General features: G+C 42.9%; 4 protein-coding genes across 5 annotated transcripts; all 4 read right to left on the bottom strand.

Moving 5' to 3' along the window:
• Positions 1 to 6,082: 6,082 nt before the first annotated feature.
• Positions 6,083 to 22,304, bottom strand: rims3 (regulating synaptic membrane exocytosis 3; the record flags this gene model as incomplete). The annotated part of the gene is made up of 6 exons (XM_079176411.1): positions 6,083 to 6,295; positions 6,448 to 6,587; positions 6,688 to 6,789; positions 7,373 to 7,485; positions 7,561 to 7,702; positions 22,040 to 22,304. 6 exons carry the CDS (start codon positions 22,302 to 22,304, stop codon positions 6,083 to 6,085), a joined length of 975 nt encoding a protein of 324 aa, XP_079032537.1.
• Positions 22,305 to 36,856: 14,552 nt separating this feature from the next.
• On the bottom strand, positions 36,857 to 40,019 carry nup42 (nucleoporin 42; the record flags this gene model as incomplete). Its single annotated transcript, XM_079176297.1, has 8 exons — positions 36,857 to 37,795; positions 38,100 to 38,196; positions 38,298 to 38,384; positions 38,474 to 38,550; positions 38,638 to 38,726; positions 38,825 to 39,198; positions 39,232 to 39,353; positions 39,821 to 40,019. The coding sequence occupies 8 exons, from the start codon at positions 40,017 to 40,019 to the stop codon at positions 37,245 to 37,247; spliced, it is 1,596 nt and encodes a 531-aa protein (XP_079032423.1). The 3' UTR covers positions 36,857 to 37,244.
• Positions 40,020 to 40,939: 920 nt separating this feature from the next.
• On the bottom strand, positions 40,940 to 47,859 carry LOC306708067 (gasdermin-E-like). Its single transcript, XM_079175759.1, has 10 exons — positions 47,715 to 47,859; positions 46,043 to 46,274; positions 45,739 to 45,931; positions 45,250 to 45,427; positions 44,794 to 44,908; positions 44,231 to 44,368; positions 43,196 to 43,317; positions 42,787 to 42,934; positions 42,594 to 42,664; positions 40,940 to 42,294 (listed from the first exon to the last, which is right to left on the bottom strand). Exons 2-10 carry the CDS (start codon positions 46,254 to 46,256, stop codon positions 42,061 to 42,063), a joined length of 1,413 nt encoding a protein of 470 aa, XP_079031885.1. The 5' UTR covers positions 46,257 to 46,274; positions 47,715 to 47,859; the 3' UTR covers positions 40,940 to 42,060.
• A 6,113-nt stretch (positions 47,860 to 53,972) lies between these two features.
• LOC306708773 (oxysterol-binding protein-related protein 3-like) lies at positions 53,973 to 71,419 on the bottom strand. Of its 2 annotated transcripts, none has more exons than XM_079176703.1 (22): positions 71,332 to 71,419; positions 65,540 to 65,733; positions 65,069 to 65,185; positions 64,201 to 64,254; positions 64,007 to 64,120; positions 63,720 to 63,869; positions 63,538 to 63,628; positions 63,246 to 63,349; positions 62,514 to 62,603; positions 62,239 to 62,398; positions 61,969 to 62,093; positions 61,751 to 61,882; positions 61,262 to 61,355; positions 60,178 to 60,413; positions 59,345 to 59,482; positions 58,199 to 58,262; positions 57,767 to 57,845; positions 57,443 to 57,587; positions 56,956 to 57,100; positions 56,726 to 56,852; positions 55,533 to 55,655; positions 53,973 to 54,694 (listed from the first exon to the last, which is right to left on the bottom strand). In XM_079176703.1, exons 2-22 carry the CDS (start codon positions 65,600 to 65,602, stop codon positions 54,598 to 54,600), a joined length of 2,448 nt encoding a protein of 815 aa, XP_079032829.1. In that variant the 5' UTR covers positions 65,603 to 65,733; positions 71,332 to 71,419; the 3' UTR covers positions 53,973 to 54,597. The 2 variants fall into 2 exon arrangements, with proteins under 2 accessions (XP_079032829.1, XP_079032830.1); XM_079176704.1 differs by lacking the exon at positions 71,332 to 71,419 and adding an exon at positions 67,662 to 67,750.
• Positions 71,420 to 71,845: the final 426 nt, after the last annotated feature.

Here is a 71,845-nt window from a genome sequence, read left to right as displayed (position 1 = left end):
ATAACATTCATATTAACCGCTGCCAAAGAGCAAGCAGTAAAGCCTTTCACAACTCAGCAACTTCTCGACACCTTCCAGGTTTTTCCCTTTCGATTTGAGCTCATTTTGTGGCAGTCGAGGCAACAGTGTGACTGCAGCAGTCACTTTCTCTGCTGAGAGCAATATCGTCATAAGACAACGCGTCGTCTTCGCAGTGTAACGGCAGATCTGTCAGCTAGCAGTATAAATCTATCTCTGTGGGCGATACCCTTTAAGTTTAGTTTGCTGGTATTCAGTTCCTTTTTTTTGTCTGGTATATTTTCTATGAAATAAGAGCAATTAAAGGAATGTTTTTATGTATTGTCAATCAAACTATTGTGTACTTTATTCTTTATCAGAATATCTATGTATAATGTGTCCCTTAAACATTGATGAACATGTACTGTATATTAGTTCTGCATTTCTTTTCACATGCTTTGCCCCTTTTGATTTCATGTCTCCACAAGTTAGTCAATTGCGTTTGAGAATATGTAACACATGATACCTGTCTCTGTGAAAATATACAAAATAAATATTGTTTTGATTAAATTCTATATATTGTGTTGATTTGAAGGTTTTCAGTCCCATGTGCTGACATTCTGCTGGCTGTTTGAGTTAGGCATACGCATGAAGTGAGGCAGAAAACATTGTTTTTTTAGCCTGGGACTTTATAGTTTCAAATACACACCTGACAAATGTTTGTGATTCAAATTAACTTTATTGACTTTGCGTCCAGATGTCAAAGGGCATGCAAATACAGGCTTCTGAATCCCAAATTGTTCTTTTTTTCCTCAGTTTAGTTCAATTTTCTTACAAAACTACGTGCACCTTAAGTTATCAATTCTGCAGCGTACAAACCACAAAAATACCAGTTTTACATTATCAAATACTGCACATAGAAAACATTTACAAAGCACAGGTATAAAATTACAGCTCCCTTTTTCCTCTTTGTAAGCATCTTTCGTCAGACGGTCTGCAATGCTTTGCCCTTTTAAAAACGTACACTGTGAGCGCTCCTCGGTGGAAAGGTTAAGGCCGGTTAACAAAGGACACCCGACCATCTACCAACACCAGCAATCCAATTCAACTGGGCTGTTATTTCGCCAGCTGCTTCCATCCATCTTTAGATTGGTTTCCCAAGATTTACCTCAGTGTTGGAAATTGTGCTTTGCTGGAGCTTGATGAAGATGAAGGTTGTCTTGATAGTGGGGAGGGGAGCTACAGTGGCCTTAATATAGTTTGACAGACAGCTAAAAGGACAAAATGGCTACTGAGGAGACTTGTGCTGTGATTACCGACATTTATAGACGTGGATGAAGACAAACATGCCTCACTAACAATTTGCCCATCAGCTCGGCAGTATTGTCCGTTTTGCTGCTACATCGGTAAACAGACATTTGGAATGCATGCTTCGTAAGAAAATGAAAGTAAACTTAAAAACTCCCAAACAAAAACGTGTTGCTCATGGGGGCTATCATAAAATAGCAGTTAATCGCAATGCATCACATGCTCTGTTGAGTCTGAATTGCTTCAAGTGCTTAAAACTGGGATTTGACTTTAAATCTTATTCCTCATCATGTTGTGCTGATACAGATTCAGCCCGAGGTTTCCACGACTAATTGGTGACACAGAGGCCGAGGCCAGATGTGCACGCCCCGGCAACAGTAGAGGCTACAGGAAATAGTTATTGCCACAAGAAGTATTTCGGAAAGTGGAAGGCTAAATCCATGCTACTTCAAGATTTTTGCATCTCAATGACTTTCCTTTGACATTGTACTGGGTCTAATTGACGTGATCACGTGTCATTATCATAAGTATTATCACCATAATCATACCATCATAAAGATTAAATACATGAAAATCATCAGAGTAACCATGCGGCGAACATTTTCAAGCTCAAAGTACAAAAATTGTAAATATTCCATCTGCTTGATAGATAAATTGAGTTAAAGTTAATTGGTACGGGGGTACAACGAAAAATGTATTTCGCCAGACAGAACTCATGCTTGTTTCAACCACAGAGCTGTTCTTTTTTTAAACGAACACACAAAGAATAAGACATACAGTATACAGTACAGTAAAAGTAGGGGCTGCCTGAACCAACGCAGACGAGGTCCCTGGAAAGTCTTCAAATAGACGGTATAGCAAACAAGATGACAAAAAAATTACACTCAGTTCTGGTGTAAGGATTAAGAAATACATTCATAAAACTATAAATATACACATATATAACTTCGGTACAATATTTCAAGCAAAATACATTTGTCAAAACTTTCAGTTGTGTGCTACAATAGTGATAGCAATGTCTCCTACACAAAATAAGGCCATTGTAAACTGAACAAGCCCTCATTTTCGTGAAAAATCTCAAGGCAGGTTTTTGCCTCTCCGACTCTCTCTCCTCCTCCTCCTCCTCCTCCTCCTCCTCTTCCTCCTCTGAATAATACCGCTCTCCTTACAAAAATAAAACACATTTTCAACATAGCGCTCAAGAGACGATCCAGGTTGATTGAAGATGCATTAGAAACGTTTTGCACACATTAAAGTTGGGTTCGAGAATGCTCAATGTGGATTTAACAGGGCAGCAAGCAAGCGAATGAGTTTCCATTCCAAAGCATCCGTAGCCTTTTCATTCAACCTCAAGCCGATACTGTCGTTACCAATCGGAAACGGTTCACCCAGCTCTACATGCTCCATGCTGTTTCCACTAAACTCCCCCTAAGTGTCTCCAATTGATTAATCCAACAACCTGACAACCTGCTGTAACTCTACCCTGCCGTAGTAAACCCTGCTGCTTGTGAGGCTCCAACCTTTTACAACTCATTTAAAACTGTGTCAGAGTAAATCAAATGACCACGTATGAGACATGTTTATCACGTGTAACTACAATTTGCTCTAATGTAAGGTAAATGCAATAATAGGTGTTAATGTTCATATCTGAAAACCCTGATCCTTAATTTCTCTTCACTGTGGTCCACAACTTCAGTTACCTATAGTGGCTTTGTAATACATATTTACACATTTAAATATCTCTCTGACTCACATCTCGCTGCTCATTATTATCCATCACGCAGAACAATAAATGCACCTCACTGAAAGACATACTGTACATCCACACTGCACTTTGAAGAAAGGCAATATTTTAACTTTCCATTTGGTTGCAGGAATCACCCGATTTGGACAAATCGGGCAAATGCCCTCCGCTCTCCACAAAAGCACTAAACATTCAGCAGGAAAAGTTATATAGATCTAGAAATTTATTTTAGATTTTTTTTTTTTACGTTCTTTCCATTATTTTCCCGCTCGTCAACCAACCTTTCTTTTGTCCTCACAAAAAGACGTGCACTGAAGAGAATGTGTGCAAATACCAAGAGTATAAGTCCGTATTTTAACATCATGCCAGCTGGTCCACAAAACTAGATACAAATTAAATAGGTACATAAAATGAATTCATATACATGACCATACATTTAAAGATCTGGCAAGGAATAGCTCCAAAACGTAAAAAGAAATTGGAACCCAGAGCTTGATGGTTCTTCTAAAAGGGTTCTATACATCCCAAAGAATTCAAGAATGCCAGAGTTCCCTTTATCCAAAGTTTAAAGAGCGCTAAATGTGAATTATGTTGGTCTGTTGTGCTGACGAGAAAAAGTCCCTTTGCGTTTTCCCTTTTTTGCAGAAAGATGAAGAGAAGAGTGAGCTACAAAGTTCTTAGCAGACAATAGCACATATGGAGGTGATGAAACCGAACGTGAGCTCCTAAACATGCACAAGCTATTAATAGCCTGTAACGAGACCGTCATCTCTCCTAAATCTACGAAAATACAACTCTAGCGTCTTTATCCATACACGAGGTCTGGTGTTGGTCCCAAGACAGACAGATTAAAAAAAAAACACTACCGTAAACAGCAGTAGCTCAGTTTGCCCCGCTACTCCACTGCCATCAATGAAGACTCACCCACTGTACATTTTACTTGACCAGCCAGGACAATACTAACTTTTTTTTTGTGTGTGTTTTCAAATGCAAATAGAATACTTTGAATGATAAGAACAAAGTGGCGTTGGCAATTGTGTGAGGTAAACATTAAAAGAGAAAGTTTTTAAACACATCACATACACAAATGCATCATAGCAAATGTTTTTTTTCGGAAAACACGTCTTTATCCTTTATGTTTTGAATATGCCAATGTTGCAAAATATTGAAGTTCTTTGCAAACAAGTTACTTATTGTGACGCTCCGATTTGAGTCGAAAATCAGTGGCAGCACTGACCCGTTTTTAGCTGTCCTAGTAAGCCTTCTACACTGAAATTCAAAATACACTTGAATTACATTTCCATGCTGGCATTCAATTAAAAAGATTCAGAAATGCAGTGTGACCAAACAATTAAAAAAAAAAAAAAAGCAGGTAAAATAAACATAAACAGGTAGTCAAACACTGCATCTTTGTATTTCAAACATAATAAATATATTTCAGTAAAGTGCCATCTTAAACACAAACCCGCTGCCTGACAGGAAATATAAAGAGTGACGTGTTGCACCTGGAACAAGTAAAACTACCGTACATAGCAGGTTAACAATCAACCTGCTAGAAAAGTAACACTGGCATTATAGTCATATATATATATATATATATATATATTAAAAAAAACTAATCTGGATTTCAATATACAGGTTAAGTTACAGTAAGTGTGACAGAGAAGGGTGACCAAAGAGAAGGGTTAAAGGTTGTAGTTGGTACCAGCTGTGTGTTGTGTTTGCACGCGTTGGCGACCTCCTTTATCATTCAAGAGTGTGAAAATCAAAAAGGGGGAAATCAACAGGAAGTTCAAACAAGTCTGGGTGCTGGTTTTTCAGAGAGAGAGAGAGACAGAGTGTGACTGTGGCACAAGAGCCCCAGACTTGAGCTAGACACATTTCCCAGAATGCCATTGTGCTGTGTGGCCTGTGTGGCGCAACAGTCCTTTACTATAAAGATGAAGGCAGGATCCGATATTTCGTCCACCAGCGAATGGGTAGCTGGCTGACTAATTTGTTGTCTTCCTCTGCAATTGGAAATGATGGCGGTCCCCCCCCCCCCCTCGTCACCAAAGCGCCATCCTCCCACCTAACTCAGTGCAGTGCTCTTATTGCAAAATAAAGTGGCGCTTATACCTGTTACATTGGTCGAGGCAAGATAAATAAAATGATTAAAGCGCTTTAAAATGTCTATACAAGGGTTACAAGCAAACATGCAGAATGCAGCCGATACATATATAAACACAAATAATCTATTTAGCTATCTATTCATACATATAGATATATACATATATATATCTATATGTATATGTGTATTTATATATAAACTCCGCCCTGTGAAATTATAGAATAGCAGTGCTGCTACCTCACATAACAGCCATTATGTGAATACCCAAGCCTGTTGCCCGGGTATGTTTATGTGTTTATGTCGTTCTCCGCTCATGTGTGTAGAATGTATGTTCTTTTTTTGCATTACATCTAAGTCATTGACTCTGCTACATATCCATACTTTATATTGTATACTAGTTCACCTACGACTTATAGTAGTAATAACAACAATAACAATTGCTTTGGTTTTAAAAAATAAACTTTTTTTTTTTTTTCTTAGTTTGGCATAGAGAGTTTAGAAACTGGCATCAGGATGAACCTGGGATGAGTCGTGCCACAATCTGGTACATCTGGAATGCAGATTTGCTGTGTCATGGTAGGAAATGCTGAAATGGGACGGTGAAAAATGCTACATGTTCTGGTAAATTAAGTCTACTTCAAGTCGAATTTGCTTTGCTTTCTCAAAGCAAATCTAGTGTGTGAGAATGTGGACGTGGTGAAGGATATGGCAGCGTGTCGGTGTGTGTACTCATGTGGATGAGATCAGGTATTTGCACTTTTACATCAACTGTGTCTTCCTTCCACAGACCGCACATGTGTATTTATGTGTGTATGTGTATGCCTACCTGTCTTGCGCTTACAGTCGTTGTGTATATACAGTACGTGTGTCCGTGTCTGCATGACTCTGCCTGTGCCCGTGCATTGTGGGTGTCTACTAGGTGTCTAGGTGCACGAGGGGCTGGTGGCGCTCTCCAGGGAGGACTGGGAGAGGCGTCTGGTGAGGGGTCCGATGCTGGGATCTGCCAGAGAGGAGGTAGGGAACAGCTTGTACCAGCCGCTGACTGTGGCAGACAGGTCCAAGTCCTCGAGAAGGATCTGGGCCATTCCCATGAAGCACTTGTGGTCCATACGCCCGTAATCCCCCCACACTATTACCTAGAGGGAGAGATGAGAATAAATTATACATACAAACACTGAGATATGGGTATATCTCGCACGTTTTAAAAAGGCCCCGAATACGTATTTTCTTGATCAGCTAACAAATAAAACTGTAAGATATCTCTAAGCTTTGGTTGTTTCTGTCATACCTGTAGGACTTTGCCCTGAGGACTGTCATCAAACAACAGAGCCTGCTGGTAGGTGGGGTCCAGATTCTTCTTCACTACTTTGGTTTTCTTCTTGGCCAAGCAGAGGCCATTCTCCAGCACATACACCTTCACGTAGGTCGCTGCAGGCAAAGCAACGAAAGACAACACAGTGAAAAATCCTACACTTACAGATTTGGACAAAGAAGTGTTAACGCAGAAGGTGAAGGCAGCTCAGAGTACCTGGTATGTTCTTGGAGCCCGGTTTGGGGGTCAACCGTCTGGCCTGGTTGACCTCCACCTCCAGCTGTCCTCCTCTATCTACCATGCCTACATGGACATCCCCTGTAGAGGGACAACATATCATGTCTAATAATCCAATAAAAAAAATATATATGTGATGAAAAACTCCAAACATTGCTTCACTGATGTCGCAATGGCCAATATCTAACTGCAGAGGGCGACACCGAGCTGTATGTCTTCACCACCAGGTATGTTGGAGCACGGTTCTGTTGTTTTTCACAAGCAATGACCTTTGCATGAAAGATTTATACCTCATGCAGGAATAACTTCATCGTGCTGAGTGACTACACTAGTATTGTGCAGTATTTTTAGATGCTGCTGCGCATCTCACAGTGTGTATGTGCGTATAAGGCTGCAGATTATTTTCTCTGTCATCCTGAAACAATATTGACATTCTCGTGCATTACATCTTTAATTACCTATGATTGTTTTTGCATTGTTTAATAGACCTAAATCTTGCCCTTACAGTAATAATTTCCTGTAAATCCTAATAAAATTGTACTTAAAAACTATGAGTGCAAAGAATCTCATAAAATCTCAGGAAGACACAATCTATACTTGACAGTGATGAGATGGACTGAACAGGAAAAGATGATGTTGTTGGTCTACTTCTTTAATGGCTTACCCATGGGGGGTGTAGCTAGTGTTTGCCGGCCGACAATCTGAGCGGGGCCTAGTCCATCCAGAAAGTCACTGAACTGGCTCTCAGGCCCCAGGCGTGTGGTGGGGAAGACAAACCTGAGCGGGAAGAAACAGAATAATGGACGCTGTACACGCATGGACGTGTGGATGAATGGCTGGTCGGGTACTCACGTTCCATCAGAGCTATTGGAGTTGGTGCTGCCGTCGGTTGAGTCCTTGCTGCCCTGCCGTGTCACTCGGTTCCTCATCTCCACCGCGATGCCGGTCTCCGTGCTCCGTCGGATGGTGCTGCGAAGCTTCTTCGTTCCGCCGTCTGAAAAACACAGAGGCCACAGCGCCGGCTTTAAGTGACCTTGTTTCAGCAGGATGATCCACTGAGCATAGTAATCAGAGGAAGTCGCAGAGCTGTCTGATAAGCAAGTCAGGTATTACACAGGACCAGTGTCTGCATGATAAGCATTTCATGGGGACATGCTGCATGTACATTTTTCATTTTTATGAAAAGATCGGAGTCCCTACATATCTTGTCCTGCAGATATTAAAATAAAAGTAGATGTTTCCACCGACGGGATTTAGAAGTTCTCAAACTAAGAAGACCGAAGATGGGTGTTTCTTTCAAACATTTTTAAGTCTGTGAGATGGGCTGCACAGGAAATGTCCACAAAGTTAGCTTTTTTTTTTTTTTAAACTCACTAGAAATAAAGATAAATTCAGGTTAGCCTTGAGAACGCCCATCTCTCCACTATTTATTTTGAAGCAAGTTCACGCAAGCAAGAAGGCAATCTCACATAATTTCCGCCGGGACGTCCCCGCGCTATTGGAAAAAATCTCTCCACTTCACAGGTATTACTACGGCCCATTTCAAACAGGTAAAGGCCATTTTACAATGGCTGCTGTGAGTGGGGCGCAATAAGCTTTTAGGGGGACTCCTGAGCCTGACTTGCGAAGTAGAACACACACACAAATTGGCGGCTTGAGGAATGTCGCGAGTTGTGAGTTGAGAGAAAGTTAGGAGAGGCTGAGCTGAGAGGGGGGGGGAGGGAGAGGGGGGGGGGGGGGGGGGGGGGGGGGGGGGTTTAGGTTTTACAGCTCTGCTGACGCGAGGAGAACGAGAGCGAGCTGGAGAGCTGCTAACCCCACAAGAAGCTTTCAGGGCATCATCCCCTGTAATGACACACTGGATCTCTGTGTGACTTGACACGCCGAGTTCAAAGCAGACACAGTCAAAGTGCTCTGGGCTCAGGCTGTGACATGAAAGGTTGCGCACTCACGCAGTTTTTAGCAGACAACACTTGGTTTATTCCTTCCGTCACTCCTATATTTGTCTCGCCATCCTTCTTGCAACAATAGTTCTGACGTCTCTCCGATGCACCTCAGGGAAACACACACTGATGCATGTATTTTCATGATAATTGTTAATGTTAAGTGTAAAATATTCTCACGGTTTTGCAAAAACAAGGATTAAAAAGACATCACCTTGGAAATTATAAAAAACTTTAACGGACAGTTTACTTATAAACAAATAATAAACTGATTAATCTAGAAAACAATCATCAGATTAATGGATGAAAATTCATGAAAGTAATCATAAATGACATTTATGTATACACACACAATGATATGTTCACTAAAGGAAAAAAATGCTAATTGCTATTTGCGGTTAATATTAAAACACTGGAGGCTAGAGGCTGGTAGTAGAAAGGATGTAAAATAGAGGGGGGAAAAAGAAGCACTATCATTCTCCCTGAGGTCTACAACTGTAAACAATAAAGGAATATAAAAACTTCAAATTCCCAAAGCCGTTCAACACAAAGACCTATAGAGACACACGCAGACATCCACACACAAACGTCATGCTGACAGTTGGTATCGCTAGTGTCGGTACATTCACACCTCCGTGCAGCATTTACACTCTAACGCACAGTCTGCACGAGAGCGGTCTGGGCTGCAGGGTGACAGGTTAGTCAGACAGGAGGAGGAGGAGAGCTGTGAGGCCTAAAGACCTCTACAAAGTCTTATTTCCAGGACTTCCCTTTGACAGGAGCTTTCTAGGTCAGCACATTTTTTTTTAAATAATCCTGCAGTAGGGTTTTAAATTCTTAAAAATTGTCTTAAACCTTTTACAGACATCTCTAACTTTGTTCCCTTTTAACGTGTTAACCGGGAGGTGAATCACCGGTTGACAAGGCGTCGTTGCCTGCTTGACGTTGTTCCGTTTTCAGCGCTGCATCCTTGCAGCTCGTTACGACTGCATTTGCGGCCGTACACCTCTCCTCTATAAGGAGACCTTTAACAAGCGGTTGCTTTTATTGTTGTCAGTTAAGCGCACGCCCTGTCACAGCTGTCCCACTTCATTAGCCCGAGCAACTTTAAGCTCATTAAGCATCCTCTGCCGTGCCCGTATCTCATCGCCATGACAACCGCAGACACCCCGCACCACCACCGTCACTATGGCAATAAACAGATAGCAAACAAAGCCACTTGATGAGACTTTGGGGGGGGGGGGGGGGCTGAACAAAAAATAAAAAAGAGGAGAGAGGGCTTTGAAAGAGGGATGAAGAGTGAAACAGAAGAGAGAGAGGACAAGCAGAAGTAAGTGTTCAGGAGAAACGGGTGAAGAGGAAGATGAGAATGATGGGGTCCCATAGGTGTTGGACATGAGGAGAGAGGTGCTGCCTTCTGCTGCCTTCTATTTATAATCCTGCAGTCAAGAGTGTGTGTGTGTGTGTGTGTGTGTGTGAGAGAAAGAGTGTGTATGTCTGTATTTATGTGTATGTCTGTGTGTGTGTGTGTGTGTGTGTGTGTGTGTGTGTGTGTGTGTGTGTGTGTGTGTGTGTGTGTGTGTGTGTGTGTGTGTGTGTGTGTGTGTACATGTGTGTGTATGTTTGCAGCATCACACCCAGACAAACTCCATGCCCTCCTGCTGCCATGACAACCCCCGCCCTCAGATCTGGACCCAGACAATAACCACCTGAGACAAATGGCGCCATGGAGACAGCCTCATCTCCCGTCGCTGTTTTTATTTTTTTAATTTATTTTATTTATAGAGGAAACTCCTGCGCTTTGCACTGACACAAGGAACCAAACTGGCGTAAAGTGAACTCTGCGCGGCTCATAGTTGAACCACACGGGCCTGCTGGTCCTGAACACAGCGTTTAAGACTGTTATTCGAACTAAATTAACTTAAAAGTGTGTTTGATAAAAAGCATCATGGTGGTCAAATGTCAAAGTAACCTCGAGAGCGAGATCATACACACAGGAGTGGGACATCCCCACCGTAAACTCAACTCAACCTCATTCATTTAACTTCATATCCACATGATACTCATTTGTCAGCCCCCCCCCCCCCACCACCACCACCACCACCCCCCAGTGATCTCCTTCCTATTTAATCCCCTCCTCCTCGTCTGCGCTTTCTCTCCATTCGTTTCCATGGCAATGCGTCTGCATTGCACCAAGAGCCCCGGCTGGCGTGTTCGCTGATAAGCCTTTCCCCTTCACTCTGTGCGTTTCCTCGCTCGTATCGTCCTCTCGGCCTCACTCCTCAATCCGCCACCACTTCTTTTTTTATTTCTCCGTCTGTCAATCTCTCAACACTCTTCTTTCACGTATTACTGCTCTTTGTTTCATTGCTGTCCCTTTTTCTATATATACGTTTATCTGCATTTCCAAAGTCCTCCTCACTCTTATTTTCCCGTTACTCAAAGTTCTCCAGTCATCTTTATCACAATAACTTCTATCTCTTTTCCCGGTCCATCCCATCTAAATTATTTAGCGTGTTTTCTCCTCTCCCTGCTGAACCAACATACCAATATACAGTGTTAGCATCAAATGCAACACACATCCTGGAAGGAGTAATTAGAGGAAGTCTGACATACATGACAAAAATAACATTACATACGCTGTTGTGCTTCACCATGCTTGAGGAGACGGGGGTCTTTATTGTGCTACACGGCTATTTAAAGTGTCTCCTGTTGGCTAATACAACGTCCCAGAAGAAAACACTCGCGCAAAACTTTCTTTGTTGGTGCAAAAGCCAAGGTATTCATTGAAACTGTCATGCGGGGCCACATGCTTTATAATCATAATAAGGCAAGATCAAGTGACAGGGAAGAAGATTATGCTGAGAGGTTGACAGAAGTGAAGAGGGTGGTGAGAATGAATAGCTTCAGTGGAGAGAATTAATAGCAGAAAGGTGGGATTACTGAAAAAAACGCCGACAATGCAGAAAAGAGCCACACACTGTGACGGCGTGCACAATTGCACATGATGTATAGCGTCACTGTGTGTGTGTGTGTGTGTGTGTGTGTGTGACTGTGCTCAATAGATCATTAAAGCTGCTCTGACATTTGGAGAGAACACTGATGAAGCCTTTCTCATTATATGCCGTAATATAGAAAGCTGTTTTTAGACTCCCCGGCTGCGCCGACGTGCCTATTGGATGCACCGGTGACGGCAACGATCCACCGTGCATAGCAACAGTAACTAAGCGGGAATGTTGGGAGATGAAAGATCTGTTGTGGCGTCTTCCCCGACCGGACGCCTGCTAAATTTGGACAAAGGGAAGATTCAAGGTAGAAGAAGAAGTGATGAAGAGATTATGTAAATGTGGAGCCACATTCATGCATTGTTACAGTTACATAAGATTACAGCCCGGGATTCAGTGAGTCACAGTATACAGTATATACTTATAGACATTTTTAGGCGAAACAAAATGTTACAATTAACTTTCATGGAGTTAAAACTCAGTGTGAAAGTGTTAAAGTTGTAAACAGACGAAAACAGGGACAACTCCCAGACCGGACGATGCCGTGGTAGCGACCTGTCAATCACAAGGTAGCCACGCCCTAAAGCCTACCCTGCTTTATGGTCTATTTCACTCTAAAAGGGACCATAATTAACTAAATGAATATCATGCTGTAATGAAGAAGACTTGAAACTAGTGATTGAGACTATAAACTCATGTTTATATAATGTTTACAGAGGTAATAAATCAAGTCAGAGGTAGGGTCATTTTCTCATAGACGTCCATACAATCAAACTTGTTTTTTGTTTTTAGTCGCCCCCTGATGGTCATTAGACAGAATGCAAGTTTAAGCCACTTCTGCATCGGCTTCACTTCTCAGATCCAGAGATTACCGCCTGATTGTTTTCTGGAGAAGGATCCTAACAGTATCCGACAGTGTGAACAATCAGAAGCCTGAATTTGTCTGTGCTTTGCTCAAGAGCACGCAAAACAGCAAGAGGAGGTTAATTCACAGTACCATTAATACAAAATAATGCCTCAAGTTCAGCGAGTAGAACATTTCTTTTTACACTGAAAGGCTCTGAACGGATTTATTTAATCAGCTTCTTATTATATGTAGTGTGATTTTGCCTTAACACACTATTTTTCATGACATATTTCTGTATTTCTGTTTTTTTTAACAATGCTTTTTATACTGGTTTGTTGTGGGCGGGGCATAATTGGTTGAAAAAGTTATTTCACGTAATTAAGTGCTCCAATCACAATTCAGCATTTGAATCAGATTCTGATGACAACTGACAAACAGCTTGGCCACTGTCAATCTAATTGACTAAGTCCCACCCACACAGTCCTGATGGAGCAGGTTAAAACCGAGTGTTAAAGTTCGACATGGAGCCAGCACGCGGTTAGCTTAGCTTAACATAAAGACTGGAAACAAGGGGAAACAGCCAGCCTGGCCGTGTCTGAAGTTAATAAAATTAGACTACCAGTATTTTTCTCTATTATTCAACCATTTATGAGACACTGCCTGCATTCCAATTTTCTTAGACAGTTATTCAACTCTAAGAGAGCGTGCAAAAACAAATAAATGTGGTGGGGAGTTAAGTGGAGCTTAGTATCCTAAGTGTTACTCTGTCCTTAATGATAATGCATGGGAGATAAACAAAACTAATCTCCTCCTGTTGTCTTTGTGTGTGTGAGAGTGACATTATCAGCTCAGGCAGGGACATAAGCCAGGGAGAGGTCAATGCAAGGCAATTATTCTTTCTCAGCACCGCAAAGGAAATGATTTCTTGAAATCTAAAACCTTCACCGTATGGCAGGATGTCTGTCAGTGAGTTAATATGCCACACGGGCTCTTGTCTAATGACAATTAATTACAATGAGGAAAAGAGTAATCCAATTCAGATGTAATTTCCTCTTGATTACTCAACTCGGAGGATGATGGGCAAATGATGCAAGATGGCCGAACGACTTATACAGGAGTTGCAGATGAGAAGAAACAGAGGACATCAAATGGGTTGAAACTAACATGTTTCACAAAACCTTCCGTTGCCTGTTAAGCACTGAACATCACTTTCCGCAAACATACCCAGTGAGACAAAGAGACAACAGCAAACGGTCTTATTATGTGTTAAAAGTCGAAATTCTGCCAGAGGGATGAGATATTTCCTTTTCCTTCTGATCTAATTGAACTACTTGTCTTCACTTCACAAAGCAGAATAATGAAGACAATTCCCCTCTGTAGAAAGAACATTGAACTTAGGGCAAGAAAATCCCTCAGACCAATCAACGTACATTCAGCAGAAAGGAAATTATCTCACTATGTTGTTCTGTCTGAATCAAGAACGAATACTATTTTACAAAACTAAACAAAATCTCAATCAATGCTTCCTGCAGTGCCGCAGCAGCAGCAGCCACCCTGTTCTATAACACAGATTTAGAACTCAACCTGTGTATGTTCTCATTGGCTGAGAAGGAACTACAAGTGTGTGTGTTGCTCCTATGCACCAAAAGCTGCTCTCCAGTCCACCCTTTCTTTAACAGCACCATACGGCAAATGGCAGCAGTGTGTGCGTTCTGTATTAGAGTGTGTTTACAGCGCTCTTACATCAAGAGAAGTGGTAATGATATCCTGATCATAGGGCTTTTACACACAGTCCCTCATAAATGCACACAACACGGTGACTCACCTCACGCACTTTTGAGCTCGGTGACACACACTGCCACTTATTGCCTGTTAAAGCCTTGCAGGGGTGCCTGTAAGTGCTCTTGCTCATTTTCGTTGCTAAACCTGAGAGCTCTTACTCTATTAGTGTGGTTTGCCAGATCGGCTAAAAGCCCCCAACATATATGGGAAAGAACACCCGAGTTGGTTCTGTTGTGTTAAAACAATGAAATGATGTAAAATGCATCAAAGAAGAAATAGCAACTCCATGAGCTCCAACAAAGCGCGAGCTTTGAGTTGTTGCTGCGAAAGGAAAAGTTTGGGAAATATGCATATTTGCTTTCTTGCGGAGAGTAATTTGAGGCCACAGCCAGAGGCGGTTTCGCTTAGCTTGGCTTAGCACAAATAACTGGAAGCAGCTAGCCTGGCTCTGTGCAAAGGTTTAAAAAGAATCTCTAAAGCTTACTGTGTTATATATAACACGTTGTATCTTGTTTGTTTATTCTGTACAACAATTGAAGCAAGCTAACAGCTAACACGCTAGCCAGGTGGGACATGCAAGTACTAGTTCATCCTTTAATAAATAAAGAGGGGGGGGGGAAGCTCTCTTGTTGCTTACTGCATTCTTACTGTTCGTTAGTAAGTCCCGTTAACAAACTCCCTTTCTCATAACTCTCTGCCTCCTCTGTCTGACTAGAAACTGTAGTTTCTTCAACTTCAGCCATCTTAAATGCTGGAGTGGCCAGACTCCAACTTGCAACCTCACAGTGACAAAAAGACACCAGGATGTCCCTTCTTAAGCTTCAGCGGGACAGCTAGGTGGATTTTGTTACCGTCGGACAGACCCAGGCTAGCTGTTTCCCCGTTTCATGTCTTTATGCTAAGCTAAGCTAAGCTAACTGGTGCTCGTGGTAGCTTCATATTAACATACAGACATTAGATTGGTATCAATCCTCTCGTGTGACTCTCAGCGCAAAAAAAAACATATTTTTAAAAAACATTTTCCTTTAAATATAAAGGTTGTCTCAGATTGAAGGTTCAGTGCGTTACAATTTCACACTTTGTTGAAAGGCTGTGTTTTTCCTGTAGACAGACATTTATACGCACCCACTAGCAGGTATACAGGCACAAAGGAAGACAGATTCACAGTTGAACGGTTCACCAATCTGTCTGGCTAAGAATAGAGCGTGGAGCACGGAGGAGTCGGTGGGCGAAATCAGGAAAACATGATAGACGCTCTGAGTGAAAGTGGAGAGCAGAATAAAGATGGAGATGAAGGGAGGAGAGATAGCAGAGAGAAAATGAAGACGTCAGTGAGCTGGAGGAAACACAAAGAGGGCGAGGGGGGGGGGGGGGGGGGGGGGGGGGAGTATGGCAGGAACAGAGTATGGAGGTAAGCTGATCGCAGGTCAGCTTAGCTGGTGTTTGGTAGCCCCTAAAAGCACCGGTGGGGAAGAGAAAGCTTTTAGAGACACGAGTAAGGTTTCAGTTTGTGTGTGTCAGGAGAGCCAGTGACTCAATATGCTTCAAAAGAAAATATCGAGCCCGATGTGGGGCGAGGGAGACTACAAAGCTCAAAAAGACTCAAAGAGGATTTTTTTCCATTAGTCATAGCGAGTATGAATAGCCATCATGTGTAGTCCTCCTGTGAAATAGCTATTAATATGAAAGCACAGTTACCACAGGTCGGATGATTCAACGACTTTCACTGTTGCTATTCTAACAATCTGCTGCTTTGTATCCATTGTTGCTCATTTTGCTCAAAAGCCGTTCCTGAGCCGTCATGATGTGTGTGAAATTCTCTTTAGGTACGACTTTTCCCTCGACGGGTCTGATCGCCGTGAGCTCTCCAAAATTCCTAAAGTGTGTTGCTGTGACTCAGAAACGGAGCTAGAAGTAGGGCACGAGCGAGTCACCCTGAAAGCACACCGAGCGCTCCAATGCCGGGTCTATTCTCTGGTCTAGGAGACACATAGAGGCCAACTGTTTTTGACCAGTGGACATACTCCTCTGGGAACTTTGACTGTGTTATTGTTGGGTTTCTTTCTCCTGCCAAAACCTCCCGCGTTACTTTCATGTGCTAAAATATGACAAAGCCACTCAAGCATCATGAATAGGACAATTAAAATATATGGCAACATAATGTACAATATACAAAACATGATACACAGCATCTTCAATAATCAGAAGGAGAAAAAAAAAGGAATTAGAAAAACTGACTATTATAGAGGACGGACACTTTCACTAACAGACTATATTTCTAATGTGACGTGAATGACTGCCCCGCAACGTTTTACTTATTTTGGGATAGAAGCAGAGACTCTTGAAATGTTATGATAAAATGGTATCCATATCTATCTTCCATCTGCATCACATCATCCTGTCCAGTAGCGCTATCTCAATGTGTGTGTGTGGGGGGGGGTGGGCACTATATTGAAAGTATTTAGGGAACTACAAAGACCTTTCATGTACACTGTAGTTCAGGCCAGCTGATCAAAGCAGAGCTTTGGCTAAACATTGTACCGTCAACAGTATCAGCACGTCTCTTTGCTTATCGGTAATAAACAGAACTGTGGGCGAACGTAAGCTCTGCAACGCCACCGCTGGGACTGTGAATGACAGAATTAGTCAGATATCATGATTTATGTCGCAAGCATTTATGCAAGGATACGTAAGCATATTGTATACAAAGCTGTTTTGGACGAGTTTCTGTAGTAGAGAAAGCTGCATCGCTTCGGTAAATGTGCTCCCACACACAGAAACAAAGCTTACAAAGGGGATTTCTTTCTAGTATTTGGCAACAAAACAGAACAAAATTCATGGCACTGCACTGTGGTTTGTGACACTGAATTAAGCCGTTGTTTTTTTTTACGGCCAGGCAAATAAAAACAGACACACCTGTGCTATTTTATTGAAACGCAAAATAAAAGAGAAGCACGTTAACATTAACGGCAATGGTGAAAGCCTCTTCACACATCTTTACTCCCAGGTTGGAACTACAGTTCCAGTCTGCTAACTCAGATATTTGTCTGACAATGTGTCTGCGACTGGTCTCAGGACAAAGTTGGAATCAATTCAAAAAGCAAAACAAACAAGTATTCTCTTCCTGTGTCACATTTTTCCTTCCCTGTGTCTGCTTCTTTTCAGCGTCTCTGGTTTATCTCCAACAGTATCGCCATAGAAATACACACAAAGAAGACGGAAACATTTAAAGAGAGAACATTTGAAAGGAATTGAAAAGGGAGGTTGAGAAAATAAAGAGGATGGGTGTTGAGTGGGTTTAGAGAGCTAAATGGAGCAGAAGGGACTGAGGTGATAAGTCAAGGATAAGGCCGTGTTCAGCGGTGGAGTGACTCACCTGTTAGACCTGGGAAACCGTGTGTGTGTGTGTGTGTGTGTGTGTGTGTGTGTGTGTGTGTGTGTGTGTGTGTGTGTGCTTTCTCCTCACCGATACCAATAATAGCAGGTAATAAATAGAACGCAGATCAAAATGCCATCCTCAACACTCGCCTGTTGCAAAACCCAGAATAATGAGGCCACGGCACAGTGGGAGTCGGAGCTATGAATGGAATTACGTCAGGAAAACTGAGGTACGACGTGGAAGAAAAAACAAAGATCATCTTAGTAGGAATGTATGAAAATAGCCTGTATCAAAGGGTCTAAATATGGAAGCACACCTTCTACAGTAATCTCAATAAACTGTTTTCTGCAGTCACGTGCATCTGTAGGCAACGGGACAAGATTCTGGCATTGGAAGCATTCTGGTTTCCCTTTGTAGTCCGAGCTGTTTTGATCATGTTTGAGCAGTCTTTGGTTGAATGCAGGTCAACGGTCCATGAGAAGAGGAGAGGAGAAGGAAAGCATTGGCGGAAATGCAATCTAGGAACCAACCGGCTATCGTCTGACGAAGATTTGGCTTTTTATTGGTTTAGAATCCGCTTGTAAACTGACTACTTGTGAAACAATGTTTTGTCCCCAGAGGCTTATGGCGTCGCCACATCTTCCAGCCCTAATTCTGAGATGCCAAATGGATTGTTAATATGAAAATAATCTGAGTAATGACTGTTAACACTAAGAACCGTCAGAGGTCTCAGCTGCTGTCGAAAAATGTGGACATGGCTGCAGTCTGAAAGAAATGTTCTTGTCCTAGAAGTCGAAAGTCAATTTATGTGAAGGTGTTTCCATTGGAGTTTGTTTTCCTAAATTATATGCAGAATTCTGTGAATCTGTTCAGACATTTACTAAATTCTTTTTACTATTTTTGTACAGTGGATATTATGGAACAACGGACAAAGCTTATTAATTAAAGGAATTAAGTTTGTGAGAGTTTGAATACATTCTATAATACTATAAAAAGCCAGATTATTGGACAAAAATCAAACCAAAGTTGCCAAAAGTTTAAAGCCAACTAAGAACCTCTGATGAGAAAGGCTCTACTATCCGAGGACAGATAACGGCGGCATTACCAAACAGAAAACAGGAATTCTCCTTTTCAAATAAACTTCTTTGCTTGCATAAGAGTTTAACGGGACAGATTCTGACGATAGTTGTAAATTGACTGGATCCAATTCACAAAATTGATCACGGCTAGAACATACCCTGCAGGAACTCTGACACAATAACAAAACCATAACCACATTAGCTCCTAATAGCCCTTTAATGGTGAGAGGCTGACATATCACCCCACTGTCTTTCAGCCTCCTCAGTGTTCACTAACTTTCTCTATACCTCTTCATTCATTCAGTTTGAACTATTCAGTCATCCACTATGAATCTTATTATTTAGAGCAGAAAAAACAGATTTTTAGTCACTAGATAAAAGACTGGTAGTGATCTGATATTAAAAGTCATAAAAGGGGCACATTGAGAATAATTACTGGGAAACCTGAATACATGCTGTAAATAGATTTTGTGGTGATGCTTTGGTCTCTCTTTTTTCCCGCTAAGGTTCACTTTGCAACCACCATAACATATAACAGCAAGTTATTCAATAATATCAATTAATCAACGGCAACAAGACATATGGTTAGTTTGTCTCTTGTTTCGCAAAAATAACTCAATTTATTTTTCCCATTTCTGCACCCTAAATCCCAAATACTTCCCTCACACATCTCTTCTCTGGGTAACAATTCAAACAGTGGCTTATCGGCTATTAGGTGACCGACCGAGCGAAGCCAAGGACCGGCACCTGGGCCGCCCCGCCCCGTCAACCAATCGATGCACGTGTCACTCGGTCCACGGAGCAGCGACCGCTGACCAGATAGGGCCGGTAACGCCAGGAACGAACGCGTAGAGGACCCTAATGGAACCCGACCGGGCGAGGAGGAATGTTTGCCTGTCACTCTGTCCGTCTGTCCGTGTGACCTTTTGTCCGTCTAGCTGGTTATAAATTATAAAGTAGGGAAAACCACAGATTGTGGTAGTCCATTTCGGCCTCTCTGGGTCATAGAGAAAACAGCTTGGTTTGTCTCCAGGAACCAATTTCCAGGTTCAGCTTAAAGTTGTGAGGTAACAGCTTATGGATATTATGTAAAATAATCTACATAATACACCTGGATTGTCATTTAATTTACACTTAAATCAATTGAAACCTTGTTGTTGTTTTTTTAGCCTACCTGAGACAATTTTCCCCCTTTTTCTACCCCAACACAAATACCTAAACTCTATAATAAGTCCAGATCCAATACCAATGCTCTCTTTTTCCCAAATGTTCCAAGAAAACTATCACGCGGGATCTCACGATGATATAGCTATAACAAGATGTGATATAGATGGAAAAGCAAGGAGCGGTGCATGATCCTGTGATTTTGTTCCAGGCAAGATGTGTTCTTCTGGCAGCTGAGAACATCTAAATTTAGACACACCACTCGTCTCTTCCTCTTCTCTACATCCTCAGCCCCTCCTAGCCTCCTCATCTACACTTTTCCCTCCATTGTGCTCTCCTCGTCAGCACGAACACAGAGACATGAAAGCTCCTGTGGTGAAAATATCGACAGTTCTTCCTGCGTCAGACAAGTGTCAGCTGTGCCTCAGTGCACCGAGCTATTTGTAGGTGTGTGTGTGTGTGTGTGTGTGTGTGTGTTGAGTACGGGAGCAACAGCCATCCTCACACAAATGGGAGACAGAAGCAGGTAATGATACAACATAATGAAACAGGATTTAGGTGAGAGTGTGTGCCTGTGAATGTGTCCCTGAGTTCACCGCCCATTAGCCACACGGGGACCATGTCAGAGCCGTCATGAGAAGAACAGAGAGTAGTAGAGAGACGGACCTAAATGGTCTGGTTGTGTTTATTCTCAAAATCCAGTGAAGACTGAAATTATGTAAGGAGTTCAGATCATTCAAAAATAGCCAAGAGTTGCTTAAGTATTGAAAAGTTAACGCTTTGCTTTGTCAGTTTCTAAGACCTATTTTCTAATTCCTTGAGGAGATATTTTAACCAATCCCAGTCTATCTTTCTCAGGCATACATCTTGTGTAGCTGTGAAGACACCATTAAATATGAATGTTTTAAGTTTGCAAAATATATTTGCAAATTAAGTTCATTATTGTTTTAGTTAAGAATAAAATGATGTCTTTTCGGGAATTGAGGTAGAATACGCTCACAAAACGTCCTGCTTTGTCTGACCAACCGTATGAAACCCACTTTAAATTTCACAGAAGACTTAAAGAATAATACACGTTTGAAAAGCTGGAGCCAGTTAATTTGTGGCATTGTTTACGAAAAAGTACTGAAATAATTATAGTTATCAAATTACTTTTGAAAAACATGTTTATATACACCAGGGATCATTTTTGGTATTGGCACAGAAGCTCGGGTATCCTAAACGAGCAATGAACACTTTTTTAAACCGTACCCAGCCTGCTACACAAGCAGGAAGCAACAACGCTCAGATAACCCTCAGTAATAAGACAGAATGTTCTCACAGAATTAGACGTACATACTGTACAACCACTAAGCGAGCAGGCAAGCAGAAAGACAGCGTTCTGAAAAGGTGACAGTTCAATGTATTGGAAGCAGAAGCAGAATGTGCTAATGGGATGCTAGGAGCTGAACAACGCCCTTGTTAAAGAATTTAACTGCGTTGAAATGTGTAGCATCCCCTGCTCCTCCTGGCCCCGCCTCTCAGCCTTTACCAAATCCTCGACGTGCGACCTGTTTTTCCTATTTCCCACCAGGAGTGCCTGGGTTTGCGTACGCTGCTGAGGCACAAAGCAAGAGACACTTTTGTTGCAGCAGCACAGTTTCTGTAATTACACCCCACAGGACGCATACTAGAACATAGCGCCGCTATCATTGACAAACAGCCTCCATGCACACTAGCTGCTACAGAGTTAAACACACAATAGTGTTGCAGGCTTTTACAAAAAAAAAACTAATTACATCGATAATACCACGAAAGGTGAAGCCAGTGGGAGCTTGTTGAATTAGACATTAAAGTTGGCAGTGCACCATCAAGTAGCCTTTGGAGTGGATTATGCTAATGTTATTGTGCATTCACTGAAACAAACACTGTTCTGTTAGAACATTTAATCATTTTAAAAAGCAAGAGGAGTATTTTGAAATTAATGCGAAGCCAGGATGATGATTAAATGTCTTACCAATTAAGAATTTAATCTTCATTTGGAAATAAATATGATTTGCAGCTTTAAATCTCAACCCAAATTGAAACAAAAGAAATGACACTTGATCTTAAGAGTTTACCTCCAACAGAATCATTTCAAACCGTTCACTGACCTTGCTGGTTGAGCTGCTGCGTGCTCCTGCTCCACTGCGACAACCCCACGATGGCCACCATCTTGGCGCCCAGACTGGAGCGCCGCTTCTTGTTGCCGGCCAATGACGTGGAGTCCGGGCCGCCGCCGCCGGGACTCTTCTCCAGGCTGTACATGGCCCCCGAGATGCTGGAGGAGCGCACCACGTTCCGAGCCGCCGCGCTCAGCCCGCCGAGGCCGCTCATCCCGCCCGGGCTGGGCACCTCCACAGAGCTGCTGAGCATCATGGAGGGGGTGGGGGGAGGGGGGGGCGTAAAGATGGAGCGGGGCTGAGGAGGGAACAAGAAAAAACGGACGTTAAGGTGAAGGTGGAAGTAGAGAGGAGAGGACAGCTCCAATAAAAAAAGGGACATCTTGGTGTGCAGTGTGTCTGAAAAACAGAATAGTAGCTTGTCTTACAGGACATTGAGTTTATATTCCAACCACAACCGCTTTCAATTCAATTCCCCACTTATTGCAGAGGCAGCAGAAAATGACTTCCTACTCCATAAAAGACAAATAAAGAGAGAAAAAGCTGTGAAAAATGTGTTTTTCATCTCCGATAATTTTGCAAACTCAGAAAAACAAAGAGCACAGTGGACAGCAGACGAGGACAGTGCAGATGGCAGCAGACTGTTCGAGTGAGTTAAGAAACATCTCCACTCACACACACACACACACACTCAAATGTCACTGCTGGCCTGCTGTTGAGGGGTGACCCTGTCAGTTAGTATTAGTCTTGTGTGTTGTTGTTTTTTTTAAATCTTAAACAGTGACACATGATGAAGTATACAGCTCAAGTCAATGGTTGGCTGAATCCTTGGAGGACACACCTTTCACTTTACTTTGATACACTTTTTAATATCTGCACACAGAGCTGTCACAACAGGCCATTTTCACAGGAGACATTTTGACTCGTCACAGGGAGAAAAGCAGAGGCTTCTTACTAATAGCTTAATGATGGCTCCATTATATTCAAGTGTCCCAGTAAGCCGTGACAGTGTGACAGTGGGCCAGCATGCAGCCATCATTCATTTTATTATTGGCACCTGTGCTACTCCTCATGTGACATGTCAAAATGTCCTCCTCTCCTTCACTCTTTTCCTTGTCTCCTTTCCCCTTCTCTTCCCCGACTTCAGAGTGATTATGCTGAGGCTAAAGCGACAGCCCCGAGGGCACATTAAATATGTAGACGCACTGTGGCCAACATCTTGCTTTCACACGCATTTTAACTATTTCTCTTTCTTTACTTATCTTCAATATAACTTTTCTTTCCACCTGCTTTATCATCACGGTTCCAGCTATACGTTTACTTCTGCTGTTTTTTTCCTGGGTTTTTTTACACAATAAGTACAGCAATGCAGTATTTTTCTGTTTCGGAGCGTACTTAATAAGTGCCTCACAAAAAACGTTCAGCTCAGCTGGTATGCTTCAATACACCACGCGTTATATGCACGCTCATTTAAGAGTCTGCAGCCATGCAGCTTTGTAAAGCTGTACTTAGGCACAATGCTAACATGTTAACAATGACAATGCAAAATATGCTGATGTTTATCAGATTATTAGTATTTAGCATATTTATCATCGTAGTTAATTTGCTAATTAACATAAGCTATTACAGCTAAGGCCGACAGGAACGTCAACTCATGTTTTGCAGGTATTTGGTCAAAACAGTTTTGGACAAATTCAAATTGAAGCCGAGGCCTCTACAGTTACTACTGACGTCAGAAATTGAAAAATAAACTCTCTGACCACCGGCCGGTTCGGCCTGGAGTGGATCGGCCGTTCAGGGTTCTTCCAGAACTTCCCGATGGCCAGCGTGTCCCGGGTACGCAGTCTAACTATTTTATGTGTATCAGCTACAGACAATAACAGAAGACGGTAGTGCCAAGCTTGCCATAAAGTCGAAGCTGATGTTAGAGCTCTATCGGAAACTGTGAAAAAGTGAATATTTAAAGATCATTTTCCCTTTCTTCATAATGTGTACTACTTTATGTTCTTTGGGGGGTTTGTCTCATCTGGGTTTTAACTAAAAAATATATACAAAAGAAATAATTTTATTGGACCTATTTTAGACTTTATGGAGAGACCTATTTTGCCTATGAATGCCATCTCTGGAGTCATGCTTCTGACGTGACTAAAAGACATCAGTTTTACATAATCCACCACTAAGTGCAGGAAACGGTGCACAAATTCTTCTACTAAAACACTCACTCCTATGACTGCAAGTCATAAATAAAACATATACAGTAGGGAGGTTGCCCTTAATGCATTTTTTAAATTGAAGATGTAAATGCCCTGTGCTTCAGAAGTCTCTGTAAATCATCATCTCTGCCCTGCTTTGTCACACCAACACGGCCGCGATGCTTACGGACCAAGAAGTGTTGCTGACCACCACTTTTTGTAGGGATTAATGTCGCCGTACCACAATAACCGAAATGGGTGCTATTGAGGAACGTTGAACTGATGTAGCAAAGGGCCCATTTTGGCATTTTGTAATGAAACTCAGAATAAACCAAGTGGAATATCGCATGCTTTGTACAGAGCTACCGCAGTGACATTTGTTATGAGTGGAAAAGGCTATTGAGGGTTGAAAAGAAATCAAAAATTCAGCTTTTATGCCCTTATATTCTTCTCCTCTCGTATTTTGCCTTCCCTCTCTTCCCCGCTCGCCCTCTCTTCTCTTTTTCCAGACCATGCACACTTCTCTCCAGCTCTCTGGGGGGGGCCGCTGTGCTTTGAACACGGAGAAAATGAGGGTAGGGGAGGGATCTAGAAGGACACCGACAGAAGATACGACAAATAGACTCATTCTGCTTTCAGAGAGCTGAGAGGACAGAGAGGACCAAGTGAGAGAGATGTGGGAGGAGAAGATGCTTCATTATGAATTGACAAAAAGGAGGAAAAGAAATGCAGGTAGCTGGGGCCTGATCTGTGAGAAATAATGAGAAAGAGAAGGAGAGGGAGAAGACTATGACACTGATAGTGACAACAACTGAGACATGCATCCATTCCTCCTCTCCTCCTAATGGTGAGATCCTCAGGCTGTGTGCGTGTGTGTGTGTGTGTGTGTGCGTGTCTCTCTCTGGCACCAAAGTGAAATAGGGTGAATTTAAGTGTACTGTATATACGTTTTGCCCAGAGGACATCTAACTATGTCAGTTTCATTGCTTAGTTGTGAGTTTGTCATGTAGAGATTCATCAATTTAAAGGAATAATTCAACAAAATCATGTTTTTTGAAAGAAGCTAGAGCCAGGAGACAGTGAATTGTTTCAGTCATGGTCAGTTTGGACTGCACTGAGAAATTACCCCTTTTGTTGCAGTTGACAAATTCTGCGATTGAGATTATTTTGTCAACAACCGATTTTGCTATTTAGGTATAAGGACATTTATTTTATTTATTCAGCAAAGGCAGAACAAATAGAGACAAAACATATCTCAGCTTTTAAAGAGTTATCGTGTGCTGTCTGAACTCCATAGCTTTGCTAAAGGTTGGGCATTGAGTACTCTCTATCAACAATCTTTGGAGATGCCGCCATGTACCAGGGGCCCCACACTGTGTTTTGCTGGAGTGAAGAGTACAACCAAGAGCCCATCTATCTTCATCTCTGTGCCAGACAGCTACCCTGTATGTCTCTGTGCCCCCTAACTTCTCATCTCAGAGCTCATTTATTTCTCCTCCTGTCAGCACACCCGTCACCCTCCAGTTCGGATATAACTGATGCTATTGCAGTATCGATGCCAACCTCTTTAGGAGCCGACTATTTGCTGTTTAGGACGAACAGTCGCCTCTCGTTGACCGTCACACGCAAACGCAGAACTTGAAGCCTGACCAGATTGATTCTCGGGTGATCTCGTGATATCGCGTGCAAAGGTTGGGGGGGGGGGGGACCCTGACTGTTCTTCCCTGGTTTCATATTACATCTGCAGAAAACTCTGCTTGCAAGCCACAGTACAGAAGAACCACAGGACATGATTTTCAGTGTGAATAAGCTCAGCAGGACTGCGTGCGGTCAGTGGAAGCTGAAGCAGAGAAGCTAAGGGTAGAAATGTGACCTCTCCTTTCAGTTTCTCGCATAAACACAAATGCAAGAAACCTTGTAATTAGATATGGCCGAGTGGTTTATTAATGGTCTCTTTAAAAGGTGCTGCCTTATTCAGGCCGCGCTACCACTGTCGGTCAATTAATTAACCTACAGTTTAGCTGCAAAGTAGATGGTAACGATATACTGAAGGTCTGACTCGCTTGTCTGTAAGCAATTAAGATAAAGCCAAAGTACAAATATCAACATACATTTTGAACATTTTTTAACTTATTGCCTACACTTGATGTTTTTTTGTGTTTGCTGGTGGATGAGTCTGTTTTCATGTGTCTCTGCCAAGCCGAGAGTAAATGCACCTGAATTATAGCTGAATAAACAGAGAGAAAAACAAAATCTATCTGCACTGGTCATTGGACATTGGTCGAATGTCATCAGACATTTAAATTGCAAATAATCCGCATCTCTTTCCATTGAATGCGATGTCATGTGTGGTTATCTGAATGTAAACCACCAGTGTTTACCACGAAGAGCCGGTGTGTCACTATTAATTTGATTAAGGCCGTCCTGGCTGGGACATTTGTAATTCAATTAAGGAGCTGATATTTTTAGGTTAGGTTAGGTGTGCCTAACACCTGTTAGTGTGTGTTTCCCAGGTGTGCTTCCTTCATTTCTCTCGTAATTGGTGTCAAAATTCCAACTGTAGGATACAGGACATTTAATATATTGTACAGTTTAAGGAGGATGTAGCTTAGATTATTAATCTCTGTGCAGAAGAAAAGCCGTGAGAACATGACCAAGGAACTGGTTTGAAAAGAAACAATTGCTGAGGTTCTCATATATCATGTTACTACTATGTTGCTACAACATTTATGACACTCCATATTCGGATCATAGATTTATTTGACATGTTATATCGTAGATATGTTGTGAAATGAGTGAAAAAGTGAAAAATAGCTAGAATTAAAAAGAAATTTGCGATGAACAGTCGCACCGGCAGTGCACACGAACAGGCAGGAGCTGTAACGCACTTCCTGTTGAAGCCACCGTGGATACTTCGCAGGTTATGATCCTGTATGTGTCGGCCCGGCGCCTGCTGCCATTGTGTTGGGCCTGGTGTCGTGTTTGTGGCTGATGTACCTCTCTCTGATCATAAGGGCTCTGTTTAGGCGAGAAAACCGAAGGCTGGCAGCTACACACACACACACACACACACATAGAGCAAAGAGTGCCAGGCTGTGGGGGGGGGGACTGAGAGCCAAATGGATCACACACAAAAATCCAGCACGGTGCAAACACACATATGCTGTACTGAATGTATGTGCCAGAGTGTGGCAGAAGAGAGAGGAATGTTGAACGACAGGGGCCCGATGTCTTGGCTGATGAACTTGAATTAACACCCAAGTCTTCTGTGAAACACTCGGCTCTGACACAGACTTGATTTCTTCTTCTACTATCACATTGACCAAGAGAGAACGGTGTATCAGAAAAATAAACTGACCAGATACAGTCAAATCGCCATAAGATATTCACAAATTTACCATTTCACACACTCCAGAGCAATTTTATGCCCGGTGCACACACACACACACACACACACACAGACACACACACACACACGGACACAAATCTGAATCAAATGCCAACAGCCGTGAAATTAACAGAAAAAGGAGTTCATGAGGAGCTTTTGCGTTGCCTCTCCTATTTGGCCCAATCAAATGTATTACCCAATAAAATCTTTAATGAGGTGAGTCATTGAGTCACCCCCTCGACATCACCTTGTGACAGCAGACAGAAATCCGATCCGTCACACCATGTTTTCACACAGATTGCCTGGATCATGTTGCATCAGCTACGGGCAGGGTGGCAAAGGTTTACATTTTCTCTACCACAGCTACAATTAAAAGGGTCAAATGACCCTGTCTGAGGTGGTTTAAAATGTGATTTATGATACCATGATACCATTTGTTATCATGCTAAAACATTCATTATGAAAAGATGATCACAGTTTTTCTACAACGTGGGTCATATTTTTGTAGTTCTGACCGTCATTACTAGCGATTGTGAAAATATGTGAATGTGTGACTATAGGCTCCACACTGCACACAATAGACGACAGGTAAACTCACGCTTGGTTACCCGTTTATAACAATAACGATTGCGTGAAAATACTTGTGGAATTAAGCCACATCGATAACGGTCAGATCACTACCCTGGGGAGTATCGTTTCAAATGTTCAATCACTCATCTCCAGCTTCGCCCAAATTCCACGCTAACCCCTCCACAGCTGAGCTAGCAATACACAGTTTTTTGTCTCTGCGGTGAATCAAGATATGGAGAGCTCGCAGAAAATAGAAAAATAAAAAAGCTGAAGTGGTTGGACGGGAAGGAAAGTGGGTTAAGGGGGGCGTGATGGATGAGACTGGGAGATTTCCTGACTCATGGCCGGCTCTCTCATGGTGACTAATGTGGTCAGTGACATCTCTCTCACTACCCATAAGCCACACAGACCCAGCTCTTCACCCCACCTTGGATGCTGGCCCCCGGGGGGGGGCCCCCTGGGGTGGAGTAGCACACTGACTCTCACCCCACTTACCATGTCTGGATCACCATGTCCCAGCTTAGACAGCATGGGTTTTGTGTGGTCCACCAACGCTCGCCTCCCCGTCTTATTCAGTGCTAAACCTCTGGAAGGGATGTGTGTATTGGAACGCAGTCAGATTCCTGAGGGAGGACAAGATAAGAGCCGTATATCTATCTCCCCGCTTATGTTTTTAAGACTTCTATTATCGGCTTTCAATGTTTTACTCTCCCATCTTCCTTTCATGTTTGGGTGTTTGGCTGGTCCGTCAGACTGATAGTGGTCTTTTGGAACAATGGGATATTAGTTAGTCCGTGTTGTAACATGTAACGGATTTCAAGGCTGGAATTGTCATCCACCGTTGCATTAGTTTTGTGATTATCTGCATTGTAAATCGTAATATGCAATTATGTTGTAAGTGATTCGTAAGTACATTTTATGTCTTTGGCTTTGAATTATTTGTTTTATGCAGTCCATTGTGAGGACGATAAACTACACACATTGACAATTACCTTCGTTGGAAAATTCGCAGATTTTCAACCTTATCTCGATCTATCCGAACTTGGAATATAGTGTGAAAAATGCCTGCATTTGCCGATGTTCTCAGTGTCTTTGGGGTGCAACTGCAAAATGTGTTGTTCTTCCTGCATCCAGCGCCATCATTTGATAGGACAGCGACATAGCTGGATGCAAAGAACAACTGCAGGCTGCTTTGATGTGTCTGGGTAGCCAAAAAGGAACTTTTCCCTTTGCTCGTATTGCAAACTAGGGATGTTTCCAACAACGAAAAAGGCATCCAAATGTATGAATGCAGAGGATGTTATGGATTTTTACAGTGTACATTTTACTGTACTTTGACTAGGCGTTAGTATAGCTTGCGTGTAATGCATCCTGGTGGATATAGGCACTGCCTGCATGGCACTGCAAGCAGGAGAAACAGTTTCTCAGTCAATATCGTACGCACTGAGAAACGTATTGCTTTAGTGGACTTCATTTACCACCAACACTGATTGGACATCGACATGAAGGGTAGCAATTACAGTTAACGCAGCTACTTCTAATTATTGTCATCTCTTTTCTTTTGTCAGCAGACTGTTTTTTAGGGTTAACAAGGAGTGACTCTCGTGCATATGATGGAGGTCACCTTTGCTGCAGCAGCAGCAGCAGCAGCAGCAGCCTTCACACACATATCAGGTGTCGAGAGGAATTGATTTTCTGAAGACTGCTGTTGCAAAGTCCAACATAGCTTGATAAAAGCACAGCGGCATTCAACTGGCTGATCTCCTGACTTTGAGTAGTTCAAAATGAAAAACCAAACCCACATCCACCTCGGTTTAAACTCTTGTGGACGTGATTCAATCTGAGTGCGCAGAATAATCCCATACGAGACGATAGAATCCCATTACCAAATACAGTTTGAAGTGGGGAAGGAGGTGCAGTACCGACCAAGCATTCATTACCAACCAATCACAGCTACTGTCTTTGATGGAGCAAACCAGTTGGCCAGTGAATTGTGCGCAGCCAAACCACAACAACAGCGCACGCACACACATAAAGGTGGACCCAGACGCACACAAAGACGCCTGCTCATCACTATGGTAAGTGTCTGCTCTGCCCCTTGGTTGTTTTCATTCTATTTTCATATTTTAAAAAGACCAGGACCAGCAGCTGCCAGCTACAGATCTGAAGTGTGGTCACATGTGTCCGTGCATATGTGAGTCTGTGTGGGTGTGCTGCACTGGAGGGCCTTTGCCCTTTCCAGCTATCAATTTTTGAGAAGTGTGTGTTTGTGTGTGCGCGACTCTTTGATGGTAGATGATACAGTGCATAACAGTCAGCCTGGCCTTTTGAGTAGCCAGCTCATCTGGTACCATCTGACTGAAACACACACACACACACACACACACACACACACACACACACACACACACACACTGGTAGACAAACAGGCACATATATTTCCCCCTGGTTAATATTTCAAAAAGGGACAAGGTTTTGCTTGCCTTCTGAACTTATGTGCTACGAATCTCAAATCTGCTTGGTAGCCACCCACACCCACACAAATGTGGGACTAAACTGAGACACAAATATTTGGATACTTCATAAGCGGCCATGTGAGCGATGTGGCACAGCTGTTGGAGTGTGCAAAACGGGACGACAGATCTTTGAATGTAGAATTTGTGGAAAATGGCATCTGCGTTTAAATGTTTTGAGCTATGTGTAAATGGAGATACAGAAACATGGCTTTCCACAGGACAGGGTTGAGTCTATTTCCAGCTTTTACTGTCTCAGTGGATTATTCAGAGGATAAAGTGTGAGTCAGGCTAGGATTTTCAAGTTAAACATATGGATAATTATTCTCTTTCTCCTGAAAACGCGCCCAGGAGCGCACACTCCTTCACTGACACTTTATACCTTTCACTATGAGCTTAACACCAACAATTCCACATGTCAGAGACACATTAAACAGCTTTCAGACTGTCAGATTTGCTTAACAGGATTTAGAGAAAGACACGGGAGGCACTGAAGCCCCGTCACATGTTTTCTGCCTCCATCCACAGGTGGGGAACACAGTTTGAGATCTGGATATTTTTGTATTTGTGTGCGTGGCCATCTGATCTAATCTCACACCTCAGCATGCACTTGGCCTGACCGGAGTTCTGGCAGAGGACAGGCATCTCAAAATGTGCTTATTCTCTCCTCCACTCTCCCTTCACCCCCCCCCCCCCCCCCCCCCCTCCCTTAACTGTCACCCTCGCTCACACCTACAGCAGGGGAGCAGGCAATAGCTGATTAATCCTGAAGCACCTTTAAGCATTTGACTCCATGCAAACTTGATCTAGATTAAAGATTGACGACACTGACATGCTGAACTTTGTCCCTACGTGGCCAAAATCAGCAATTATTTCCCCAGTTCATCCAGTAACGTAGTTAGAAAATCCCAGTGGAGCATATCTAAATGTCCAAACATGTCGAGGCTAAATAAATGTAAAAGTAAATAAGAAAAATAAAGTATCTAGGTCAGATTAAAATCACCACGCCAACAGGTTTAACGTGCATTATCTTGTCTATACCATCTCACATGACCGTTTCAAATCCTTTAAAACAGTTAATGAGATTGATTTAAGTAGGATAAGGCATGGAACTGTGACCTGTAAACCCATCTTTGCATTGCTGGACTTCTAATGCAACAAAAAGTGAGCGTATTACACAGTCTTCCCAGATTATGGTCCACTAGTGTTGCCCGTTGCTTCTACTAACAGGCCCTATATACATATAACATCAATAAACCCCAAATTCACATTGCTGCGCACATGTTTGAGCCGTACGCACCTCTTGATCACCGATCACCTGCTATTAATTGGTGCTATAATTATGCAGAATATCAGCGCACCGGCGCTAACACTGCCCTGTGCAGGAAATTGAGCACTGCCATCGCTGCAATTAACAAGGAATCCGAGCACTTACCGCTTACAGCAAGGAGCGGCGAAGGCAAGGTGTGGAGGTCGGAAGTTGTCAAATAACAGTTTGCTTCTGTCGTATCTGTAAGAAGGTCATCGTTTGGGTTTTATTTTAATGTTTTTGCTGTGCTGGACGGCAGTTTGCTGGACGGTTTTCTCCGCGTAGTGCTGCTGGTGTCACACGGTATCCAAAGGCGCGGTGTGAGAGACGCGCTGCTGTGGAGAGGAGAGGAGCGGAGGAGAGAGGAGGGGGGAGGAGGGGAGGGGAGGGGAGAGGGGAGATGAGATTAGGTTAATTTCAGCTGCATGGCAAACAGCGACAACGTGTGGCCTTGAGAGAGAGCAGCGTGGATAAATACTGTAGTACAGGGGTGGCCAACCAGTCAGAGACCAAGAGCCACATTTTTTACTGTGTTACCGCAAAGAGCCACATCATACACATGGGCACACATGAACATCACCCTATCCCTTCCTCACACACACACATACCTTTGCTCAGCCAGATTTATTGTAAATGTCACACACCAATATGATAATGACAGAAATTGACTCCTAAGACCACAGGCCAGTCATTTTCAACAATGAACATTGTGTACACCAGGGGTGTCAAACTCATTGTCGCTCTGGGGCCACATCAGCATCATGGTTGCCCCCAAAGGGCCGGTTGTCGGCGGGGGGGGGGGGGGGGGGTGCTGCTGCTGCTGTCACATACGCTGGTGGAGGTGTGCGCGGCGCGTGCGGATCGGGGAGGAGCTCCGCCTTGCGCGATACAACGGATATTTGTAAATTGTCCGACTTTTACATTTTTATTTAAAGCGGGGCTTTCAAACAGTCCGTCTCGGCGTTAAATGGGTCGACGAGGAACGTAATCTGTGGCCGCACATGCGCGTTTGACGAAAATACCGTATTTAACTCAAGCGAAGCGAACACGAACATTAAAAAAACACAAATACAAACTTCGATATGAACGTAAGAGCCGCATGAAACCGGGCAAAGAGCCGCATGCGGCTCGCGAGCCGCGGGTTGGCCACCCCTGCTGTAGTAGATCTCATGTTAAGTTACAGAGATGGAGGCATCAACATACATGTTGACTCTGTGTTGGTTGTTCACATCACCGAGTTAATTGCACATGGGTATCTGCGTTAAAAGCCTGGTTAAAAAAAAAAAAACATCTACATCTAAGGTTACTCCACAGCGCCAAACGTTACCTTCAAATCAGGTGCGCCCATGAGGTGCTCGGCCTTATTAACCTGCTCGTGACCCCGTTTGTCGTAGCTCGGTTAAACACATTTAAACGGGAATATGGTGGAGCCTAAACATGTCAAAAGGCAGCGTATTCAAGGTTAAATGTGGCGTTTAAGACTTAGTTTGACATTTTGGGAAATAGGTCTACCCTTTATTCACCTTTTTGCTGAGAGTTAGCTCAGATGAGACCGATACCACTTAACGTTACGTCTGTCGACTAACGTTAGCTAAACAGATGAAGCTATAGCTAGTTAGCAGCTGGTTAGCTTCGTTTAGCAAAAAGACTCGATGCAGAAAAAAAACGCCTACCCTGCCCCTGTCCATTGGAAAAAGTTAATATAATAAACTGTAGATTTATTATTGTGAGTGTACGGCCCTCAATGTCAACTGATTTGGTTCTCTCACACCTCAAGATGTTAGCTTAGGCTGACAGCGCTGCAGCTCTGGCTATGATAAACTAGCTACAAGCTCATGAACAGTCGAGCAATTAGTAACCATAAAATTATGTCAATGTTGTGTTTACACAACTTGTTTCCGCTGCCCCCAAGTGGCCAAAAAACATATTTCAGGTTAGCATAATTAATTCAAAATGTTGGTGTAATATTTGTTCTGTTTATTAACAGGCCTAACGCTATTTTTTTCCAACATTTTTATCTTAGTCTGTGTCTTATAACCAACTCCTGCTGGCATAGCATCTTTTTTTATCAGTTTGGAGGATTAAGAATCTGATATACTGGATCATTTCACAGATTGGTTAATGGTTAATTAAGAGTTGTGGACATTTCATACCACTCCAGGAGTGAAAGTTGTGTCTGTTCTAATAGAGATAGCTGTATTTAGCTTGAGCACTTTATAGATAGGATATGCTATATTTGAATGGGCTTTTTTCATTTCTGTATTTCATAAAACTCAATTTATAGACTTGAAACTTGCTTGAGAAAAGTCAACGTCGACACTATTTTGCTCTGTTTGCACTGCATCACCACACCAAAGTCATGCAATTTTGGAGAAAAAAATAAAATCAGAAACGATGGGCACTGAAAAGTATTTTTAATGTGTATTAATTTACACTACAACATGCAAGACATAGTCTTTTGCAGTTTGATGCAGAACACATATGCATACAGGGAGCTTAGGGAGCATGGCGTCTGCAGCGCATACACAGATAAATTAATGTAATCATCATTTTCTGCCCAGCCTCTTAGTGCCACTAAGGTTCAAATGATCTAGGCCCTGTCCACTCTTGTCTCCGATAGGCTATAATCTCTGTACTGACAGTATTTACTTACGACAGTGTGTTAGAAGAACGTGGTGCACTGATCCTAAGATGAACCCATAAACAACTGCAGCACAGAAACCCGGGTCCAGGGCTAGGCACATGAAATATGTGCCACTCAGTCACCCATTCGGCAAGCCACTCAAAAAGGCATAAATCACAAGCCTCTGATCAATGCCGTTTCCCATAGGTGAACCGCTGTGGCACAACACAATCAATTCTTGTTCTCTGCTGAAGCAGCAGCAGCAGCGGCGAGGAGGGTCGACTGGAATCAGGCCCCATCAAACATGAATGCCGGCATTGAATCCAAATCAGCTCATTGGCATTCTGTATGGAGAGGGGATACAAGCGGTGCTAAGAGCATCTGTTGCCGTTAATCAGCAGATGTAGTGACCATGATGGTTGTGTAATAGCAATGAGCGTAATGTGCATTTAGCTGTACTGCATATCACAAAAATGCTGATGTGTATAAAGCCAGCAAGGGAGGAGAATATTTCAATAGTTGCAAGTAGATGTCATAATTCAAAGAATTGATCGATTGAGAGCTCTGACATACATACACGGCTGCAGTATGCAGTTTGAACAGGGAATTAATCCCTGTGGAAAAATATATTGGAGCACCGTATACAGTGTGCTGTATGTCTGGTCCTTGCTGCAGGAGTCAGTTCACGGTCAATTGAATTACAGCACACATCGTGGTCATGTGACCGGGTTTGTGCTAAGCTATGACTTCACAGGAAGGTAGGGCAGGATGGGGATTAAAGGAGGAGGAGTACAGTGTGTACAGTACATGACAGGTGTGTGGATGTGTGTGTGTGTGTCTGTGTATTTGTGTGTTCATTTTGACTCAAATGTCATCGCTCAAAATCCAGGCCCCCTCGGGAAATGACTGCATTCATAAATCATGTCAAATGAGTGAAATTGAGTCGTTTCTTTAGTTGCACCATAACCATATACAGGTCTTGACACCAGAGTGATAAAACATTCGGTGTCTTGCTGTGAGTGTGTGTGTGTGGGTGCCGGCAGCCATGCACTCATCTTTAATATTGCTCTGATCCACCCTGTGCAGCTCATGCATATATTACAGTACATCAACACAGGCAGGATGGCAATTTGATGCCGCAGCAGTTAGTGATTAAATCTTCTTTAATTCGCTGTTTGGGGAAACACGGATTCACACATATATATATTTCTCAGTTTAATTGTAGTCGCCAGATGGCAAGTTAAACAAGTTTCACTGAAAACAAGCGTGCAAGTGCCTTTTCATGAGGTCTCTTTTTTTTCAGTCGTTCATTAATCTGTTGAATTATTTATGCATTATCTGCGAGCAGGGGGTGGTTGGGAAGTTACTGCTGACAGACTGAGAAGTAGGAGAGAAAAATGACGGTGACGCACACCGTTGCCGGCAGTTAATGAATGCTGTGTTGCCTTTTACATGCATAAAATTGTATAACTTGTCTTTGACCCATATGAGATATTGACTCGGGATGATTGCACAGGCTCACACTGAGACGTATGCAGGAGGCGGCTCCGGCTCAGTTTCACCTCTTGCCGATATCACAAAATCCCTGTCAGCTAAAATAAATATGCTCCAGTCAGCAGAGCCGTAGCTCCTGTAGCAGCAGAATAGCTTATTGCTGTGTCTTTGTCGCTGTATTCCTCTACTAGTGGTCCCACCGGGTGTTCAACACCTAATGAATACGTATTGAACAGCTTCCTCACTCACTGTCATCCAGGCACTATCACACATTCCTCTGGTTCAGGTGGATGGAGGCCTGCACGCTGGTTTGGATGGATGGTTTTAGACTGCTGTGCAGCCGTTACAATAGTGTCACATTACGATGAGAGTAAAAACACAATGAAGAAGAAGAAGAATCAGCCTGAAGCCACAAACTACCTCTTCTGAGTTACACAGCTATTTACACTTGACTAGTGCTTCACTAAAACAATAAAAGGGTAATATTTTCATGTTTAGGCTTGTATTCTGACACCCTCTCCTGGTCAAATTGTGCCATTACAACTTTGATAAATGCAGTAAGATTTCTATCAGAGGATATTCTATTATTCTGCCACGAAGCATTTAGTGTCTCTAGTCAAGAGGATATTATGAACCTTATTGCTGCAGGAGTTGTGCGCAGATAAAAGTTTCCAACCAAGTTCAAGGCATGTTTTTATTGTATTATAGATTATGTTAGATCACATTATCATGCAAATAAACCTTCAGAAACGTTGCTCATCAACTGATCTGTTTCCTATCAGCCTCTTTACAAATGGGGGAAGGTCAAATTGGCAAACCGATTCAGAACAATCCCGAAAGACAATCATTCGAAAATAGAGCTCTATCTAAAAATATGTGCTATGTATTCTACAGCTGTTGCATAAACACAAACATCATTAATGGAACCGCAGAAAGTTTTACCTGCTGGAATTGATCTGAAGTATTAGTACAACAAACATTAGCCATATCTTAAAAAAGTTGAATTATGACTTTCGTTTGATAGAAGCACTATATGCAGAAGAACAGTTTTACTTTGTATAAATTATCTGTTTATTTTGAAAAACCCTGTGAATTTGTCCTACAGCATCATACCACCAGCATGTCGACTGGGGGAGGCTTTAGAGGAATCTGGCCTAGAGTGAACCTCTTGGCCTTGAACTGATTCAGTTCCTCTGAAGTCATATTGCTCTCGTGTGAAAACAGACTGTCCGACGCCCCGCCGGCAGACCCCGCTCCTGCTGCAGGAGGAGCAGCTGTCTTCCCAAACCCTTCACTCGCCCGTCCAAAAATGCTGCCGCTTCCGGCCGAGGCCGGCGCTTCGGCACCGAAACCGCTCCCAAATCCTCCCCCGGTGTTTGGTGTCGAGGTGAAATTGAACCCAGAGGCGGCGCCGAATCCCGAAGCAGCTGCCGGCTTGTCGGTGGACGGAGCAGCGAAGGAGAAAGAAGCAGCAGCACTGAGCGCCGAGGAGGCTGCAGTGGAGGAACCAAACCCGGAGGGAGGCTGTGTAGGAGGCGCTGAGGCACTGCCAAAACCTGCGGAGGAGGGGGGCGGCGGTGCCGCCGAGGAACCAAATCCACTGCTTGGAGCAGCAAAGCTGAACGTGTTGGCCGCGGCCGGTGCTGGAGCCCCAAAGCCTAGATGGTCAGAAAGAAACATTTTACACATGAGCAATTTATTTACCTGATCAGAATATTCAGGCAGGACATGAGAGGTGAGGGATACTTTAAAGCAACAGTTCTTTCTTGCGTGTGTGTGCACTATTTAACGCGTTATATTTTGTTTTCTTTAATCCATACAAAAGCCAAAGTGTGAATAAAACAACTGACTATTTCTTGGCAGGGAGCAGGAGTCTCTGTTGATACGTTTCAAGAAGAAAAGGTTTCCTAAACTATTGCTTTACCCCTCTACTGTCACAATAAAACAATACTTAATCTTCACCTTTGCTTTCCAAGCTGGATGTAGCCGATCCAAATCCGGTCGCCGAACCAAAGCCACTCGAAGCTGCCTGAGGTGCTGGGTTGTTTATCTCTGCGAGCTGCAAGAAAAGTGAATATCAAAACATGTTTACTGTATTTTTGTCCTTCGTCATAATAGATGGGAGCATTGTGACAGTAACTGTGTGTGTCTGTGTCTCACCAAAGCTACGCGAGTGGCTGGATTCATAACCTTCAGTTCCTGCACTCTGCTTCTCCACTGGGTGAGCAGCTGATTTATACCATTAACCTGAACAAATGAATCAGGAGTTCCTTAGACTAACAACAAACAAACAAACCAATATCAGGAGTGAGATGAATGCGTGACGGTACACTCACGTAGCTCTGCAGATCTCCTGAAGCTCTTGTGGAGTAATACTCCAACCGGAGCTCTTCTGGAGAGAGATCAGTGAAACCTGTAGACAAGATATACCAAACATAATCAGGTCTAGTGTCTACAAATAACAACAGGAATCATGTAATCAATTGTGTTTGATACAGACCAGATAAAGGTGCCTTCAAGCTAGAATAACAGGAAAAGCCCCACTGCCCCGAGCTCTCCCAAATATCCATGTCCATCTGGATGTTCTCCCTGCGTGACCGTGAGACAGACGTCACATGAATGAATTCCTGATGACAAGATTCAATATTGTTGTGCTGCACAACTGAAAAAAATACAAAAAGACTCACAGTTTTTTGTCATCATCTTCCTCACCGGCTGGCACCTGCTGTCCTCCTCCTCCTCCCCCTCCCGTTTCAAAGGTACTGGGAGGAACAAGCGCTGAAAATCTGTTTTGAGCAGAGAAGCTCACGTTATCTCTTCTCCCTCCTCCTCCTCCTTGGCCCCAGTCATTCCCTTCACCACCACCTCCTCCTCCTCCCCCTCGGCCCCAGTCATTCCCTCCTCCTCCTCCTCTTCCTCCTCGGCCCCAGTCATTCCCTCCTCCTCTTCCTCCTCCTCGGCCCCAGTCATTCCCTCCTCCTCCTCCTCCTCCTCCTCGGCCCCAGTCATTCCCACCACCTCCACCTCCTCCTCCTCCTCCTCGGCCCCAGTCATTCCCTCCTCCTCCTCCTCCTCCTCCTCCTTCTTCTCGACCCCAGTCAGCTCCTCCACTTCCTGCTCGACCCCATTCCTCAGTTCCATGAGAGGAGAAAGACGAAGGCTGGATATAGCCTCCTTTTTGCTGAGAAGGATTCACCCAAACTCTGTTTCCAAAACCTGAAACCAACATGCACACCAAAACTAGTCAATAACGAGGGGGGGTTGATGTTAAACCATGACAATCGTTCTTTTGTAATATTGTAACTCAACTAGTGGCACTTCTGTCGACTCTGTATGTATGACACCTAAAGCATGTCTGTCTGTCCTGAAAGAGACATGTCCCTCTGTTGTTCCCTTAGTTCAGCTCAATTACTGTGTGTGTGTCCCAGCACCGACAGTCTCAGGTCATTTGTACTATACTGAGAGGGTCTAATGTTGTGTCTTATTGATGTAAAGTAGTTTAGATGAAGTACCTAAATGCTTAACTTGCTAGAAATGTTACCGTGACTCAGAAACCTAACCTAGCTTCTGGGTCCTGGAGTAATGTCAACAAACGTTAAGCTACATAAAAGGAGACCAGTTAACGTCACGTAAATACTTTGACAAGTTTAGGTTTAGCTGTACTTATAGCTCCTTGACGTTACCTCCACCTCCACTTCCACCTCCTCCTCCTCTAGGCTGCTGCTGCTGCTGCTGCTGAGCAGGAGAGTTGTAGCTGTTGTTGTATCCTCCACCACCTCCTCCTCTGCTTCCTCCTCCTCCTCCTCCTCCTCTCGGATGCTCATTCCAACATTTGTCGCCGTAACGACAACGGCCCTGAATAAAGAAATTGCACACGGGCATTCCTACACCGCGTTTGGTCGTTTCAAATACAGCGTTTCTTATCCGAGCTCCCAATGTTTTCGTGCGAAGCAGCTCGCGAAGAGGCACAGGTTGTTGTCGCAGGAGATGTACGTCATCGGTCACGATCCTGCACATCCGGCCTAATGGCGAATACGTTTATGTTTAATTCGTTCATTAGCTTTTTGTAAGTATCTAAGTATTATTATATGTACCTGATTGTTTTTGAAATATTACTGATTATTGTATTTTTAACTAATTTGAAATAAAGTATACAAATAAATAATAAAAAAAAGCTTAACATTGACCACAGCGACCCTGCGTGGTAGTTGTTAATGTAAAGTAGCCCAAGGCGTTTAGGTCACTCCTGTTTCACTATTAGAAAATACACACTACGTCCGTTCTTCAACTGACCATGATGTTTTTAGGAGCAGGAATTTAGTTTCTTCAGATCATACATTGTTAGAAGGTCACACTTCACTTCAAAAAATATACAACATGTGATTATCAAGCTTAGATTATCTGTTTCATAGTCCGGCAGCGAATATTGTAATATTAGTTATTATTATTATATTATAATTAGTTAATTTTCTGTTTTTAGTAAGTCCAAAAACATTTTCTAATTCATCAAGAAGGAGGGAAAAGTCTTAAAATAGGCCTTGTTCTATAGTGTGCTTTGAGCTTAATGAAATGACCTGCAGGCCCATACAGGTGTGCCATTATTCTGGCTGACTAGACTAGACTTGAATTGAGCAGAGCTTTGCAGGAAGTTTCCTGAGTTTTCTAAACTCTACAGTAAATCCAACTTGCATGATAATGAATATGTTGACACTATCAAACAAATGCTGCTTGTGATCTTAGTCATACAAATATCAATCTTAAAATGAGCAAAGACTTTCAATACAAATAAAATGAAAGTTTTATTGTTTACAGCTTTTTGACAGAGCAGAGGACTTAACCTCAAAAGTAAACATTTACTTAAATATTTCCAAGAAAAATGAATGCAATTTGTCATTTTGCAACACATTTCTTAATCTTTGGGATATACCTCTCATGCAATATAAAAAAGCTTTATTTTCCATTTCTGTAAGACAAAAGAGATACACTTCGATAGAGTGATAACACAGAGACAGAAATGTATAAACACAGTATATAGTAAAACGTGTTTTTTTTCCTAATCAACAATACATTAGAATGTTAATGGACAAATAGGAAAGTGTCAGTAAGGACATGGCACCGGTAGCTTCATTAAACTGTATTTTAGGGAATGTTGAATATATAGTTTTCATGATAATTTGAATTGTCTAACAGCAAACCTGTTGCAGCAATACAAAGCAGCTTCATTTAAAATAAAGATTCCAGCAAGAATATGCGTGCAACACAGTTTTCAGCAAACAGCATGAATGTATAAATGTTATCATTGTGTGTACTGTCGGCATGCATCAAATTTTACATATTTGGAAAACTTAAAATCGACCATTTTTAAATATTTCTTGAGCTAAAAGATATACAAATGTTTTTTTAGCTGAACCACCATGCATTTACAGTGGATCACTGAATTTCCGCAGCCCATTGATGAACAACACACATTTTCAGAGTGAGCGAGAACATTTATAAATAAAAGCAGTAAAACTGGATTTATACAAAAATACTTGTACATAAATAGTTTGTTGGGACATATTTATGTAAGGTGCCTGATCAAATAAAAACCTCCTTCATGGTTTACAAGCTATAAAAGAGTGAGACAAGTATAAGAATTCATTACATAAAATATATATATATTTATTTTTCATACAAAAATATGCTTAAGTCATAAAAATATATAGGAATTATATATATATTATAATAATATATAATAATATATGTTTATATATAGATATATGTATATATATCTATATATATATGATACATAAAAAAAATAGTAAACAATATGAAAACATCCATAACGATAATGATAGGATAAGATTTTATCCCAATAAACTTCCCAATAAAGAAAGAAATGGAGTAAATATACACGAAAAAAGTGCTCATGCAGACACTACCGCTACTTTAGCCCTTTGCACAGCAGGGACAATCCCTGTATGCTGAGACTGAGGACCAATGGGAGAACCCCTGCTTCAGTTCCTGTCTCCTTCCACAGCTTGTGGCTGTCTCTCTTCAGTGTCTCATTGGTGGAGCTGAACAGCTGCTCGGCCAGTTGGAAGGCCTGTTTGTCTTGCAGCGGGACCGGAAGACACTGGATGGAGAGAGGATCGCTGCTCTTCTGTAACCTGCACATCTGGTGAGAGAGATATTAATACATGGATGGATGATTGACAAAAAGATGTCTAGCTCTTTGCAAAGCCATGAAGGCTTGAATCTTACTTTGCTCTTAAGGAATCGTCCGACATTTTGAGAACTTTGCTTTTTCGCTTCAGGATTAATACTTCTCTCATGTCTGTAAGCTACAGCTAAGCTAAGCTAAGCTAACTGCCTTATTGCTATAGCTTCATATTTAGTGTTTAGTGTCAATAATAATAATAATAATTTCAACTCATGCAGTCAACAGTGTGCAGTGAATTAAACTAGTGAACTAACCAGTGCGTCGAAGGCCTCCAGAAAATCAGGGCAGCTCTCGCTCAAGAGGCTCAGAGTTTGATCAGGCAACTCTACAAAAACAATAAAACACAACAAGGTTAACCTGCAGAAAACTACGTTTGAGTACTACCTTTGTTTGGCTCTAAGCACTGAGGGAAAATGTTGCCCTATTCAGTCGAGAGTTCACCCTCACCTTCCATGGCACTGACCAACAGGTGAGCTGCGTTTAGGCGGGCAGGGTCCTGGCTGTCCAGTAGGACTGACAGGGATCTTCTCTGACTCTCCGACAGTTCTTCATGCTTGGCTATATCGAGTGTTTCACCACTGCACAACTCTTCCAGCTAACAGAGAGAGACACAAAGAGGAGGCCAAATGGAGAAAATCCAAAATGTAAAAGAAAAAGGGAATGGTGGTTCAAACTAGTGTCACAGATGTTTGCCGATATACTGTCATTAATTAAAATAGAAAGGTTTTGGGTGACTGTCCATTGGGGTAAGTTTAGTTGTACCACATGTCCCCTGTAGAGGTGAGCCAAAACCGACTCGTGGCCACAACAGACCTGTGGTGTGTTGGTGTCGGGGTCATGTTAGTGTGCCACTCACCAGACACTCCATATAAGACAGAGCGGTTCTGTTCCTCAGAGTCTCTTGGAGTCTCTTGAACAAGGCCCATCGAGGTGACTGGGGGAGCTCTGCTAGAGGAGAGAGGTCCATCTCCTGTGATCCTGTAGGAGACCGGGAGACACTGCATCAGATTTGAAACTGACGCTACACCAACATGCTGCACATCCATCCTTCCAAACACATTTTTCATAGTATTCAATCACCAAACGTGGCATATAAATACTAATACAACCATTCGTTGTTTTGATATTACACTGTTTTCTTACAAACAGTTACAGAGTTGTTGTCGGCTCAACCTATTACCATAATTCTTGAACACATTTGAATTGACCTAACTCAAAAGTTGCACTCTTTTATTGCTGTAAAAATTCTGGCTTATCCCAAGAATCTTCTTATTCTCCAAAAAAAAGCATGATTCATTTTTATCACCATGAAGATATTGATGCAGACTGAAATGCAGGAGCAGATTAACTGCAGATTGAGAGCAAATTTAGAGGATTGTGTAACAGCAGGGGTGTGCCATCTTCGACTTTGTTCTCGTTTTTCGTTTCGGGTGGGTAACAACTGATATGTCATATCACAGCCGAGTGGGTGAGTTGGACGGGGTTGTACCATCCTGTATTTGGAAATCTGAGAGTGGAAAACTGACTATTTGGCAAAATTATCAGATCCTATTTCTATCACTGTATAAAGAGGTGTACATTACCGTCAATGACAGACTAATAAAAACACCTTAGTACTGTCTTTAAAGTTGCAATAATTCCATGCTCATATGTATTATAGGTATAGTTTAAGTTACAGGCTTTGCTACTGAGGCTGGTCAATATATTTCAGAACAAATAACCAATCTAAACATTTCCTTCAATCCACAATTTCATCTGTTAGAAAAAAAGGGAAGCTATTTGATTTCCATCATTCCTCTAATGTGTTTCACTTCCTCACAAAAAAAAAAGAGTTATTTAGTTAGTTATTCAATGAGTAAGTGGCTAAACGTATGAATGAATGGACACAAACCATTTGGCAAAGCTACTTTATCCGAAACCATCTTCCCATTGCACCCTCCGTCCACCGCATCCAAGGAATCATGGGATGGCCAGGACTCAGGCGAGTCGGCCTCAATGCCTCCTATTGTGCCAGGTTGTAGGCAAATAACTGAAAATACACACAACGTCATAGATATCACACATAGGGTCAAATGGATGCATGTGCCCACAGGTGCACAAACATATAAAGTAAAGACACAATCAAAACACATCAATGAACATCAGCCCGTGGGATGCTACAAATGAGGAACTACGGCTATTCCTATGAAGTGGTGATATTTGCTTAACCATCTGCTCGGCTTCCCTATTCTTTGCCATATTTAATGTAACTGCTATTTGCACATGTAAGTGTGCACAATATTTAAGATGCAAAGCTAAAGCAGAACAGTGTGTCAAAGAGTCGGTGGAATCGGAGAGGATAGAGAAGTGACATTGTAATTCATGCGTTCACGTTTCCGTCAGTCCCGCCTCTCAGTAAGCTCACACACTCTATGACACACACACACACCCAAGCGCGCACATGCACAAACTCACCATAGTGCCCATCTTTTTTAATCTCCAGTTCCAGGACGCTGTAAGCAATGACTGTACCAGAGGGGATCTCCACGGAAACATCGCTTTCCGCCTCAATGTTGTTGCTGTCCTTCACCTGATAACACACATATACAATACACACAAATACAGAATCAGAATCAGAAGTATGATTTTTAAATCTGGTGATTTTAAATCAGACAGAAATGTTTTTGGATTGAAAATATTTGAACGGCGTGACGTGACAAACACAAATATTCAATCTTTCCCCCAGAATATGACACTAATAACAATTTTATTAATAATAACAACTATCTGTTACTTCAGATATCAATAAGAAATTCCCATAACAAACCTGTAAATCATAAATTGACATCAAACTGAAACTCTAGCAAGCTATTTTACATGTTTTCTGAATTTCCTAAAACACACACACTCAAACTCACCCCCCACACCCACCTTAACAGAGTTCCCCAGCATGCCCAGCAGCCCGAGAATCCCCTGAAAGGTGCACTGCTCACTTTTCGTCTGGGTGATGGAGCAGGAGTCTGTGGTCAGAATCCTCTCCTTCACCACTGCCAGCACGTCAGCTCGCTTCTCCAGCTGCTGCACCAGCGGATTCTGCATGTCCACCAGCCTGATAAGAAGAGAGACTGTTTTTATGACTCCACAATGGAAATGTAGTGTATGTGTGTAACATTAAGGTGTTGTCATTATCAGTCAGCTATGAGTGCGTTCACATTGAGAAACAACACAAAGAACCAGGACAGATCCAGTGCAGTATATTTAAGTAAGATGACACGGCTGATCTCTGTGGTTTGCATGTTACTGGTCTCAGGTGTCAAATGCCTGATGTCTAATTACATTTATAGAGTACTCATCACATTAATAATGAAGTCATTATTCTGTCACAATGTGCAAATAATCAAGAAAGGAATTATTTAGCACCTGCTGCTGGAGTCTAGTAACAGCTTCTTCACAATCAATTCCTCTTTCTTCAGGTTGCCAAAACATGACTGGAGCTTGGACGAGGCCCGTCCTTCCAGTGTGACGCTGGCATAGCCAGCCTCTGAGTCCACTTTCCCAGAGAGATTGTCTCGAAACGTCCCCTTGTAGGTCAGGAATTCTGTCTCAGACACATCTGACAACACAAGTGGTGTGTGGGGGAAATATATAAAAAATAATAATATAAACATTCATATAGCTTGAGCCATTTCTATTCACGGCAGTATGTATGTGCACACCTACATACCAGGACTGAGCACCTCGTCGCCTTGCAACAAGTCGTTGAGGGTGAAGCCGTCTGTCGGGTGGTACTTGGGACTCTTCCAGAACCAGATGCGCTTGCGTTTGACGACCAGTGCCATGGGAACCAGTTTCTTTGAGTCATTTACTCGGGACACGTGGATGAGGCTTCCTTCCGGGTCAATCTGACGGAGGAAGTTGGCAGTGGCTTTGGAAAACATGGCTTCGGTTGATGAGGACTGCAGACAGAGATCCAATTGAGAGACTCAATTTTCAGCTTATTTTTCATTTTTTCCACAGGAAGGCAATGAGAACAAACAGGGCCCTGGAGTGCTGGTACCCAACTAATAAACCACGAAGGGTGATTTCCAGTTGGTATTCTCCCCAATTTCCCCCTCTAGATAACTTGCAAGTTTGAGAAGTCCAAATGAAGCCAATCAGACCGTGTGTGGTGCACCACGTATCCCCACATGACCCTGCAGTCAACAGTTGGCAGTGACTTACAAGGCTTAAAGGAAGTCCCCCAGTGTTAATAGTGTGACCACAAACTGGCTGGCTAATTCTGCTGGTTCAGCGTTCATAGCTTAAACATTTTATGTAATCAGGCATGATGGGGGATTTGTGCTGAGAGGGAAGAGAGAGTGAAAGAATGGAAGAAAGATTGAGCTTTGCCCCTGTTGGTTTGAGAAATGTTAGAGTTAACTAAAAGAACGCAACGTTGGCTGGAGGACAGAGAAAAGAGGCCGGTTGGGGAGATAAATCGAAAGCATTCCCCTCCCCACACGTGTGAACAACACAAACTCCAGTAGACTTGACCTGTTTTCAGTGTGTTGTGCCATTTGCTCTGAATTATTAAAGAGTTGTCGTAACATCAGTGGGGACCTTTACCTAACCCCAAACTCAAATTCCAAAAGCTCAAATATGCTGTTTCTAAAGAGTTTGTATTTCTTTAAATTTAGTGTGATCTGGACCAAGGAAACTACAGAGAAAAGAGACAAGATAATAGGAATAACATTTTAACATGAGGAAATTTCGAACTAAAATTACACGTGGTTATGGTAACATGCCATGCTATAAGGAAATATATAGCAGTAATGTAACGGTAAATATAATGGTTCCTTAAAAACCTTCAGTGGCTAATCACCATAAAGCAAACAACTGACCCCAATCCATACTTTTTTTTTTAGAAAAGTGTTTCCTATGCTTATCTATGAAAGATACATATAAAGTAGAAGAAAGTACAAATTTGCATTAAAATATTTGCCAGTATAAACAGTTGGTAATGTCCCCAAAACATCCATCCCGCGTGTGTACAAATGAAACACAACCACACACATAGTTGCAAGTGTGCCAGCGCGCGCGTGTGTGTTTCCCGGCAGCCCACTTCTACAAAAGCAACCAGGCTGCTGTAACTGAGAGCTGCGCGTGCTTCCACAGTGAGGTCAACTGCGGACGAGCCTTAAAGACGCATGACTCGGATTATGAGTGTGAAATTAAAGAATTAGAGTGGAGATCACGGAAAAAGTACGTTTTTACCGAAAAATCCAACATAAAGCATAAAAAACAGACCACTTTGGTTATCTCGAGCGGACTAGAGTCAGCCTAGAGTCCCTTAGTTGGTTTTATGTCTCCCACAAACAGTGATAAATGACTCATTTGTAAATGAAGTTGTCGCTTACCTCAAATTACTTGTTAAACAGCTCTTCAGGTTCAGAGCTCAGGTCCGCCCCGTTTGTCAGTCCTGGAATATGTCACCGATGCTGCCAGGCGCAAAAGTAGACTAAGTATTCCAAACAGGGACTAAAATAGTCCTGTTGATGTAACAGTGACACTTCTCTCGCAGTGTTACTATAAAGTTAATACTAGGCCAAAGGGTAAAAGCAATCCCTGATAGCGGTGGTGTTCGGTGAGAGCTGCGGCCGAATGGTGGGAGAGAGATTAACTGAACAGTTATCGACTTTACAGAGGAGAACACAGACCGCTTCCTCCTCCCACTCTCACTGGAGAGTTAATTATGATCATATGAACTCTGGTATTTGTGTGTGTGTGTGTGTGTGTGTCTGCGTGTATGTGTGTTTCAGGAGGACATGAACAGACTTGCCTTTGATTTTCGAAATGAATAAAGAGGGAAAATACCTGCTAATCTTATTATTATTCATTCATGTCATTTGCATTTCACTACTAATCTGATTGTAAATCGTAAGTAGGCCAGTAGTCGTGGTATATGACACATCACCACCAGCTAGACCACATCATGTAATGACAAACACACCTCCTGTGCAGTTAAGTGAAATATGTAAACGTTCTTGTATGGTTATTAATAAGAAAACTCCTGCATTTGTAACTTTGTCACGGGGAAAAATGAAAATCATTTAACTTTCAATCACACATTTAGCTCTCAAGGCATCTAAATCCCTTTACCCATCGTCCCTGGAGCAGTGTCAGATGTTAAGATCATGCTGAAAGAGTGGCAGGTGTTGACCTTTCTGTCAAAACATCTTTTCAAAAACATATGTGAGTCAAATGGATGGTATTCCCCTTTACAGTAAATTAAACCATATTTTGTGTAATTGTTGTCGGTGCCCAGAAAAAAACATGTGGCAGTTCAGATTGAAAGGTTTTAGAAGATTGTGTGAGTGGGTGAGTGTATTTAGGTTTGTGCCCACTGGTGATAACTTTTTCAAGGCTGACGGGGTGTGGTCTCTCAGATGTAGAGATAAAATGGTCATGTGTGTGTTGCTCTGTTGTACGGAGCACATGTGCACAAACAGTATGTAACAGGCTGCTTTAGGAACATGGCCACCACCAGCAGGAAAACCTGATCAGATATTTTGAATATACCAAACTCTAAAAGGTGTCATCATTTTCAAGTTGAGGTATATCTTTTTTTTTATCATCAATGAGAAGACAAGGAATAGATTTCACAGAACATCTCATTTGCATATTGGATTCCATAAGAATGTTCCATGGCATCCCTGAGAACATGCTCATGTTCTATGCAGTGGAGAGTTCAGATCCAGTCAGACTAATATTGATCCTGTTGAGAGAAGCTTCTCAGTTTTGGTTCAGCAATTGTGTGATGATTTAGTTGAATATTTCTGTTCGTCATGTCTATTTGCGAGGTATTAAACATCTTCCTGAAATGGCAAAAGAAGCACTTCAACAAAAAGAGTGATGTAAGTAACTAACTCTATCAACCTACTACTGTTGGTTATAAGCAAAAACATTTCCAAAATAGGGCTGGGCAATAAATAGATAATATATTGAATTTGTGATGTAAGCCTATATCATAAAAAAAAATCATAACATGGCAAGAGTGTTGACTTGTCTTTGATTTAAAGGTTGCATTACAAGTTACCATTTTCTGAACTTACCAGACTGTTCAAGCTGTTGTACTATTTGCATGCACTCGGTCATTAAATTCACATCAATGCTTATTATTTCGTATCGATAATCTCATTTTGTAACTATTTTGTGAAACCACCAATGGTCAAACCTACAATATTGTTGCAACATCGAAATCGAGGGATTTGTTCAAACATGTTGTGATATTTGATTTTCACAATATCGTCCAGCCCTCTTTCAAATCATACTACATGAAGACCAAAAATATAAAGACAACTAACAACTAAAAATATTTCTTTGTTACAGCCAACAGAGAGACACAGTGGCTCCAGCAGTCAGTCCAGGATCCTGGACATCGAGAGAGCTGAAAGTGCTAAAAGAGCTGCACAGATCCAACAGACAGAGAGGTTCTGTGCTACCCAGAGAGCCCAAACCGACGCTGTTCTGAAGAGACTGGGATTCTTCGTCCCGCATGACACTCTACCTTTACCTCAGCCCCAAGCTTCCAGAAGGAGCCCTGAATCCTCTCTGGGAGGAAGGAGGATCAGGCCCATTTTGGAGGACAACAAAAGGGGATGGAAGTCCATGACCAAACAGACTTTGCAAGAAGAGAACCCCTTCTTAAAGAAGAAGCTGTGTCTGGGCAGTCGGATGGAAATACCATCCGGTAAATTGGCTAAGATTACAGAAGAAGACGAGAACCCAAGCCCAGATTCCTCCCTCAGCTCAGTGGACATGCAAACTCCCAGTCAGCTGAGGGCCATCAGCCAATTCACCCCGGCTCCTCCTCCAACAGCAGCAACCAGAAGACCGACTCGTCTCCCTGTGCCGATTGTAAAACCTGGACAAGCAGGTATGTACCGTTGAATGATAATGATTTTCTCTGTGGGAACTTGAACGGTTATTGATGAAGATACAGTTAAGAGGTTTTGTGTAAGCATGGCTATGTTGCTGTTAATCTGAACAGAAAAGGATGTAGCTGATGGATGCAAGCTCCAGACAGCTCAAAGTAAGGTGGAGCAATTAATGGAAAGACTGGATAAGTTCCAGCTGCTCCACCATCCTTCACCTCAACCACCAGCAGCCCCAAGAAGGACCAAGGCGGTGACAGCCAAGGTTCGATTACCTCCCGCCCTGCCCACAGAACACTGTGCGGTCAAACCCACGGCTCCAGCACCTCCTGTCCCACCCAACAAAAGAGGACCTCATCGTGGGCCACAACCCTGCTCTGAAAAAGCTGACACAGGTCAGGAAGACCTCCAGCCTTTGGTCAACCCTGCAAAGAGTCTGTCCCTCTGCTGCAAGCAGCTGACCTCAGATGACTGGTAAGACATCAACACACAGGGACACAACATATTTTTCCTAAAGTAGTGACCAACAGAGTTCAATCATTTTGTCATCTAAACATAGGGAGGAAAACCTTGCTGGATCGAAATCTGTTCGAGCTCTGGCACGACACCATCCAGCACTACTGCAGAGCAAGCTTCATGAAGTCTGCCTGATCCTAATTAAAGTGGTATTGTAGACCTTTTCCTCTTTGTTCCTCTTGAGTCTTTACGTTGCATTAGGTTCTCATTTGCCTACTTGTGCATGTACCTGTACTGAAGTATTGACTGATGTTCTTATTTACCATCTAGGTGAATAACCTGCGCTCTTCTGTAGCCAGTTCTGCATTGGACACAGTAGGAGAGCTCCATGTTCACTTGAGGAGAGCCATGGACACCGAGGCAGAGTGGACGGGCCGCGCCCTGCTGCTGAAGTTGTCTAAGACAACCAATGTCTTCGTTCGCCAGCGGGCTAACCTTGCCCTGGATGCACTGGTGAAGGGCTGCTGCCCTGGAAGAGTCATGAGCGTCCTATACAATACAGGGCTAAGGTGAGACGAGAGGATTTGATCAGAATTCAGTAGGAAGTGTGATAGCCGCAGCATTCAAAATAAATGAAGTGAAACAAAGTCACGGTATTTGTTTTACATTCTCTTGTGTTTGTCTTTCCTCAGTCACACTTGCATTGCAGTGAGGGAGAGCACAGCACAGCACCTCCGACAGCTGGTGGACATAGTTGGAATGGATCAGATCTTAAGATCCGGAAAGATCTTCACAGAGCGTTTCCTTACTGCCGTCAGTAAGATGGCAGTGGATGCTGCACCGGAAGTCAGGTGGGTCACCAAATCTTACATAGTCTTAGAGTATGTAGCTCCTGTGAATATTTGTTTGTTCAATCTCCGACATAATTGTCTAACCTTCTTGGCATTGTGCTTGTACACTAAATTGCTGAATGGGAAATGTTTTCTGCACAGACGCCATGGACAGATGATGATCCAGGGAATTGACCAGCAGAGGAAGCTCATCCCAGAGAAATACCTGCGTCCTGTGCAGAAGATCTTTCAGAAGGCCAGGCTGTAGACGCAGAGGCAATAACAGAAGGACATCAACTTTAGGACTGGCATGGTGTTATAGCCTGTGGCAGTTGTAATAAATAATACCAAAATATGTAGTGAATATTTATGAAACAGAAATTTGAATTTGTTTTAAAAAAGAAGAATGATGGTACTCCGCTTCTGCCAGAAGACACCATTAGTTTAAATAACAGAATTGAACATTAGACTAAATTTAGGACACCACCGAATTTTGGAAAAATACGGAAACATTTATTAATTAATTCGATCTCAATCTCAGGGTTGCTGCAGAGTTATTGTCATAGTGTACAGTGGCATTTTATATGCACACAAATCAAATGATCAAGTTCTTTATAAATTAAATATTTATTGGACTACACAACTAAACTATTATACAGCAAATAAATGAATAAACGATAAAATGAATAAAGAATATGATGAAGAGTACAATGAATAACTATGATCCACACATGAATGAAAAGGAAGAATGAGGTAGAATCAGTGACTCATCAATTAAATTCGACGTTTGCGACTATACATTCAATTTGGTTCAAAAGATTTACACACCGCTCAGCATTTTTCATGGAGGTTCGGCTTGAACCATTTTTCTTCGTCTCCATCTTTCTCTCTCAGCGGGGTGCCGAATCATCTCGTCACCACCCCCTTTGTAGTTGCAGGGGTCATTATGGCATGTTTTGCCAGTTTCAAAAATGTCTTTCATATCATTCTTTTATTTCTTTATGACGCTTTCTATAAATAGTTGCTGGAACAAATCTGCAGCACGTTGGTGCATCGGAAGTTGGGGCTACAGGACGAGTCAGGAACACAAGGCCAGAGCAAGAGGCAGAACCGGCACAGTTACAAGGGAGCGATCTGATGGGAAAGATTCAAAGATCTAAATCATATTTGTGGTACAAGAAGAGGCTCCTTCAGGCTCTTGCTTCTCATGTCAGCTGGATGTCCTCTCAGCCTGTGGAGACGTTTCGGCTCACGGTGGGCCTTCAAGCATGCAGACGGACAAAACTTGTCTTGTAAAGATAAAATAAGATAATCCTTTATTAGTCCCGCAGCGGGGACATTTACAGGATTACAGCAGCATAGTGGATAGTGCAAACAAGAGACATAGTAAAACATGATCAAAACAAGTATTATAAATAAGTAATAAACTGTAAAGAATATTAACTAAGTAAAAAATCCACAATAACTTAAATATAACAAACATATTATATATATATATACACAGGCAGAATATTTTTTTATTGCACAGTGTATGTATATAGCGCAGATATTTTGTGTTGTGTTGTCTACTGGGAGCACAGCTGGTTGTGTAGCCTGACAGCAGCAGGAAGATTCTCCTTCACACACCACTTGCTTTCATCTTCTTGAGAAAGGTGCTGCAGGTTTTTTAGTTGAACTTCCTTTTACAAAAGTAATACTTGTTAACTGAGTCAATTTAATTCTGTAAAATTTAGAGTCCAACCCCTCGGTGACCTCGAGGTCCTGACGGCAGTTTCTGAGTTAAGATTTTCTCATCGTGGTTATTAATCATCTTTCCGTTGACGTTCACTACAGTAGTGAAGGGATTAGCTTCGTCGCCCCACAGAAAGCAGCTTTTGGGCAACACCTTGGTGACTTGTTGGGCCTGTGTGGAGTTGTGTATGTTCTGCCCGTGCCGGTGTGGGTTTATTCACAGTGGTTTCCTCCCACAAGTCCCAAAGACATACACACATACAGGTTAATAGACCATAAATTGCCCACATTGTGAGTAGCTTTCAGTCTGTAATAGACTAGTCGCCAGTCGTGAAAAGATAACAGTAATAATAATAATAATAATAATAATAATAATAATAATAATAATAATAATAGGGAAATAAAATAACATTACAAATAAGAATAAAAAATTATAATTAATGTCACATGTGCTTTTAATTGTCTTGATTATACATCACAAAATGTATTTCAACAGCAAACAGTTTTGGAATGGTTTGCTTTGCTGGTTTTCTGTGTTGCTTTTACTTAAACCAAATGACCATCACTAATGTTAGGGTATCGTTCACTAGTTGTCTTAAAAGAGGGACACTTCTTGATGATCGTTACTTTGGGAGAGACTCGTTTGTGGCAGCAAACTGAACTGTGGCTTATCCCCTTTGCTAAAAACAAAGTGTGACACACCATAACTTCTCCATTCATTATAGAATTTATTATCTTATTTGAACATTGAGTATTATTGTCATTTCCCTCATTGATAAACATTATCCACAGCCCCATGACATCATGACTCATTATAACAAGGCATCATACTGAAAAAGGCAAAAGTCCCTCTTCTATAATCAGAAGATCTGATCACGATGCCGACTGGATGGAGGAAAACATGGGCAAACTTTGACCTTTTCAACAAATTACATTCCAACACTGATCATTTTCCCTCCAGTGAACATATCATACCAACATTATCCAAACAAGTTTTTAAAGTCTCAAGAATAAAAGTGTTTTTTGCATAACTGCTATAGCAGTCGACTGAGTGAGGCACTGCAATAAAAAGGCACTTTGGTAAATGCTGAGATGCAACAGAACAGGATATGAATCTTTACAGTTATGACAATAAGAGGAGAAAATGTATCCATAAAGGAGAAACAAAACCAACAGAAGTTCTACAGACTCTGCTCAGTCCTGAAAGAGGAAGCCTATATAGGTTTGGGTTACCGTGACACGGGGCAATTCATTCTGAGCAGGTCGAGACACTTTGAGGCTGGTCTCAGTTCAGTTTTATACTTCCCTCTTGATGATACGTCGTGAAGAGGTTTGGTGAAATCCAGAGGTCACCACAACACAGGAAAGTCCATTTTACTGTAGCCAGGGTCTCTGCGCTGCTCCCAGTACGAGTTGTTGCTGACCCACGTGTCATTGTTTGACTTCCTGTCAACACAGCACAAATCACTTAATGATGGATGCATCTTGAACGATTATCCTATTTAAACTACGCAATACCTGTCAAACGTACAGCCTATGAAATTACCTCATCAGTTTCCAGAATAACATATGACAAGACTTTAAAAAATTGCATCATGAAACTAAGTTTTTGTGTCTTTATAATATAATATTCTGTTGGTTTGTGTCAGAAAACTTTCTTAACTGCGAGTATCTTCAATAAGCTAAAATATCTAGGAGTGTAAGGGAGGATTGTATTCAGAATGTTCTGGGTTCAACTACAAGATTACAAAAAAATAGAGGATATGAGGAGTGACGATTCGCATAATATTAACTCTGGCGTAATGCACAATGACATAAGAAAGAATTCCATATTTGTGTCATGATGAGCCCAACAGTATATCCTAACAACCCAGTTTGTTTATCAAAAGTCTGCGACATACATTTAACGTATTCCGTGGCTCAGGGCCATGATCACAAGGAACAGAGCACAAACTAAATACTAAAACAACAAAACGATGGCACATAGCATGGCTGAAGTACAACAAATGTTACTTAAAAAAAAAAGGACATTCTTTATATCCAGTCCTTTATATCTTCCAATGACCTCAGGACTTATTGTGTCCTAAGATTACAGAAAGTCAGCCTGTACTGTACCAATTCTAGCCCGTGTTTAAATTCTACACAAATATCCCATGATGTCATACTTCTGAGGTCACTTTGTGACTACGGAGTGCTACGGAGTCGATCTGCGACAAACCAGTTTTGCAGACACCGTGTCTGATCGCACACAAAGACGCGCACAGACGTGAAATCAGCGGCATACTTGAAAAAGCGTGGCTGGTGCGTCATGGTGTTGTCCTGCAGCACTTTCCTCCTCTCCCTCTGGAGCTGCTCGATCCTCTGTTTCTGCTCCTCGGCGCCTTCTGTGTTCCCCTCCTCCAACAGCCTGGACAAAGAACACAAGAGAGAGTGAGTCAGGACAGAAAGCGGTGGAAATGTGGACCTAACGAGAGCGCCAGCGCCATTCATCCCATATTTTCTCAGATATTTGGACTTATCATTGTGGGAAACACTCAGGTATACTGACAACACTAGCCAAAGCTTCCAGCAACTAATCTCAGGAAATAAAACGTGGCTTTAGAGGATTCCCTGATCGCATTTTCGTCTTATCTGAAGAACCATAAAGATTAGGCAAATAGACCTGCTACCGATTGAAAAACAATGGCAGCTGTGTTTCAAAAGCAACAACACTGAGTCACATCCCGTTGTCGTTTGTATTTACTGTAGCTTGACTTTGATCTTTGAGTTGGATGCAATCAATCCTACAGGAACTCGATTTAGATTCAGATTTAATCCCTTCGTTCCTCAATCAGGTTTGGTCCCATGGGAAAGTCCCTGCAGTGAGAACTCCTTAAATGGCTTCGTTCTACTCAAGTGCCTCAGTGCTCTGTGACAGTGAGTCGGCATGCACTACACCAGGAGCATGAAGCCAATTACTGCCTTAGATACACCTGTGGTTTTTACATTGAAAAAACATTTTCTATTGCCACTACAACAAGAATGTTTTTTTTTCCACTTTTTCCATTTTCTTTGGTCTACTAACTAACGTGTTGACATTTAATTACCTTTTATATTACCGTTATTAATCCACCCTCATGCATGCATGTTGGGGTTCAAAATTGTACAACATAAAATCTCTACATGAGTTTTACAATTATTCTTGTGATTTTATTCCCTCTCATAGTCTGTTGCCATGGTTACTTTTATATTTCAGACATGAACTGCTTCACGTGGGCAACAAAATCATGTTTGTAAAAAACAATGTTATATTGGGTAAATTATTAGGCAGCTTTACGTCCATTAAGACTACAGCGTCACCCTGTGCAACCCATTAGACTAGAATGTGAGGTTTGAGCAGTAACGGCAGTAATGAGGTATAACGTTTGTGAAACGGGTCGGGATGATGTCGGCGTACGTGGGCTACCAGAACTTTATAGACAAGACAAGAGTGACAACCTCTGGTCCGGCCTGAAGCGCGTGTCTGTGGGGGGAAGAAGAGGTCTCAGGGCGGAGTCCAGCTCATTCAACTCCACCGCAAACTGGGTGAAGCCGTAGTACTGGTCTTGGTCCATTGGCATGGGGTCTACACACACACACACACAAACACAAATTAACAAATGAAGTTGTGTAGTTTGCTTGAAGTGTAAAAACGTTATAACTGACATTCCCAGGGACCAATCACTCACTTGCTCTCCAGATACACGTGGCAGAAGGCGGGTCTCCTTGAAAAACTGACTCGTGCCATTTTCCAAAGATGGAGTGGACAACTTTTCCATTTGAATCCGTCACCACGCCCTCTATCTCGTTCACTGTGGAGCTCCATGTTCTCGCCTACAAAAAAAACAAAAGAGGGAATTGTTTGCATGTGTGAGAGGGAAGAAATATCTTACACAAAATGAGAGCAGACATCCCAAGTATCACATTTAATTCAATTTTCCGTGCTCATGGTTTGAATATTCAGTTCCTATCTTTGTCCAGAAGATGGTGCTGTTTGCCTTGATATCCGCTGGAGGAGCAAGCGATGTCACACAGGGACTATATAATTCTTTTGGCATTTTAAGTCATGAAAGACATGTTTTACCAAACGTCTTTCCCCTAAAAATCAACTGTAGAATAAAGATCCGTTTCTGTCATTCACAACTAACCGGTAATTAAATATCAGTGTTGACCAACCTTGACAAATGTGACTTTACACTGGCAGGCTTCACTGTTTACATTTTTGATGGACATCTCTCCGTAGTGCTCGATCCAGCGCTGACCGCTCAGGATGTTATGGATGCACGACGTCACTTTGTTCCATTCGTAGTGGTCCCCAAACCTGGAGAAAACCACACGCACACCGTCCTCAACATGCATGTTGTTTCATTCCTAATACTTACATTTACAGCCCGTCATATTTCACGATGACGTGGACACTCACATCAAACATGCAAGAGCGTGAACACTAACGCACATTCAAACACACACACACAATGAGTTAAGGAGTCGAGGGCTTACGCAGGTAGTGTGACATGTGTGGTTCCCATAGGAACAATTTCCATGGATTTGCCCCAGAATTTATTTTTCCATCGAACATCTAAAAGAAAGAGATTGCAAAATAAAAGGTGAGTGCTTGTTCTTAATTTAAATCATCAAGGCTTTATCTGGTCTCTTCAGTAAACAGTGTGTTTCTCTCTATTCACATGCACAGAGGGAAATGCAAACAGAGGCAGCAGCGTCTTTGTTCTTGAACAACATACCAGAGTTTTGACATTATGTCACGCGTTAGTATAATCTGCACATTCATTTGTTAGAGTATGTACATAAAGTATCAAACACTCATTCAATGGAAAGTTACAGGGTGAAAATTAGGTCAGTTAATCTTCCACTACACCACTAGTTGAGTGTTTCACATACTACTGTTCCACAAACGTGTTCTCTCCTGCTCACCTTGCCAAAAGGTGAAGTTCCTTGAATCAGAGTGACATGCAGACACAGGTGGGTGATGACTCACCTGGGAAAACGGAGAGAAGAGATGCACGATGAAATAAAAGAAACTCTATTAAGAGCTTTACACAGTGGACGCTGTCACTCTACAATGGATCAGTGAAAAGAAAAAGGACCTAGAACCTTTTATTTTTGAGAGATCAGTATGATTGCTGTAAACAAACCGCCACAGACATCAATGGCAGGTCAGTGCACGACTTCTCTGCTGTAACCCTAACCCTTGTTTGCTACTAGATTAGATTGGAAGTTGCTTTACAGAGTGAAACAGGAAGAGGGTGCTGTTCTACCAGTGACCAAGACCTTCACTGATACCTCTGACGTGAGACAACCTGACCACGGCGACAATTCATTTGATAATTACATATCTATACATAAGTGAAGGACATTTACCTTAAAAGGCAGACTTCACCCACAAAATGATCATTTGCATATCGATTACTCACACGTTACCTTGAATTCTTGAAGAAAACAGGGTTTTCCTCGCATGACTCCACGATGAACGAAGAATCACGAAACACCTTGTTGAATGAATGAACAGCAAAAATCTAAAAACCTTTGCCAAACAACTTGAGCAGCTTAATCCAAGTCTCACTTGTCCAGTCGTATGCTCACCACTTCCTAAATACATGCATCTACACTAAAACCGTACTATACAAAACACATCCACAGTCTCAAGCTTGCATCAGCATACGACTGGATAAATGAGGCTCTGGATTAGACTGCACGAGTTGTTTTAACTGATGTTTTGATATAGTTTTGCTGTTGTTAAACGTGATCCCCATTCACCCATTTACTTAAATTCATCAAGAATTGTCTCCGTCTTTGGATTCTTTGTTCACTGTGGAGTCATGCGAGAAACACAGTTTTCTTCTAGAATTTAAGGCAACACCCTGTGAGTAATTGTTATACAAATGGTCATTTTGTGTTGCAATTACAGAGATATAAACTTTGAATCACATTTAATTTCATCCCTTTACATATTAGATTAAAAATGTTGTGTATTTTTTGTGTTTCAAGTTGCCTATCCTACGAGTGTATATCCCATGTAAGTGGATGATGTGTGTGTGTTGTAATCAGTGTGACCTCTACCTGTTCAGCTATAAACCTGAAGCTTTTATCGGGTCTGTCACACTCGTACGTCTCTCCGAGGACCGGGTTGAAGGGTTTGCTTCCTGCTCGATGGTAGGTGGATGCGTATGCAGATATTGCAAATGTAGCGACATACACCTGCACAGAAAATCAGACGGGGGTGAACAACATTAATTACACGCGTGTATTCAAAGTGTTGGTGTGTCTACATGATGTTGTGAACATGGCTGTGTGTACATGTACGTGTGGGACACCACCAACTTTGTTTCCATGGGACTATTGCACGGACGTAGCTGCATTTGATGTGCTTTCAATTGGGACATTTTGATGGCCTATGGTAGTAGTGGTACTGGAACATCACATTAGGTAGAGGTAAATGTGTACAAGTACGTATAATTATAACTACATGTTAATACCGTATGTTGTATATTCTACAGTATGTATAGGTGTGAGACTTACCACACGGCACTTTGTAGCTACTCTGTGTCTATTTGACTAAAAATGGCCGTAAAAACTCAGATAAAAAGTCTTCCAAACACACCCAGGAAGAAAAAGACAATTGAAAGCTTCTTGCTTGTAAAAAGACGAACATCAGTGTAGCTTTTAAAAATCGTCCTGAGGAAGAGCACTGAGCTCGATACACATTTCCTGTCAACATTTTGCTACAGCTCCTTCGATGATCGTGTTTCCATCTGTTCATCCGTTTGTGTGCTTTAGTTGTGCATGTGTTTGATTAACTGTGTAGACATAAGATCCTCCCTCAACTGTTACGTGTGCACGCCAACACGTCTCCATCTAGCTACTTCATGTTTGTGCGTTTTCCTCCCTCTCACCATGCGCTGGTAAGGATCTTGGGTGCGGTTGGCGGTGTCCAGCAGCTCACTGTACTCCATCTCCTCACACAGCCTCTGCAGGGTGTTGAGCGGCTCGTTGAGCTGTACCGGCATGGCCACCTTGGACAGGTCCTTACCGATGTTGTTCTTCAGGATGTTCCACAGGCTCACGGTGCTGGTGGGGCTGGGAGAGGGCAGCGCGGCGCGCCGACGGGCCCGGGTCACCACGCTGCTGACTAGAGGGGAAGAGTGGGAGATTAGAATAAGACTAGTATAGTGACAAGAGGTGGTGCACAGTGTGTGACGAGGATATGTTGTAGATTCAGAGGTGGCTCTTAAAGCCAGCATCAAAACTTGTTTTAGCCAAATATGAACAAGCTGCAGCAGACCTGTTTAAGTGGCACATTGCGGTGCACCATCATGATCTAAATGCTGTTTGAGAGCCAAATAAGTCAACTCTATGAGACACTTTTGAACTGTTTGACTGAATAAGTGTGTTTTTGGGGGAATAAAAATGGTTGAATTCAATTATACAAAACAAAATAACGACAAAAATATTGTCTTTTTATTAGCTTCAATAGAAATATTCCAACGTACTGGCGTACACCTTCAGGAACCTCTTTAACACAGTCTGAAAAATCCAGATAAAGCCAAGATATGACTCGTTTCATCTCTACAGTATTTGAAAGATGGATTTATTCCTTTCTCTGCACACACTCTAATCATACTCTGTATATCTCTGTGTCTAAATGAGGCGAAAAGCAACATGATAATGTCATTAAAGTTTTTATATGTTGTGCTACAAAGTTTTATGCGGTGAAGATAAAAAAAACTAACACCATCTGCAGCAGTGAATTAATGATGCCTGTACACAGTGTGTGAGGAAACATCGTACCGAGTTTGTAAACACTTCTGGAAGTTGGCGGTGGTCATATTCAACACATTCTCTCTCACACAGAGGCTTAGTCAGACACTCAAGTGCGCTAGGACAGACAAGCTACGCCTCTTTTTGACAGAATAAGATCCGTTTGCTCCGTCTTTCACACACACAGACAGACGGTCAACGCGTTACTGTATCATGTACCAGAGTTGTGTCTCTCACTGCCTCCCTCGTTGCTGTAGGTGTCCACGGAGATGCTGTCACTGACATCACTGATGTACGAGTCATCGTCCGAGACCTGGAGACAGAAAGTCAATGCCGAAAGGTCAGCGAGCGGCCAGAACACATAATCAATGGACAATAACAAACAAACCAAAAGTCTTCCGTCATCAGAAGAGAAACCCAGTGTACAGAGAGGTTGTTGTGAAGTATTAGTTGTGTTAAACTTAAACGTGGCCGTGTTAGGACAGTAACAAGACTCGCTACTTTTACTGCACAACTAACCCTTTATAAGACTTGAACTTGATTTGTTTGATCACTGTAGCGCTGAAACACGTAGTAAATTAATCGATTATAGTCAACAATCTTGAGAACAGATTTTAAATGTCATTTATAAAGCAAAGAAGTTTGCAGCCAAAACAATTAGTCGTGGATTTATTTTTAACAATTAATCGGTCGTGGATCGTGTCTCACCTCATTCTCAGAAGAGGACGAGGAGAGGAGGTACTCCTGAGCATCAAAGAACTCCGATATGGACTCTGGGATTGATGCTTTGCTCTCATTGGACACCTGGTGGACCAAGGAGTGAGACCCTCTGGTGCATTCCTGATGATAATAAGAAGTCAGGCTTAGTGATACTGGACCTGAGGCGATAGTCGGTGGACATTTGTGATCTTTTGAGTGCCACTCACTGAGGCATAGGCGGTCTTCAAGCCAATGACCTGCGCCGGCTGCGGGGCCTGCCTGTCAATGGTGAGCCTCAGTCGGTCTCTCTCCGCTACGAGGGAGCTAAAGGCCGATTTCATCGTGGTGTGGACTGGAGAGAAGCAAATGCAAGAAGAGTTGTCATGGAAACTATCTTACCAAATAAGACACAAAACGAGCATATTTTCTTTTCAATCTGAAAGTGAATATGCGTCTCCCGAGCTAAACCAGCAGACGCCCCCCCAGCAGGGACTCACTGTTGTTGGCCAGCGTGCAGAAGTCCACCTGCAGACGGGACGCGTCTGTAGGCGAGTCTGGGGACTCGGGACAGACCTCCTGGGTGTTTGAGTCCGTGGTGGAGAGGTTGGGGTTGGAGGCGTGGAGACGAGGGGATTGAGAGGAGAGGCAGCTTGGGACCTGGTGGACAAAAAAAACAAAACAGAGAAAGGATAAGCCATTATTTCCCCGTCATTCACGCCGCTGAATGAAGTGTGTTTCTAAATAATGATCAAAAGAAAAGCTGCGCATGTACCTGTAGTGTGGCTTTGGTTTCTTTGCCATTGTTTTTGGATCGCCATCTCCTCGGCCTCTTCTCTTTTTTGGGCATGTCATAATTAGACGCCTGTGGTACCGCAAGAAGACTTTAAAAAGGAGTAGCAAACAAAAATGCTTCCCGTTTCCTGAGCACCCAAAAAAGTAATGTCGTTATCAGTCCACATTAACGTCTCCGCCCGTCTTTCGGCAGCAGCTTCGCTCACTAAAGGAAAATAGTTTTCCTGTTTGTATTGATTCTTTGATTTTATTTGCCCGCCCAGCGTAACGAGTGAGGAGAATCTGCCTCTAGTGAAACAGACCAGCTAACAGACAGACAGACTGGGAGCCTTGATCGATCAATGTAGATACGGCTAATAAGATCAAAACACATAAACAGTGAGATACTTGTGTCAGCTGCTTGTGTAGATAACGCTTCACAGAACGCAACAAAAATAGACTTGAAGTGTAAAACAAAAAAGGCAGGGGTCTCTGTCAGACGCGCGTCTCACGGAGTCAGTGTTATTGGAACAAAATGGAAGAGCATCTGTTACGGGAGACACGCGAGTGACGGGCGTCAACAACGCTTCTAAAATGCTTCCAGCGGGGATCGGCCATTACTCATTGAGAGCTTCTCTGTTAGACCCACAAAGCTAGATTAGATATAGTGCACATTGCTTAAATGAAGACAAAGAATCATCATGGCTATCTTAATCCGTGTTCCTGTGCTTACTTGTAGTGCACTAATGGCCGGGGCCGAGTACGTGCGGTGGAGGACCTCCATGCTCTTCAGCAGCAGGTTGAGCTCCAGCAGGTACGATTCACATTCCTCCAAGTCTGAGGGAAAGACATTTCTTATGATTAGATGAACGTTTGGGTGCACGCCGTGATGGAATGAACGATTCACCGCAGTGAGACACGTGTGAGAAGGAAACTGTTAACGAGGACAAGGGAGACGAGCAAGCCAGGAGACAATTAGTGAGGCAAGTACGCAAAAGAGAAATCAGACAAAAACGACAACCAACCTTTGCAGCACTTGTCCATGTCCTCTGAAGAATGGAGCCAAGAGCTGACCTTTGCTTTGTGGGCCGACGCCTGCTTAGTGAGGGTCGCCCTCTGTTTCAGAGAAAGAGGGCACGTCAGGCATATATGCAACCTCGCATAACTACATCCCTACTGTGTTCAAACCTGAAAGGAAGCAACTCACCTTTCTCAGGGAGTCGTTGAGGGCGGGCGAGGCGTGGGGGTTGAAGAGGTGCCTCTCGTGGGGATACGTGGCAATCTCGTTCTGCCGAAAGACGCGGTGATGCCGCAGCTTTGACACCCACTCCTCAAACAGCTCCGGAGACTTATTAACCTGGATGCCATAAAGTCAAATTAGGAGCAGTAACTGGGACACGGCTGCTGGGAGCGTCTTTGTTATGAAACAGAAGGAAGTAAATGAGATGCATTTAAACTGCATTTTAATGCAAAACTTTCATGTTCAGGGGTTACCTTCAAGTGATAGATGTTATCCTCCGTGTCCAGGTCGACGCACATGGCTTTCTCCTTGATCGACATGACGGAGAGGCCGACGTCGATGCAGCCGTGAAGCTTTCCCTTCTGCAGCTGTGAACGTAACACTCTGTCAGCGTGCGCTTCGAATGTGTTGAAAGTGTTGAAAGAATGACGCTCGAGGTAATACCTACATCAGATCCACGCTTTGCATACTTCAGGATGCCTTTCTCCAACACAAAGTACCTCTAAATGGGAAGAAATCAAACTCAAATCAATATGTATTCACAACATTAGTTTAGTTTTGCACTCACAATAGTAAAAACACCAATAAACAGAAGGTGGGCAGACATTGTAGCGTTATGAACCTCATTCCCATGACCCTGCAATTCAAGTTTCACAACAGCAGCAGTAAAATAAGTCACCATGTATAGACAACAGCTTACAAGCATACTTTTCTCATTTTAGTTTTACAGTAAACCACCTTGTTGGTCAAAATGTTGTCTATTTAAGTGGCTATTCAAATCACGTTGCAAGGCAGAACTTTCCAGGTATGCATGAGCACACGGAAGAGGGGGAGGAAGATGAGTCAGGGTTACAGTGTAATCGGCTGGGAATAAAAACAATGGAAATACAGAGGACTATAATGGTGAAGAGGAGGAAACGTGGAAATAGCTCCGAGGTATTAAAAGACACCAGGTCAGAACTTTTAGTTGGACATTTAGGGAGGACTGCCGGTTCAAACATGGCATCATCAGGAGAGAAATCACACCTACACCCATGTACAGTACGCACTTATAAACGCATTATTGCTTTATTTCTTCACCATAATGGATATGGGGCCCTTCTTTAAAAACACCATCTGTGCTTTTAAAAGAACTACATGTTGATGAATACAGTGCAGAATATTAAAAACAAAACCATTATGTCTCACTATCCGACAGACCTCAAGTTCAGAGTCAAAATAGCTCTTTGGTTGAACAAAAAGCAGCAGCGGTGTTCTATAATGAGAAGTGCTGCGACGCTGTTGCTGTTTTGGGGCTTTAGAACAGGGTGGCTCACCTTATGCCAGCCCTTCATGGGCCACTTCCTCCTCTTGAGCAGGAAGCCCTCCTGTCTGTCAGGCTCCTGCATGCTGGCAGGAGCCCCCCTGAGCCCCTCCACGATCTCCCAGCTGTCCTGGAGAGGGAGACACGGGCGCAACGACCGCATACGAGTTTAGACAGACGTGTGACTTGAAATAGCACAATCTCAAACATGTTAGCAGTAAACATAGACTCATCACAGACACCATTTAAGTGCAACACTGTTGTGACAGCAACAGCGCTTGTTGTAAAAACAGCACCGTTGTGCTTCATGCATTCGTTTCTAGGAACACTTTAGTGTTCAGTCACAGAGAGCGACGCTTCATAATTGAGTTTCAACAGTTTGATATGATGCTACTTCGATATGAAAAGAAACATGTGCTGAATGCTAACAGTGGCTATGAGCCCTTTTTGTCTCACGGCGTACATTAAAGCAGCACACACACACCTGGTTACTGTCGTGCTTAGAGGAGCCGCTGCTGTCGCTGTGAGTGGGCGACGTCGTCGTCATCTTTCTGCGACTCGAGCGCTTTCTGCCCCACCGTCGTCTCGTCTCTGTGGAAACCGCCGCGACAAGAGATCACAGCAGAGCCGCCGGGAGCATCACTCTGACCTTTGAAGGCCACGACACAACAGTCAGCGCTGCGGAGAGAAGGTTCAAACGCAGAGGTGATGTCAGAGCAGCACAAAGGTTATTTGCGGGACCAGACGGATAAAAACAGAGAGGAATCACTTAGTCACTCTGGGTCTGACTAACTGAGGATGAAAAAGTCCAAAGTATCTTGGTTTTAAGGAAGCTGGACACAGATACCCAGAAGGAAAAACACACAAGAGGCGAATACGTCTTTATCGTGAGCTCTCACAGTTCAGGGTTCAACTTGTGTTTTCAGATGTAAGTCTGGCTTTGTGTGGACTTTGATACTTTTCAGCGAAGTACACAAAACAAATGTTAAAAGTCAGTATCTGTGGTACCACCCAAGTTTTATGAAGTTTTAAAGGTCCACTCGTAAACAAGCATGTGTGGAAGACAAGGAAACAACAAAAGAAATCCCGATGGAGCGTGCAAAGACGATCATTAAAAAGAGAATACATTAAAGTTATGACTCCAGAGGCTACTTCTGTTACCATGTTAATGTGAGACTAGTGAAACTAGACCCAGAGCTCACTCCATCTGCATGCTGCAAAACTGAGAACTGGGCCCTTGCTGCTTCACCACGGGCTGGTTTCATGTACCTTCCTCCTCCTCCTCCTCCTCCTCCTCCATCAGCATGTTAAATACGAACGTGAACATTTCCTTCACGCGTTGATCTAATGCCGTGCATCTGAAGCTTTTTGACAGAAGGCTTGTGAGGTCACAGACGGTCCAAGTCAGACCCGCTCGGCTTTCTTCTACAATTTGCCGTTATCATTTAGCAAAATTCTGCCGTCTTGTTTCACTTGAAGAGTTTTGCGTTGGTTGGGTCTCTACATTATTACAAAGTGGTGGCATGGGGCGAGTAAGGTAACGCCGCTATTCTCACCGACATGTCACATTCATTCCTCAATGGCATGCCCCGACCTGGCTGTGTGTGCTATACCCCCATGTGTGCCACTCCCTTTGTGCCTCAGGCGTGTTGACGTGGACCTGTGTAGTGTACATACGAGCTGGGCAGATCCCCGTCTGGTGGATTAACACGGTGAGATGTGCTCACATGCAAATTTGAAACTCTTTGGATTTTAAGTGCGCTGCATCCTCTGTAAAAACCGTTGAGTGTGTGTGTGTGTGTGTGTGTGTGTGCGCGTGTGCGCGTGTGCTGTAGTTTCCCCGAGGCCTCTCTTACAGTCAGTACCATGCCCAGGACGTGAGTCATCGACAGGAAAGAATGTGCTCAGTGCTTCGATACCCCCCCCGACACACAGCTAGCTACAGTCAACACTGGGCTAAAAGCAGCCTGAAACACACGGGCGGCCCACTTGCTTTCACGGCTTCTGCAGCGCAGACTGAAAAGGACAGACAGCGGATTTGAGTCGGCTTCAAAATGAGCTCCAATTAGCTCATCGAGTCCTTTCGTGTTTTCAGGCTGCGACGTGTCTGGCGTCTTTCCACCACGTCTGAAGCTTTTACGAATGTTTATTGAGGTTCAGCAATTCACACACACACACACACACATACCCACAACTTCTGCATATCTACACCTGGAGTCTAGACTTTCAACAGCAAAGAAAAAGGTGCATCCAACCACCGTAAAGCATTATGTAATACAGTGTAAACACTAGAAGTGGTGAGTAAGGGGCTGCAGCATCGAGCTCCTCTTTGCATAACACACTTGGCCTCGTCCCTTCCCCCCCCCCCTTTCACACAACTCAGCAGCAAAGTTTGCAACAAAAACACTTCCTTTCAAAAACGAAATGTGCCACTGCATTCTGGACACAGATTTAGTCTGAAGTGTCAGATGCTTTTCCTCACTTTAAAAGCTTAAAGGCTTGCGCAGAAAGCTGTGTATTAGTGGAGAATACGAACCGCCACAGATGAACTGTGAAATCTGTAAAAGAAGCCGGGACATGAACATCCCTGTGAGTGCCCTACTTACCTCCACTGAGTGATTACTGGAGTGTTGTACACACCACCGAGCCGCCTGCACTGGAAGACTAGAAGTGCTGTTTTTTTTTTTGTTGCCTGAGTTCTTACGTAATGGGAGTCAATCATTAATGGCACAAACACCTTGTAAAGGATCCGTTAAGATGGAAAAGGGGGTCATTCTCAAGGCGAGGGCCGCAGAGTCACAAGGCCCAAACGAGGGAATAAAAGGTTTAAAAGGTGATGGAAGGTTGTGTGCGTTTCCGATCTTTTTTCTTTTCAACACGAGTCAGCGTTCATGAGGTCCGCTGGTCTGGATGTGTGGACGTGTGGTAGCATGTGCCTCCGTAATGTAACGTTCTGTATGTGCCGTGTGGTCCTCGTTTCTAAAAGGGTGAGCAGCACTGCTGAACGCCAGGAGACAAAAGCAGAGATGCAAATACAAGAGTGCAACTTTTTTGTCCCCTTCTACTCGTCTGATCCCCGGCCTCCTAATCTGGTCACCACCACGCTGACCAACTGGTGCTCCTTGAAAGCCTTCTTCGCGGGCGAACCTTGTGCACCGGGAAGAAACGCACTTCAGGAATGCCGCTTTTTATGAAGGCATTGTTCAACTCAGACTCTTAACAATTCCTCAACAAGTAATTATGTGCGCCGTAGCTACAGGGAACACATACTGCATATTTACAGAAAGCCCCGGGGCTTTCATTAAGCAACGCCTCGTCCGTTGTTCACCGGGTGTTTTATGACAGGATCTCATGAGAATGCTGAGGAATCGACTTAGCAGCTGATCCATCCACTTTCTGCCCGTACACATTCTTACAGCAGCAGGAACGCCATGAACCCGAAAAAAAGGTCCTCACAGATGGCCCATCTGTGACTCTTCTCTACCTCCGATAAAGAGTCATCATATTCCGGTAAAGCTTCTTCACAGATTCAGTTTAAGCTGTGCATGATCCGCCGATTATTAAGAAGTGAGAGCCGGCTTTAAATAGACTCGCATCTGGCGATATCATCCGGCTACTTCACACATCGACACCCAACATGTTTACACCAAAGTAGGGACACGGATGTGTCGGGGGCAGGAGCACTCAGCTCGTCTGACCTGTGACACGACGTCCGACCGAGTGCGTTTATCGGAGTCTCGATGAAGAGCATGTTGTGATGAACGCCGCAGCGTGTGAGCTAATCATTTGTTTATTTCACGATGATTGTTTTTGAACAGTGTTTTTCAATGTGAATGTCATGCAGCGCAGAGGAAAACGAGAGATCAAAGAGGTAAAGAAAGCAGCTTCAATATGCCATTCAGCAGTCAGAAAGAGAACAATCACGAGAGCCGGCATGTCCGTAGATTCTCGACCGATGTCTTTTATGAAAAGCTGCATCACAAAAGATGTCTCTCTCTGTGTCTGTCCTTCTCTCTCTGTGTGTCTCTCTCTCCGTCTCTGACCATTTCTGTCTCTCTCTGTGTGTGTGTCTCTCTCTCTTTGTCCTTCTCTGTCTGTCTGTCTCTCTGTGTGTGTCTCTCTGTGTGTGTCTCTCTCTCTCTCTCTCTCTCTCTCTCTCTCTGTGTCTCTCTGTCCTTCTCTGTCTGTGTCTCTGCGTCTCTCTCTCTGTCTCTCTCTGTGTGTCTCTGTCCTTCTCTGTCTGTCTGTCTCTTTGTGTCTCTCTCTCTCTGTGTCTCTCTCTCTCTCCGTCTCTTTCCTGCTGAGACAAGAGACACTTTGTGTTACTGCTCAATCACGGGTTGCTATGGCAAAAAGCAAAGACTATATCCAGTTTGTTTGTTCTTTATAGAAGACATCTGAGGGCATAAAACACGGAGCTATTTATAGCCCCCGTGCCTTTTACCAGCAGAGACATGATTTCACGTGACCGTCGGCGTCGACCACGCCGGCTCGGCTGGAAGTAGGACACGACATTCTATCACCTTATGAAACCAGAAGAGATCACAGGGTTCTCTCACGGCGGCCGCTCGGTGCACCAGCGAAGGCAGCGAACGCTCCGTGTTTTCCAGCTTTTAAGTGGGTGTTGTGTAAAAAGGAGGGAGAGTGACACAGAGATAGAACTCGGTGAGTCACGTCGGCCACGCTGGATGTTTACGCCCAGAAACGTTGCAGCAAGAAAAAAAAACATTTGGGGCCCCGGACTGTAATCAGCTGACTGATGGACTGCATTGATTGCTCAAGGGCTCTTCAACAGGCCAACACATGGGCGGCAGGGCAGCCTCTCACTACTTACACTCGTCCTAGGGTTGCAACTAATGATTATCTGCATTGCCAATTAATCTGGCAATTATGTCTCGGTTGATTGATCTGTGAAATGTCAGACACGTCAGAAACTTATTTTGACCGGCCAACAATCCAAAACATAAAGGCAATAATAACATATACATATATACATACATACATACATACATACATACATACATACATACATACATACATACATATATATTGTAATGTAATGTACACATATTCTACAACATGATTACAGTTTTGTGAAACACCGTCAGTTTAGACATTTTAACAATAAACTTCAGTTATCTTAGGTACTTGGCTGGCGTCAGATGCCATCAGCACTCGTGTCTTAAATGATCCGTCTCTCTCACGGTATGATTACAAACACAAAGTCACTCCAGCAAAAGCCTGAAGTGAAAGTGCTGAATGGCTCAGGGTCATGTAATGGTGTGTTGGGATGCAACCCAAAAAAATGACTTCCTTTCTGAAAATAGTGGAAACGTCTGAAGTGACATCTTGAAATAATGTCTTGTTCAACAAATAGTTCATGAAGATCATCAAACAAAGATATCATTGAAGCCTAGGAGGAGAGGATTTTTTTTGGGGGGGGGGTCCTGTACCAATGTGAGGGTCCCGGGACAGAGGATGTTGCAAATATGTGAATTGAATTAATTTGAACAGGAAAACTAGTAAATAGCATTTGAGAAGCTGGAAACAGACTTTCTGGGGGAACATTTAGTTTAGAAATGACTTAAACTATAAGTTGATCATCAGAATTACTGCCAATTAAATGTCTGTTGATTGATTCATCGACTATTCATGTAATCTCTAGTGGCCTCTTTGAAACACATACAGTCCTGTGTACTACACACAGGCCGTGAGAAACACACTGTCCCATCTAAAATACAAAACACAGCCATGCTGTTACTTCACAGGATGAATGAATCTATAATCTCAATATCTACAATGAACACGTTGAATAAAATGTAAAAGAATAACGCGTTGCTCGTGCCAGGGGGATGATGTCAGCACGGCAACCATTATTGGGGACAAACTCCACGGGGACGGACTACAGGTGTCCCGTGTGTAATCCACAGCTCAGTTCCTGCTGCCAACACAGCAATTCAAAGTTGTCAGCGCAGACAAAATGTCCAATATACCCCCATGTGCTCGTGAAACCCTGCGCGCACACAGGCTCGATACAAACAATACAACATATGTTAAAAAACACCACATCCAACTGGCACGCGGAGGCACCCAATTCAGCACCAAATGTCACGAGGAAGTCCATTAATAATTCTATCGAAAGCGATATTCAGCTAGAAGCCACGTCAGGGCGCGCGATCAACTCCGCCGCTTAGTTCACACGGAAGCGAGGCAACAACAGCAGAGACGCCGACATACTTATCACATGAGTTATGAGGATAAATGATGAATGCTTACGTGTTCTGTGGCGAAAGCTACAGCATCCTATCCCGACGGTAGAGACATTCGGTACCTGGCTGCGGGGCTCCTGCTGCTCGTTAAAACGCCGGAGCTATGTGGAGGAGGCGGGGTCTGCTCAGTGAGGGGCCGGGAGTGACTGACGTGCTGCTCGAGCCAATCACAGTGGAGGATAGCCCCGAAGGGCGGGAACAAGGGTGGGGCGGACACCTTTTTTTTTTTGAACGCACCATAGAGTGACGCGAAGACACACGTGAAAGACGGGAAAATGCAACCAAAGGTGAACGATTCGCGTCAAGACAATGGAGTGAGAGGTAGTAGCTGCAGGTGACGTTATGTTAATCGCACGTGGTTAATGTGACCTTTGTGTGATAATGGGTCATGGGTTCTGTGTGAAACCCCAACCCCCATATTTGGTTTCAGCCATGTTCACATCAGTCACATCAGTTTGTTTGTGCCTTGTAGTCAAAGCTAACTCTATGCTGATTGATTTCAAATGTTTATTTTTATGTTT

This window comes from Pholis gunnellus, assembly GCF_910591455.1.
Source record: "Pholis gunnellus genome assembly, chromosome: 16".
Taxonomy (NCBI): domain Eukaryota; kingdom Metazoa; phylum Chordata; class Actinopteri; order Perciformes; family Pholidae; genus Pholis; species Pholis gunnellus.
The sequence above is the reverse complement of the archived record's forward strand: the minus strand, read 5'-3'. Positions and strand labels throughout refer to the sequence as shown.

What these genes read in the sequence shown, in the direction of transcription:
- LOC306708067 (XM_079175759.1), bottom strand. Translation starts at nt 46,256, where the DNA reads ATGTTTTCCAAAGCCACTGCCAACTTCCTCCGTCAGATTGACCCGGAA. An exon ending in TTACTAGACTCCAGCAGCAG is followed by an intron (nt 45,428 to 45,738) that starts GTGCTAAATAAT and finishes TCTTCTTATCAG; the next exon opens with GCTGGTGGACATGCAGAATC. An exon ending in TGGAGGCCTTCGACGCACTG is followed by an intron (nt 42,295 to 42,593) that starts GTTAGTTCACTA and finishes CTCTCTCACCAG; the next exon opens with ATGTGCAGGTTACAGAAGAG.
- LOC306708773 (XM_079176703.1), bottom strand. Translation starts at nt 65,602, where the DNA reads ATGACGACGACGTCGCCCACTCACAGCGACAGCAGCGGCTCCTCTAAG. An exon ending in CAGTGAGAGACACAACTCTG is followed by an intron (nt 60,414 to 61,261) that starts GTACATGATACA and finishes CTTCCCCTCTAG; the next exon opens with TCAGCAGCGTGGTGACCCGG. An exon ending in TCAGGTTTATAGCTGAACAG is followed by an intron (nt 58,263 to 59,344) that starts GTAGAGGTCACA and finishes CCGTTTTCCCAG; the next exon opens with GTGAGTCATCACCCACCTGT.